The following is a 72,089-nucleotide window of genomic DNA, read 5'->3' on the forward strand; positions in this document are numbered from 1 at the left end:
CCGATTCAGGCCACAGGTGATCAGAAACGAACAATTCGACGGTTGGCAAGCGGGTTTTTCCTTAGTGGAGGAGTGTTGTACAAAAGAACTCCAGACCTTGGGTTGTTGAGATGCATTGATGCGAGACAGTCCACATCTATCATGACTGAGGTACATGCCGGAGTTTGTAGACCTCATATGAGCGGGTACATTCTAGCAAAGAAGATTTTCAGAGCAGGTTATTACTGGCTCACTATGGAGCGGGATTGCATCAGTTTTGTGCGTAAATGTCATCAGTGCCAAGTGCATGGAGATTTGATTCATTCTCCACCATCCGAATTACATACAATGTCTCTACCATGGCCCTTTGTTGCTTGGGGAATGGATGTCATTGGGCCAATTGAGCCAGCAGCATCAAACGGACATAAGTTTATTCTGGTGGCCATTGATTATTTCACCGAGTGGGTTGAAGCAAAAACTTATCCGTAACCAAGAAAGCAGTGGTTGATTTTGTGCACTCAAATATCGTCTATCGGTTTGGGATTCCGAAGGTAATCATCACGGACAATGGTGCTAATCTCAATAGTCATCTGATGAAGGAGACATGTGAGCAGTTCAAGATTACTCATCGTCATTCTACTCCATACCGCCCTAAGGTAAATGGTGCAGTTGAGGAAGCCAATAAGAATATAAAGAAAATACTCCGGAAAATGGTGGAAGGATCTAGACAGTGGCATGAAAAGCTGCCTTTCGCATTGTTGGGATATTGCACCACTGTTCGTACTTCGGTGGGGGCGACTCCTTACTCTTTGGTGTATGGTACGGATGCAGTGATACCCGCAGAAGTGGAAATCCCGTCTCTTCGAATCATTGCGGAGGCTGAGATCGATGATGATGAATGGGTGAAAAGCCGCCTTGAGCAGTTGAGTTTGATTGACGAGAAGAGATTGGCATCAGTGTGTCATGGTCAGTTATACCAGCAAAGAATGGCAAGAGCGTACAACAAGAAAGTGCGTCCGAGGAAGTTTGAAGTAGGACAGTTAGTGTTGAGGCGTATTTTGCCTCATTGGGTTGAAGCAAAGGGAAAGTTCGCCCCGAATTGGCAGGGGCCATTTGTCGTAACCAGAGTGTTGTCTAATGGTGCATTATATCTGACAGATGTGGAAGGAAAATGTGTAGAAATGGCCATCAATTCCGATGCGGTCAAGAGATACTATGTATGATTTCTTTATTTTGATTGTACTTATTTGTATTTGGCATATTTTAAAGATTGAAATGACGAAGGCATTTTGTTCTGCTATCTAAACACTTTTACCCCTTGTCATCCCCTTTGAGCCTTACTTATTTTCTTTCATATCCCTCTTTCGGAATCAATGTCACCATTAAGAAACGCGAGTGTGGAAGAAAGAAAATGAAAAGAAGAGGAAAAGAAAGAAAAGTGAAAAAAGAAGGAAGAAAAGAAGGAAAAGAAAAGAAGAGGAAAATTGAAAGTGAAAAGAAGAAAGAAAAGAAAGGGAAAAGAAAAGAGAATGAAGAAAAGAAAAGAAAAGAAGAGCGGAAAAGAAAAAAAACAACAACGTAATCTCTATGACATGAACTACGTTTGACTTGATCCCGAAAGGGTACGTAGGCAGCCTCTCTGAGGTTCAGTCATACCAAAATAAAATCCAAAGTCCCCAAGCAAGAAACTGGGGCAGAAGTCATGGTTGTTGTAAGAAATCTAATTTCGAAAGTTGTAATTTTAACCCATTTTGAAATTATTTTGAGTCTTTCATACCCTTTCTTTCTAGCCCCGTCCAAAGCCCACATTACGGTCCAAAGAAAGACCTTATGATCAGTCTCTGAGAAATGCCAAGTCAAGCTAGTAAAGGTAATTCATGTCTGGGGCAACACTCTGGTTCAATCAAGAAAAACAAAAGATAAAAATGAGAGAGTCTTATTGGTGAAAACCTGCACAGGCACCGTAAGGCGACGGGAGTTGAGAGAAAGAATAAAATGAGAGAGTCTTATTGGTGAAAACCCTCGTGGGTACCTTGAGATGAAAGTGAGTTGAGAAATGATTAATGGAGAAAGGTCTGTTGGTAGAAAATTGTTTCGAGGCACCACAGGACCAACAAGGCTAAGGTTTGGATAAAGTAATCAAGTGATGGAAATTCTGGGGCAACAAAGGGTGGCGACCAAGAGTTGGTTAGTTGGACAGATTGGGCCGATTAGTCCGAAATGCATGTCATGACGATTGGTACCGGCTATTCCGGTCAGATAAGTTTCGTTCCCCTTTTCTTTTTAGCAGTCATCCAGTTTTGGATTCTTCTTATCCTTAACTCGTAAACTCATTGCATTTCATTTTCTTGGGGGGTTTTATCTGTCTAAAATGTTTCAATGTCAGTTTTGTTCAAAGCAAGTGGAAAGGGATTTCAAAACTCACTACCAGATTCCGGAAAGTGTAAAGCGCGATGTGGTCAGCGCATGTCAAAAACAATATGATGAAAGGTGGAATACAGGGAATCACCGGAAGTGTCACCGGTGGAATGATTGGGAAATATCGTGGGAAGTGCAAAAGTTCAGAAAAAGGGTCAGAGGTGTGAAACAACAACATGGGTACAGAACACTCGGTTTGTCAGAGTCAGGGGTTTGGAAGTCAGGAAGAAAGGCAAGCGATTCAAGGCCAGTTCGGGAAGCCAATCGGAACAAAACAATGCAGCAGAAAGATCTCCAACAAGAATGCCACCAACTAACCACCATTTTTGCACTGAAAAATTTTCTTTGATTAAAACAGGGGCAGAAAAGTTCGTTTGTTTCAGAGGAACCCTCCGTGGAGAAAGGCAGTCAACAAGCAGGTTCGATTTTTGATTTTCAGGACCCTCCTGGAAAATGGGACCTAGTTTAAAGTTCAGAAATAGCATAATCTAGCATAAATGTATCCCAAAAGAATATAAGTTAGCTTAGAAGTTGGCATGTTCGAGAAAGGATTCAAGTAGGAGTTTCCGGGACCCTTCTGAATAATGGGACTTAGCTTTAAGATTTCAATTAGATAACAACATTTAGCGTAAACATTGTTGTAGGGTAGTATAATTCAGACATGAAAGTTGTCACCCTTAAGATAAAATTTGACCTTTGATTTTCAGGACCCTCCTGGATAATGGAGAGTAGTTTAAAGATCCTCTTAGATAGCAAGGTTTAGCAGAAGTCACACCGGTAGAAGATATAACTTAGATTTTAACTCGTCGTTTAGTTAAGAGTTGTTAGGACCCCCCTGAATAATGGGACCTAGCCTTCAAATCCATAGTAATACTTGGTAATATGGTTTAGTTTTACAATCACATCTGTCCCCAGCCACCAAACTGGGGCAGAAAATTTTTCTTTGTTTTGTCTATTTAAGTCAGGAGCCCGCCTGGAGAGCAGGGAATACCTTCAAGCGCAGCAGTTAGGAGCCCGCCTGGAGAACAAGGGAGTATAATTTAAATTTTAGCTTTCAAATTCTTTGTTTTGTCTATTCGAAGTCAGGAGCCCGCCTGGATAGCATGGGAACATATTTTGAGTTCGGAAGTCAGGAGCCCGCCTAGAGAGTAGGGAATACATCTCAAGTTAGAAGTCAGGAGCCCGCCTGGAGAGCAGGAAATACGTTTCAAGTCCAGCAGTCAGGAGCCCACCTGAAGAGCAGGGAATACATTTCAAGTATGAAGTCAGGAGCCCACCTGGATAACATGGGAATACATTCAAGCTTGGAAGTCAGGAGCCCGCCTGGAGAATAGGAGAATTCATTTCGAACTTTGAAGTCGGGAGCCCACCCGTACAACAAGGGAATACATTCAAGTTCAGCAATTTGAAGAAAGGAACAACACCTCAGTTTGTAGTTTGCAATGGCAACAAGGGATTTTACCAAGAAAACACAAGACAACAAAGCAACAAGGAAGTACAACAACAAGTTTGAAGAATTTAGATAGGATTTTGTAATTCATAGGTCATAGTTTAGTTTAGCTTCTTTTATTTTGACATGGTGTAATAAGGAAGGTCAGCAAGCAGTAGCAATAGCAATCACAGTGAAATCACAGCTCTTGGTGGTCCCAGCTACCGGACATTCCCGAACTACACTAACCTGATTCCTGTTTAGCCGAGGATATGTAGGCAACTTCTGAAGCAGGGTGCGGTCAGCTCTTTTTAAAAAAAATGTTTCACACGGAATATTCAAACGGGCAAAAATCGCTCATTTCCGCTTACTTATCTTTGCACGAAAACTCTTCGTGTTTCCAGGCAAAGAGGGGCAGTTGTAAGCACGTGATTTTTTCTCAAAGCAAATTTTTCCCAGAAATTCAAACAAAACAATTTCTTTATTATTTTACAATTTTTGTGAATTTTGGTGTAATTTTCTGTTAATTGTTGCATTTTATCTATGCATTTTAATTCATATGAAAAATACAAAAATATGCATTTGAATTTAGGATTTAATTTTATATTTTAGTATTAATTAGGGGTTAATTTGTTTTAGAACAAAATATGAAGAAAATAACAAAAATAGTTCACTTTTGCATTTTTAATTGTTTAATTATGAATTCGTCCCGAAATAGTTTTTAAAATAATTTTAGAAATCAATTAGTTTAATTGTAAGATATATTAGGACTTTATTTTAATTGTTGCAATTTTAGAAAATCAGAAAAATACAAAAAATATACAAGATGAAATACAAAAAAATAGATAAAAGAAACAAATGAAAAGGAAAAAAGAAAACAAAAAGAATAGAGAAAGGGCTGCCTACGATTTGGGCCATGCCTAATTGATTCACCAAAAACACAAACTTTTTTTTTCTTTCCACGACCAGCCCAATCCCCAGAACCCGGCCTGCCCCCCACCCGGTCCAAACGACCTATCTCCAGAGATGCCCAAACGACGACGTTTCACAGCAAATCAATCCCAGCCCTTCATTCTCCATAATCCAATGGTTGTGGTGCTTTCTTGTTGACTTAATAAATATGTCCGAAATATTCCCAAACCCTAAAACATAACTCACCTTCCTCGTACCCCCTGTTACCTCGCCGGAACCCCACCGCCGGCGAACACCACTTATGCCATCGACCACCAGATTAACACCACACACCCACCTTGCTCTCCTCTTCCCATTCCCATCCTTCGAATCTCACCGAAAACCTTCGAATATCTCGTGGAAGATTTTCCGGCCATGACGCCGGTTACGGCAAACGCCCCAAAATTAACACCCCAACATCCTCTCTTCCTCCTCTACCCAACCCCCATGGTCTGTTGTCTCGAATGTAGCCGGACAGGCTCGAATATTAGTTTTTATTTCTCCGGCCAAAACCCTAAAACGACCAAAGCACATGCAATTGACATCAAAGGATCCCTGGGCCTTCCTCGTGAGGATTTGAGTGTTGTTAGAGCCAAGCGTCATCAGAATTGGCTGAGGTTTGGGAAAAGTCAACTGGCCGGAGTTTTCTTTTTATCAGTTAGTGATATTTCCTTTGTTTCATTTTTCTTGTGGGAACATCTTAGTTTTACTTTGCTAGCAACATTTAGTAATATGAAAATCAATAAACTCTTTTAATTCTGTTTTCAGTCGCCCCCTATCTGCTTTTGGTTTAGCTTTAATTTGTTGATTAGTTTAAATTCGCCAATTAGTTTAGCAATTTTGTTTGAATGAAGCTAGGAACTCAGTTAGTTTAATTTTTTGTTTTGCATGCTGTTTGATTTTGTGCTTTGATAGTTTAAGTTTGTTAATCTTGATTTGGTAATTTAGTCTGGTCAGATAACCGCTTAATCATAGGGGCAATTAGGGTATTATCAGGGTAAGGCTTCTTTGGCATGTGATCTAGTATCCCCTAGAAGCTTCTAGGTTGGGGTCATAGTGGAATATCAATAAACATGTGTGTTAGCTTGCTGAGTAAGTAAAAGAACTAAGGGACTAGGGTGAAATTACATAAGGGGCTAAAAGGAAAATAAGGAGTTGTTTGTTTGCCTATAAAGAGGGTCACAATTGCCTTGTGAAAGGGGTCAGCTCTTCACCTAAAAATTCCCCCTAAAAGCCTTCTTTGCAGATCTGAGCCTATAGTTGAATTTCAAATTAGTAAAAAGTTCAAAAAACTTCCTTTTAGATCTTAGATTTCTATTGAAAATCAGAAAACAAATGTGAGTATTCCACTAGTTAATTCATTTAGGATGATAAGTAGCACGGATTTCTCAGGTTCTGTCATGTACCTGAGTGTTTAGGGCATTTGAAGGTGTTTCGAGACTATTTCGAGTGATTGCTGATTATTTCTCGATTGCTGAAGAAGTGTTGTAGTTTCTGGTCAAATTGCAATTGCATTTGGGTGTAGTAAATTATGGTTGATTGCCTGGGTGTTATTTGGTTTTCCAACTCTTCGTGGCTATTGAATTAAGTTACTGGCTGATTGATTTCTATTCGTGGTTGTTATTGCTGCTAATCATCTTCCTCTTCTTATTGTATTTCACAGCTCTAGGTACTCAACATGAAACTCGATACTATGTAGATCTCCAGCTGAAATGAAATGAAGAGGAAACATATTTTGTTGAAATTTCCGTTGGTTTCAATGCTTTCATTGTAGTTTTGTAATGATTTTGGACTGTATTGAACTGATGAACTGCTAGGATTGAGTTTTTTCATGTGAACTATTAGTTGTGTGTTTGTGCCTATTGAAATAATTTTTGGCGTTAGTTAACTCTCACAGTTTCAAAAATGGCACAAATTATAACTGATTTTGGAAATGCTATTTGGACAATCGCTATTGGTACTAATTAGAATATGCGAATTGTGTTCAGAAGAGCATGACTATTAATTGTAAGATTGTCTAGGTTCAAGTTGGAAGTGACGTTATTTAAGGAGTTAAGTCACTGATATTGTTAGATCTGTGTTGGTTTTGTATTAACTGGGCTAAATTGTTACTTCGCAGATTCACATGAGCTTATTGAGTTAAGTACTAATTGTAATTGATCTCACGTTAAGTTAATAAAATAATTCATGTTAGTTTTAGTAATTTCCTGCTAGCCTATGGTTAATTTGAAATAATGGAAGTAATGCAGCTAGTCCAGTCCATATGAAATTGAACTGTGAAAGGTCAAAACTTTGTTGCCTTGTTATTCATGAAAATTGAAATCTCATTCATTTTAAAAAGATTGGATTAATTGTAGATAGACACCATTAGGTTGAAAACCATTCTGGATTGGCTTACATCTCCCATCCCTGCTCGAATTTTTCCTTTTAAAACCAAATGTTGAGTTGCTTTTGGGCCTGTTGCGTAGCTAAAATCACTTGGCGCCTTCTGTTGAACAGGACCGTTGCCCCCAGGACCAGGCCTCATAAGCTTCACTTGCAGCCTCACGCGGAGACCATGGGGTCTCACTTTAGGCTCCTTGATTACGCTTGGGCTTGTAGAAATGCCCATTAGTGTTATAAAATTGGCCTGAATCCATTTCGCATATCTTGCTAAATAATTATGGTTTCTTCTTTATTATTAGAGACAAAGTGAATAGAAAATTGTAATTTGCTTTAGGATTGACCTTTAAATAATAAATGAGGTGAGCCCTGCCAAATAAAAAATGCATAAACTGCGGGGGCCTCTTTAAATGTCTATAATAAATTACTTAGAATTCGGGATGGGCCGTTTAGCGAATTTCACGCCCTCCAAAGATAATAACACGTTAGATTCTTTAGGCACGATTTTAATAAAATTATCGTCTTAAACTAGGGTGCGCATTGATGCGACCCAAATCCAAATCTCTACGAAGTCGAAATGTGTTAACAACCACGGGTGCATTGATTGCGACGTGGTTCGAGACGCGTTTTCACGATGTTGCAATTATTTTAAAATAATGACAAAAGTGTTTTACGAATAAAAGGCACATAAGCTAGCATGTATTAAAATCAGGTAAAATCAAATACAACAGTTAAGCGACTGTGCTAGAACCACGGAGACCGGGAATGCCTAACACCTTCTCCCGGGTTAACAGAATCCCTTATCCAAATTTCTGGTTCGCAGACTTTAATACAGAGTCATAATTTTCCTCGGTTCGGGATTCAACCAGTGACTTGGGACACCATTAATCTCCCAAGTGGCGACTCTGAATAATTAATAATTAAATCTCGTTCTGATTGTCCTTTAAGTGGAAAAACTCCTTTATGCCCTTGCGGGTGTAGCGAAAAGGAGGTGTGACAGCCACAATGATATTACAATTTCACGGGAGGTAGACAAGTGCGGGGCACAATGAGGCTATCAATTATGCACTGTGAGCAAAATAGAATGGGAATGAGTATTCCAGTTAGAAAGAAAAGATGGTACCAGCATATTGTTTGGGCTAGTGGCACTTTCTGAATTGGATATGTATGAAGGGTGTTATATGTGTTTTGGGAAGTGTTGAACAGTAAAGAGAGATCATGAGAATGTTCACAAGGGAAAGTGAAGTGGTTTCTTAAATCCTATAAGCACACAAGGAGGAAAGAGGATGACCAGGAAAGGTCTGAGCACAATGTTACACTAGATTTGATGCAATGTCGTGCATGTTGATGATATTAAGGTGTGTGCGCAGGCTAGAAGATGTTATTCCTTTGAAATATAGGGTTCTATAAGAAAACTCATTCAGTAATGTCTTTTGTTGAGAATTTGGAAGAGTTAGTTGCAAGTATTCACAGGAGATTGTAACCATATCAGGGAAATTATGGTAGAACTCGATTCGTGGGAGGTCTTATGTAAGAGAAATGTGATAAAGATATTCCACTAATGATGCAACATGTTAAGGTGACAGTTTATGCCTCTAGGCAACCCAAGAATCATGAAAAGAACTATCCAACTCATGACTTAGAGCTTGCAGCAGTGGTGTTCGCACTAAAGATTTGGCGACATTATCTATATGGGGTCCATATGGATGTATTCACAGACCACAAGAGCCTTCAATATATTTTCAAGAAGAAGGAGTTGAATCTAAGGCAACGAAGATGGATAGAATTACTCAAGGACTATAACATTGATATTCTCTATCACCCGGGGAAGGCTAATGTTGTGGCAGACGCTCTTAGTCGAAAATACATGGGAAGTTTGACTCATTTGGAGGCATATCAGAGACCGTTAGCCAGGGAGGTTCACCAATTGGCCAATTTGGGAGTTCGCCTTGCAGACTCTAATGAAGGAGGAGTAATTGTACAGAATGGGGCTGAATCATCGCTCGTGTCAGAGGTGAAAGAGAAGAAATTTAACGATCCGTTATTAGCACAACTGAAGGAGGGGATTCATAAACACAAGACCACAGCTTTTTCTGTTGGCATGAATGATGGTACCCTACAGTACCAAGATCGCCTGTGTGTTCCTGATATCGACGGTCTTCGGGAAAGGATCATGGCATAGGCTCACACTTCCAGGTATTCCGTGCACCCAGGTTCTACAAAAATGTATCATGATCTCAAGGAAATTTATTGGTGGAACAACATGAAGAGGGATGTGGCGGATTTTGTGGCGAAATGTCTGAATTGTCAACAAGTGAAGGCCAAACATCAAAGGCCCGGTGGATTGGCTCAATGCATAGAAATTCCAACGTGTAAATGGGAGATGATTAACATGGATTTTGTGGTAGGGTTGTCGTGCACTCCGCGCAAATTCGACTCAATTTGGGTGATCGTGGATCGACTCATGAAATCAGCGCATTTCTTGCCAGTTAAATCTACCGACACAGTGGAACAGTATGCTCAGTTGTATATCAAAGAAATAGTCAGATTGCATGGCACTCCAGTCTCAATCATTTCAGATCGCGGGGCTCAGTTTACAGCCCACCTTTGGAAGAAGTTTCAGCAAGGTTTGGGTACGCCGGTAAACCTTAGCACAACATTTCATCCACAAACCGATGGGCAAGCAGAGCAGACTATTCAGACTCTTAAAGACATGTTACGTGCTTGTACTATTGATTTCAAGGGTAGTTGGGATGACCATTTGCCGCTCATAGAATTTGCTTACAACAACAGCTTCCATGCTAGTATCCAAATGGCACCGTTCGAAGCATTGTATGGTAGGAGATGTAGGTCTCCCATCGGATGGTTCGAGGTTGGAGAAGCGGAATTGATAGGGCTGGACTTCGTGTATCAGGACATGGAGAAAGTCAAGCTTATTAAAGAAAGGTTGAAAACTACTCAAAGTCGCCAAAAATCCTATTTGGATGTGCGTCGCAGAGATTTGGAGTTCAAAGAAGACGATTGGGTATTCTTGAAAGTTTCCCCAATGAAGGGTATCATGCGATTTGGAAGGAAGGGAAAATTAAGTCCGAGGTATGTCGGACCATACAAAATCATTCAGAGAATTGGTCAGGTGGCATACAAACTCGAGCTGCCACCCGAGATGTCATTGGTACACCTGGTCTTTCATGTGTTTATGTTAAGGAAAGTAGTAGGGGATCTATCCACCATCGTGCCAGTCGAGACTATTGAGGTGAATGAAGAGCTATCATATGAAGAAGTCCCAGTTGCCATTCTTGATAGGCAAGTTCGAAAACTGAGAAATAAGGAAATTGCATCTGTGAAAGTATTATGGCAGAACCAGCAAGTTGAGGAAGCCACTTGGGAAGCCGAGGAAGAAATGAGAAAGAAGTACCCACATTTGTTTGAATAGTTATATAATAGCTTTCATGCATTTGGTTCCTATAAACTCTTATCTTTTGATTTGATATATGTTAAACTATTCCATTTTGATTATGTATGTTGCCTATGCGGCCATGGTTGGTGTTGAACAAGTTATGTTATGTCTATGAAACATGTATATGCTGTTAGGATATGTATTTGGGGCCCTCTCACAGGTGGATAGTCCTAGTTACAAAGGAAACTCTGGCGAAATTTTTGGAAATTTAAGGAGTTAGCCAAATTCGGGGCTGATGATATATTTCATAATGTGAAAAGCAAAAGTTACATAAGGATGACTAATGAATGAAACTTGATCCTCATTCGAGTACGAATGATCTTAAGCGAGGGAGAATGTAAAGCCCCAGAAAATTTTGCTTAGTAATTTAAGACTTCGTGGTGCCAAGGTAGGCTAAATATTTTATCTTGCATACAAATGAGGATTAAGGATATTATGGATATCAATTGGATATATTAATAAGTGTATAAGTCGTATTAGAAGTGAATTGGGGTCTAAGGAGAGGCCTAAGTCTAAGCCAAGTTATAAAATTTCATAATAGACGAAAGTTGCAAATGAGTGCGCACAAAACCTCACTTTGGATAATTATATCTCTAGTTATATAAGGATTTGTGTGATGCAAAGCCTATCAAATAAAAGGTCTTTGAGTCTAGTTTCCAACAATTCAAACCGTTCATCATTTGGACATTCCTACACAAAGTTATGACCAAATTACCAAAGCAGCGCAGAAATTTGCACTACCGCGGCGCCCCATGCAGCGCCCGGCGCACCACGCCAGTAGTAATTCCAGTATGGTCCGAAATTTCATTTTCAGACACATTTTGCACAGATGCCTCATGCCCCGCGGCGCGGCAGTACAAAAAAGGGGTTTTTAAGACCCGAACCCCATTTCATTTAACTCGATTGAGGTTTATTTTTGGGGAAATTTCTGGTATTCTAGAGAGAAGGGAGAGCGATTCTAGAGAGAGGAAAGGGAAAAACTAAAGATTTCACTAATCTTCCTTGAATCACACCTTGAAATCGCATCAAAGGGTTGCTAAGGCTTCAAAGAGGTAAGAATTTCTTTTCCCCAATTCTTCAACTTTGAAATCTAACTAGAAATGGGTAATTAGTAAGATGATTCTTGGATGTGAGAGTATTCATTATTCATGCATGTATAAATTAGGTTTGTGGGAATATTGTTGAATATAAACAAGCTAAGATTGGGTTGGGAAATGAAGGGAATCTTGTAAAAGAGATTTGAAATCAAGATGCACAACTAGTAATTGATAAAATTCTCAAATGAGCTAGAATAATGAATATCTTCCTAATTTGTGTTCAAATTTTGTTATGTCTCAAAATAGATTGAAGTTGCTAGAATTTTCGGAATATCGTAGTAATTAAAGGAAAGATGAAAGGTATTTATGGCTAACTTTGACCTTTGTAAAGTCACTTTGTTTGGTGTACGAATATTTGGTATGTAATATCTACGTGGATTATTTGTGGAATTCTTGTGATTGGTATGATTTGATTGATTGTGGTTAAGTCTCCCAATATAATGGTGTACGTAATTGGCAATAAACCAAATGTGTGATTGTGAATGTGTTATGTGGTAAGAGTTGAGAAACAAATGATGGAAGGAAATCGTAAATGATGCAGTTGGAACAACTGTGGTAAGAACATATATGGCTTGTATTGGCAATTATCGCGGTGACATAAAATGCATATGAGTTGTTGATTATGATGGAAATAGTATTGATGGCTATAGAAATTCTTTGAGAATTGTTGTTGTTGTTGTTCTTTGTGAATTGTTATTGTTGTGTTGTTTGTGAATTGTGATTGTTCGGTGGGATCGGGTTGCACGCCGCAACACGAAGTAATAAGGTGTGAGTTGTGGTGATAAGGATGGCCGAGGTAATAAGGGTGGCCGAGGTAATAAGGGTGGAAAGTGATCAAAATCACTATTGAAATGAAAATATGAGAAAGTTGTGAAATCATTGATGTGAAAATGTTGAAGGGGAAATGGAAAGATTGTAACTTGTTTGGCTTGATGGTTTTCTTTCATGTGTATTTGATTGCTGGTTCCATGACTACTTGTTACTTGTGTATGGTTTGAGTTTACTTAGGGCAAGTTTGTTCATACATACCAGTACAATTCAAATGTGTTGATGTCCCTTTTGTCGGGGGCGCTACATTCGTGTTATGATTGTAGGTGGATCCATAGTAGGTACTCCAGTCCACCGACTGTAGCTCCCTTTCACTTTCCGCCAGAAGCATTGGTGAGCCCTTTTCCTCCCGGGTCCTTGCGTGGCTCATGCCGCTTTTTATTTCGGAGTCTTGTTTGGCTTTTTAGTGTAAGGTATAGCCGGAGCCTTGTTACCGGCAAGTACTGTATCACTTTTTTGTATCCCTAGAGGCTCCGTAGACAGGAAATATGGGTTATGTACTTATGTATTTGGGCAGTATAGCTTTTAAACCACGCTAAGTAACTATGTATGCTATGTAAATCTCGTAAAAATGTGTTTAAATTTATAAATGGCTATTTCACTTAGTTAATGGGAAATGGAAAAGCGGGGTAACACGTGGAATAGGAAAGGCACCCAGCTCCGCTTGACTGGGGTTGCCCGGTCGAGTGCCGGTCGCGCCCCTCAGTTTTGGGGCGTGACACTCAGCCCCATAACGACGCATTGGTAATTTCTTTTCTTGTGAATACATTTCAAATTAAACGTGTACTTGTGGATCTAGGTAGCTTGACCAACATTATCAAGTCAAGGGTCGTAGAGCAGCTCAGACTGCTCGACCAGATCGTGCCCGCCTCTCGAGTCCTCAACGGATTCAATATGGCGAGCGAGACAACCAAAGGGGAAATCACTCTCCCGGTCAACGTGGTTGGAACAACGCAAAATGCCAAGTTTCATGTCATCAAAGGAGACATGTACAACGCCTTGCTCTGGAGGTCATAGATACACTACATGAGAGCAGTACCATCAACCCTGTATCAAATGATGAAATTTCCTACGAAAGACGGAATAAAAACCGTATTTGGGGAACAACATGTAGCCAAGGAGATGTTTGCGGTGCACAATGTGGCTCCGGCATCAACGCCTTCGACATCGAAGGAGTCAAAGGATAAGCAAATAGTAAAATAGCGCTCACAAGGCACATCCTCAGCTACACCCGAATAAAACAAACAAAGGACCATACCGCGTCCCCTAAGCGAACGTTGGGAGCATATCAAGGCTCAAAGCACCATCTCCATTAAGGTATGGCCGTTCCTTCTTTTTGTTTACATCTTACACTGACCTTCATGCAGGTGTCTGACCGCGACAGTTAAAGCGCTATCCATCTCAAAGACCTTAAGGTTCCAAAGCATACGTTGCACTCTTTTCCTTCGACCGGGTTTTTATCCCGAAAAGGATTTTACTTGTAAGGTTTTTAACGAGGCAACACCCATATGCTACCTAAAGAAGACTCAACAAGTATTCAAGGCTTCTCTTCAATCAACCTCAAATACTGGAGGGGCACCCCCACGGAAGGTCACCTCCTCGGAGAAGACAAGATGTGCTAAATAGGGTCTCGATAGGAAAACAATATACTGGGTCAAACGGTCGAATGAATCGTATCCGTATAGAATAACCGAGCCTTTGACAGCAAAAACGTGTATACTTGCACCAAGTAATCAAAGAATACTTTCCCCTCCACCAAAGCATTTCAAAGCATTACAAAAATGGCTCCAGAGCAAAAAACGTCCCGAACACTCGGGGACTGACGTCAATAACTCGAAACCGTATGACCCCCGGGTCGGAAGCTTCAAACTTGTAAGCCCTTAATGAGGCAACGACAAGTCTACAATAACGGCCCCAAGACCAACTAAACTTTCAATGTTCCGGGGACTGCCAAGGTCATAAGACCCCATATGGGCAACCTCGACCCCGTAGGACCTTTATAAGGCAACACCAAAACTGTAAGACCTCAATCAAGGCATGAACCATACTTGTACCAAGTAACCAAAATTGTAAGACCTCAAAGGCATGTAAAAATTATAAGACCTTACAAAAAAAAGCATTATCCCGACCTTATAGTTAAGGCTATATATTCGAACTTGTAAGACCTCTAAAAAGGCATACCATCGATATAGACACCAAAACTACTTCACTTGGGGATTGAAAGGCTCCGGCCAGACACAATGACTATAGTCACAAGACTGTACTAGCCAAACTAACGCAACTCAGGGACGCCCGACCGTTGCTATAAAGTCACAGGCCTTCAAATACTTCGAAAGTATTTCGAAAAGAACCGGTTAAACAGGCTACCCTCGACATAGGCAAAAGTGCTTCGACCATGTCAGCTCCAAACTATAGGCTTCGAAACATTCAGCCACCGAGCAAAACCTCTCGAGGTGCTCGTTCATCACTACATAATGAATCACAATCGAGGCTCTTATCAAGCCGTCGAAGAGTCGGGCGAACACAAAAATTTCAAAATCTTTGACAAGGGAAAACAAAGCCTAAAGAGGTCATACCGACCCTACGCGTAAGAGCCACTGTCGCCAGCCCATGTTAAGAGGTCATACCGACCCTATGCATAAGAGCCTAAGAGCCAGCTTTAAAACTTGAGGGACAATGAGCACGAGTCGAAACCTGACCTGGAGACTAAGCCCAAAACAGTTAACTAAACACGCTTGAAGGCAAATGCGTAAAAGCCTGCGAGCCAGCCTAACAAGCCTCAGGGCCGAACAATAAACCTAAAGGTTTTTCTCAAAGGCCAATTCGCCTGGCTAATCATTGACAAAATGTCAAAACTCAAAAACAAAGAAGGACATACACAAGCAAATAGAAATCCATGGAAGGAGAAAACCGAAAGGTTTCTTTATATACGCACGCATGAAACTATGCGAAGGTTATATTTGCAAAATGTTCTCCAAGAACACAATACAAAGAATCAAGAAAAAAAGGTCTAAACTACGTCCCTCTCGGGGACTGTGGCCTGTCGGTCTTTTCCTCATTATCCTCGACATCAAACAAAAGAAACTTGGTGCCGTATTCATCTGCCTAGCCCGCGTTATCTCCTCCGAGAGATCGAAGCCCCTAGCATGAATCTCTTTGAGGGTTTCCCTCCGAGATTTACACCGGGCATACTCATTGCTTCTGCTCTCCCAATCGGAAGCACCACTCAATTTAGCTCAAGCATCAACAACGTCTTTTAAATAGACAGGCACTTTCTTGTCGGACTTAGCCCAAATCTCTTCAACTTTAGCCCGGGCATCCACGACCTCTACCTTCATCTTTAAAAGATCAGACTCGAGACTTACAATCTTGCTTGTCTGAACCGATCTGTTTTCACAGGCATTCCGAAGTTGTATCTCGAGGGCAGAAACCTTAGCCAAAGCATTCTTCTTGGCCGCGATGTGGGCATCTATCTGAGCCTCTACCTCGTCGCACTCACGCTTGGCTTGATCGATTTTACCCCAAAGGCATTCCAGGTCCTCCGTCTTTTTCTGCAACTGAAGTAAACGAAACATTAGCCTCAAAAGATAAAAGAAGAAGCACGTACCCCCTTGGAACAAAAATTACCTGCTCCTCGAGGTAGATTTCATAGTTTAGACTTCGACTCACCTCATACCGCAAGTGTGCCCCCTCATCTTCCTTTTTGTCGCAAAGAAGCCTGAGGGATTTCTCCCCATCCACGGCTTTTCGCAGCATGGGCTCACGGTGAAGCAGCTCAGACTTGAGTTGTTAAAAGCCCATGGAAGAAAAACTCGATAAGGGAGTGAAAATTGCAAAAACTATAAAACCAATACGATCGGCTAAAACTCACCACAAAGTAGAGCCGCTGAGCTTCCTCAAAAATCGAGCGCACATCCACTAGCCCGGCTCTATCAACCCCAGAGGAACCACTCCCGATTGATATACGGTCACCCGATATATGCGGCCCCTTGCTTTGGACATCCCTCGAAGTGCCTTCGATGGGAGAAGAAGTCAGCGGCAGAGAACCTTCGCTCCTCGAGGTACCTTCGACGAGAAAAGATGATGGCAGTGGAGGAGAGACCATTTTTCTAAGTCCAGAGATCTTGGGCGCTACAGGCCCGACTGATACATCCTCTCTGAGCCCCCATCCTGGACTTGTCTTGCTACAAGCATCGTCGCCCCGCGAAGGCCCCTTTTGCTTGATATTGTCATTCTTCAGTCCCGAAGCTGACGATCCTTCTCCGACAGGGCATGATCTCGCCTCGAAAAACTTAATGTTGCCTACGATAACGGGGTCAATACGCATAAAATGAAAGTGCCTTTCAAAAGGGGAGAAAATCACATAGCACATACCGTGGTGTTTTTCCTCCCACCCTTAGATAAGTCTCGCCACCTACGCCAATCATAGATCGAGTGGGCCGCTAACTTACAAGCCCAATCCGTCAGGTCGGGGACCTCGTATGGCATCCATGGAATTGCTGTAGAAAGGGAAAGAAAGGCATATTTATGGAGCCTGCCTCCGTTATAAACAAAACAACAAAGGCAAAAGTGTACCACTTACATGTAAAATTCCATTCCTCGGGAAAAGGCAGAAACTCTGCGGGGATAATGTCAACAGTCTGTACTCGGACGAATCGTCTCATCCATCCCCGATCCCATCTTTTTCATCGTCGATAGCGAATGGCCTGGTGGATCGGCATCGTAGGGTTAGCAGGCCTCGGTGGTAAAAAGGTCGGTACAACCTGATAAGATGGCTAAGGGTGAACTTGAGCCCTGCTTCCTCCGTAAAGAATCACATCATCAATATTATCCTCCAAAATGAAGGATGAACCTACGCCAAGGTAGCCCGATACTTTTGACAGAAGTCGAACACAACTCAATCAAGGGGACCCAGAGTAAAAGAGTACGTGTATACATTCAAAAACCCCTCGGCGTGATCCGTAATGCTCTCCTCCAGGGAAGGTACCTACATAACTACCTTTTCCCCCCAGCCACAATCTTTCCTCACTGACTCAGGGTGCCCCTTTCCTATTAAAGAAATAAACTTCAGGCATACTCCCAATGACCCTGAATGTTGGGGGGTTGTCCTGACGAAAAATCCCCTCTTGAAACAAAATGTCCCGAGGTTGGCTCGCCCTGACACCAGCGGCAAACTATCAACCAGGAGGGAACCAGAGGCGGAACTTCCTCCTCCATGCTGAGAGAATCCCGGCATAGCATCCATAACTATGGTAAAATCAGAGAATTTGAGCGAGGGCTTCAAAGTCAAAGTGGTGAAAGTCCTAACACAGGAAAGAAGAATTCTATGGAGGGGGGTAGCTATTCAGGATAGCGGAATCCTCAAAGGAAGGAAGACAAACCTATATAGAAAGCGGTAAATGTCCGCCTGCCTCAAAGGCCAATTAAAAATACTGACTAAGCCTTTATTGATTTGGGAAGAAATACCAGCGGGATCGCCTCGGTTGTTTCATAACCATGTCATACAATTGATGCTGTCATACGACGTTTTGGGATCAAAGACCCCCACATCGACCTAGCCTCGAGATGGTACCCGATCTCGAGGACCTCTGTCAAAAAAGAAGAAAGGCTCTAAAGAGCCATTAATACCATTACAAGCCTCGAGATGGTACCCGATCTCGAGGACCTCCGCCAAAAAAGAAGAAAGGCTCTAAAGAGCCATTAATACCATTACAAGCCTCGAGATTGTACCCGATATCAAGAACCTCCGCCAAAAAAGAAGAAAGGCTCTAAAGAGCCAATAATACCATTACAAGCCTCGAGATGGTACCCGATCTCGAGGACATCCGCCAAAAAAGAAGAAAGGTTCTAAGGAGCCATCAATATCATTACAAAGCCTCGAGATGGTACCCGATCTCGAGGACCCCCGTCAAAAAGAAGATATGCTCTAAGAAGCCATTAATATCACTATGAGTCTCGAGATGGTGTCCGATCTCGAGGACCCCTGTCAAAACGGAAGATAAGCTCTAAAAGAGCTACTCATATATAAGCCCAGCCTCGAGGTAGTATCCTGCCTTGAGGATTTCTGCTATTGTGAATGCGGGTCATTCACTCAATTCCTTGGTCCTCGAGATACTTGAGCTCGAGCCAGTTCACACTCAAGAATTACTGATGAAGCCTTAGGGCTACCTCCACTCTAAGTTCAAATTAAGTTTTTTAGGCCACTGAACTTAGGCTAAATCTCACTCAGTATTGTTTGTGAAAGTCCTGGGGCTATCTTTATTCTCAAGCGTTTGAGCAAATTCTCCCTCGAAGACTACCAACGGGATCTAAATGGAGTTAAGTTTGTTCAAAAAATCGAGGCCCCATTCTCACTGGATTCAAAGTCGTCAGTTTTGGCAGTCTAAGTCTGTAACGGGTAAACCCGGACTTGGTCTGAGAGACGGCAAAGGGTTTCAAGGAAAATCATATTGACCGATCAAGAATCGAGGGAATACCTATGCCCGGGTCCGGTATTCGGGCCAATCGGTAGAGTCACATGCTCAAATTCTTCACAAATGCAAATAAAAGGTAATCCAGCATAAATCAGAGACAAATCAAAGAAACATCTTTATATTAATAAACCATGATTACAAAACCCCACGAGGGGTCCTTTCACATGATTACAAAAGCCTACGAAGGGTCTTTACACAAAAACAAAGAAGAAAAAATAATAATAATAATAACTAAGAGTCTAATCTATTCTCGGGGGTGCATCCTCGGCGGCAGTATCTTCGAGAACTATCTCCTCGAGGGCCTCATCTCGATCTTCCAAACGGCATCTTCAAGGATGAAGATGAAGTAGAAAACGATAAAGAAGAAGCAGAAAAATATGAAGAAGAAGTAGAAAAAGATAAGGAAGAAGCAGAAAAAGATGAAGAAACGGAGAGGGATGAAGAAGTGGCTGGGTGAAAAATCTGACGAGTATGGATCTCGCCAGCACTACTATTGTGAAGCCATTTCTTGAGACGTTGCACCGGTGCGGGATGCAACAATTAGTAGATGGTACCACCTCACTCCACGGAAAGCAAAAGGAGCGAGGCGCCGCACCGAGTAGTTAAGAGAGATGAGTAGAAGTCCATAGTCCACATATCCTTTAACACGAAAATAATTTCAGATTTCTCTTTCATTATCTTGGTCCAACAACAACAACAACAATAAAAAATCAGTACAATCCCGCTCAATAGAGGAAAGCTCTGGGAAAGGGCCATGGCGTAACTGATGAGGACACTGCCACGTGACCTTAAGGCCACAGGCTTCAAACATGAGAAACAGCATTGGATGAGGACGAAGAGGAGAAGAGAGTAAAAAAGGCTGTTGGAGAACGATTGAATGAAGCTTTGGTTCCAGAAAGGTTTCCATTTATAGAAAAGGTGGCAGCGCAACCGACGACGCAATCAATGCCTTTGGGAAATGTATTGACAAGCGCAATTAATGCATGTTGGGAGACGGATCGGCGGTGATATTATCGCCTTGAGAAAGTAAACCAACACTACAATAAATGTTCCAAGAAAAGACGTGTCGACGTGATGTCTCAGTTATTGCAAAAGCTGATGTCATAAGCATGACATCATCATAAAAGGCTCGAGGAGTTCAGTGTCACAATCGTTTCTTATCATTTTAATCTAAGAAATGCGGGGACTATCTGTATATAGTAAAATCGGAGGGCTCGATTTTATGATCGATAGGGCATCTCGTAGAGACCACCCCCGGAAGGCTCGAAGTTTAGCTCGGAGTTTTCCCTCGAGGGTTCTCAATGGTTGACCTCGAGGCAGTACAAAGCAAAGGCTATGATGGACAGATGGGAAGTTCCCAAAGCACGTGATTAAAGCTGATCTAGGTCTATTAGGCTAGCATGAGCCCGTACCGTGGCATTAAATGGTTGTACCAGCCATATATCTTTGTAATAAATGTATTTGTACTATGTTGGAATTCCCCCCACATATATAAAGGAGATCCTTGTCATTTTGTAGACACATCTAATACTCAATACAACATTCAATACAAGAACATTTTCTACTCTCTAACACATTCTCTCTTGATTCTATTATTTACAATTATTGCTTATATTCATTGTGTTTCATTAATTGTTTTTCATTTATTGCTCGTTATTGATCATAAAGAGCTCAGATCAAAGCACTTAGAATTGTTAGCCTTCATCGGCCGGTCATAGCCTAACGTTTCGCTCGACCTCGAGGCCCGTATCACCTGGCTCGAGGTCCCGATTCTCAGCCTCTCGGTTTGCTTAAACACACTACATTCTAGCTCTTATCTTATTTTCTAGTCTCACACTTAACATCTATTGCCTAACAACTAGCATAAAAATAAATCACGTATTTTTAGAACCACAAAATTAAATCTAATTGTTATTATCATTTTCACGGTAAACACCTTTACAATTTTAAATTTAAGAAAATGACTTTTTTAGATCTCTTATGTGTAAAAAATAGATCTCTTATGTGTAAAAATAAATCTCTCATCTATATAAAAAAAAAAAGATAGGGTCATAAAAGTAAAAACTAGTAGTTTGTAAAAAGTCAAAAAAACCAATTGAGTTTAGCCCGTGTGTCATTATCCTTTTACTTTTTTCATTTTATTTTTTAGTATAACGTTCATATTTTTAACTTCTTTATTTTAAAATCTAAAATTTCTAACAGTAACGTTCGCGATTCACCTCCATCTACGGTGGCTGAAATTCCGCGGCGTCGGACAACTCTGCGGTGGCGCGAGCTTTCTTCCTTAGGTCATTATTTTTCTCTCTTTTTAATTTATTTTCTGTATGTGTTGATTGAATTTCCGAATTTTTAGTCCGACATTTTGATGTTTTATGTGTATTAGATAATGCATCTATTTAGTGAAATTTTCAGAAATATTTCGTTGGTTTTTCAGTCAAATGACGTCTGATGTAACTCTCTTCATGACGACTATCACAGCATAAGGATTATAAGTCTCAATTTGAAATCTGAATTGATAATGTGTGATCGTTTCAGTTTGTTGCTTTCTCATTTATTTACGTGATAATGGCCTACCTAATGAAAATTATACTCTAATAAATTATTGGTACTATGGATCTTCTCTCCTGATAATTATTTTCCATAATTTGTCGGTATTGTGGTATAGCTTATCATATAATAAAACGAGGAATTATTAGATGACCCAAAAAAATTAAAAAAAAAATGGCAGATATAAAATAGGTGGTTCTGGTCAGGAACGGACCTATAGCTTTAGGAACGGGTTCAATTGAACCTGCTATATAAAATTTAATTTCATTTAATGACGGTGGTGTTCGGGACAACTTGGTAGCTCAGGTACCAGTTAGCTCTGTCCACCAAGACTTAGGTTGATGGGAAGAAATCACCAAGTGTTTCTTGCCTCATGGAGTTGAGTACTTTGAAAGTTTGAATCCATTAAGTTCAAATCCTGGATTCGCCCGGTACTTGTGGAAGTTTAGAAAGGATATGTTCTTGGAGTATTCAAGTTGTACTCACTATGACCAACTTATGAAACGAATAATATCTGTGTTTATAGAATCCTAGGAAAAATCAACAAAAGTGAACAATAAAAAAGAATCTGGATGGAATTGCTAAGGTTATGATTTGCTTGCCTATATGAGAAAGCTTTGACTGGATTAAAAGCTTCCAGTAATGTGCGTGAAATGTCGGCTTCACTAGGTGTTTTTGTTGTCTCATTATGTGTTTAAACGTAGGATATATGTTGTTTTTTGGTGCACATGCCATGTAATGATTGTTCGATAGAATACTATTATAGTTCTATCATTCTCCATTTTGTATTAAATTCAAATATCATGTACCATTGTGATGGCTTGTATATAAATTTTTTGAAGATGTGGTCCTGCTTTTGGGTGGGGAGGGGGGGATTGACTTCTGTCTTTAGGTTGATTGAAAATATACTTCCGTACGAGCTGCAGGCTAGACTTAAGCAGGAAGGAATGTGTAATAGAAGAGAATGCTACTCCCAAAATATTTTGTTTTTTCTTGAACTGGTGTTTTGGATGTAAACTAAAAGGATCTTACTGTTGAAGTATTTGAACTCTGTGGTCCTGCCTCCTTGGACATTGCTGGGATTGTTAATCTGTAAGACTTTTGTGGGATGGTGTATATCTTGAAAATGATGTTTCTGCTGTTGGAGTTGAGAAAATCATCTGGTGATCTTGAACAATCACCAAAATCAAGATTCATTATTTATGGGAGGGAACCTAATTTTTAACTGCAGAATTGAAAGACGATAAGACATTTATAAGTAGAGACAACAAGGGAGGATAACCTGGTGGAAAAAGGCCCTCCACCTCCAACCATGAGCTCGGGTCTTTGAGTCATTAAGGAAGCAAAGTGGCAATAGCCACCTTTTGACGGGTTTACAATATTTAAAAAAAAAAGTATTCTAGAGCAAGTGCATATCAATCACTTGCAATTTTTAACTTAGTGCAGATAAAACTGTAGTTCTTCAGCTGATCTTTTTTTAAAAGCTTATTTGAGAATTAATCTCTGCAATGATTCCAAATGTTGTTTCTCTTGATTGTTCAGATTACTTCAAGAGTAGAACTAGCACCGGTGGTCCTGTATTTGTATTAGGCATTTTCCAATCAATATGACTTGTTTACTCAACTACAGCCCAGATAACTCACTTATCTTGTCATGTTGCCTCCAGCAGATTTGTTTCAGGAGAAGCCAATGGCATGAGACATCACTGATGCTGAAATGCTAGTTTAACGTATCGTTTGGGATGTACTAAATAAATAGCATATATAAAAGAGGTGGTCCTGATATTTGGGGAAGCTTAGAGAGGTATGTTCTTGGACTGATACAAGTTTTACCCACCATGACCAACATCCGCACGGAATAATATCCATTTTTATAGAATCCCAGGGCAAAATCAACATAAATAAACATTATAAAGATTTTATGGATAGATGTGCAAAGGTATTGACTTGCTGACCAATACGAGAATGGATAAAAAACTTCCAGTAATGAGTGTGAAAGATTGGCTTCTCTGTTTTGTATTTGTTTTTATGCATTTGAATGTGGGGTATTGCTGTTTTTATGTGGTGCATATTACATGTGACGAATTGTCTGATTGAATTGTATTGATTGTGTGATAAGATTTTATTACAGGTCCTTTCATTTTGTATTTCATAAAATTCAAAGGCCATCTGTTATTATGATGGCTTTATATAAATACTTTCTAAGATGTGGTCCTGCTGTGGGGGTCAAGATTATTTTCCGCTTTGAGGTTGACTCAAAATATGTTTCCGTACAAACTGCAGGCTACACTTGAGGGGGAATCGTTATGTAATAGAAGAATATTACTCCTAGAATAATTTGTTTTTTCTGAACTGGTTTTTTGGGTGTAAACTAAAAGAATCTTACGGTTGAACTGAAATTTTTCGGATGCAGTGGTCCTGCCTCCTTGAACAAGTTGCGATGTTCATATTTCAGGCTATTCTGGGTTAAGGTTGTTGCCATGTGACCAGGAGGTCACGGGTTCGAGCCATGGAAACAGCCTCCTGCAAAAATGCAGGGTAAGGTTGCGTACAATAGACCCTTATGGTCCGTCCCTTCCCCGAACCCCGCGCATAGCGGGAGCTTAGTGTTTCGGGTTGCCCTTTAATATGTGTGCTGATAGAGTTAATGTGAACATCTATCGTGGTTGAAGAATCAGAAAAATGTAGCTTCATTTTTATGTGGTGTTTTTATGTGGTGCATATTACATGTGACGAATTATCTGATTGAATTGTATTGATTGTGTGATAAGATTTTATTACAGGTCCTTTCATTTTGTATTTCATAAAATTCAAAGGCCATCTGTTATTATGATGGCTTTATATAAATACTTTCTAAGATGTGGTCCTGCTGTGGGGGTCAAGATTATTTTCCGCTTTGAGGTTGACTCAAAATATGTTTCCGTACAAACTGCAGGCTACACTTGAGGGGGAATCGTTATGTAATAGAAGAATATTACTCCTAGAATAATTTGTTTTTTCTGAACTGGTTTTTTGGGTGTAAACTAAAAGAATCTTACGGTTGAACTGAAATTTTTCGGATGCAGTGGTCCTGCCTCCTTGAACAAGTTGCGATGTTCATATTTCAGGCTATTCTGGGTTAAGGTTGTTGCCATGTGACCAGGAGGTCACGGGTTCGAGCCATGGAAACAGCCTCCTGCAAAAATGCAGGGTAAGGTTGCGTACAATAGACCCTTATGGTCCGTCCCTTCCCCGGACCCCGCGCATAGCGGGAGCTTAGTGTTTCGGGTTGCCCTTTAATATGTGTGCTGATAGAGTTAATGTGAACATCTATCGTGGTTGAAGAATCAGAAAAATGTAGCTTCATTGTCTATGGGAAGCCACTGTAATTCTTAACCACATTGAGACATTGAGACATCGCGACATATTTTGTAGAGCCAAGTGCATATGAATCACTTGCAAGATTTCAGTTAGTGCAGATAAAATGCAGTGCGCTAGCTCATATTTTCTTCATTTACTAAGTTGAGCATTAACCTTTGCAACATCAACAAATTTTGCTTCTTGATTGTCAAATTACTCCAAGAGTACTATTCTGTGGTCATTTATTTGGTTGAGACCTTGCCCTAGATATGGATTAGGTACTGCACAACAACTGAAGCAATTCACTTATCATTGCTTGTCACGCCAACTTCCTATACTTTTGATAAATTTTGGTAAAGCCCACTTGAAGAGTGTTTACACCCTAAAATTAGGTGCAGAATAGGCCGGGCATTTCACCTTGCTTAGGCAGCGCATTTGTGCAGGGCATTTACATGGACTCAAGTGCTTCTATTTGATGCAGGTGTGGACCTAACCATACTATTTCAGTTTTAATCGATGCACTCTAGGTTAATTGACCAAATCTAGTGTGTAGCCGCACCAGCGCTGAATTCGTTAATATAGGTGCAGCATGAGATTTTGGAGGACGCGCTAGTCAAAGGAACTCATGGGAGTGGTTGCCATCCGTGTTACATTAGCAGGAACTAAGGCATGCTCTTCAATGCCAAGGGGCTTTGGTTTAAAGAGGATAGAACTAAACAATAAATATAGTTGGCAAAACGATGTGTCAATGTTAAGAAAGCGTTATTGATGAATTTGTTAGTCAATAGTATCAGTAGGTTAGAAATTTAGTATAATTAAATTGGTCAACTTAATTAGAAACTTAAAACTCCATAGTTTTCTTTTAGTTTTTCGATGTTTATTATTTACTCTTTTTGCTCCTTCTTTATTTTTACATGGTGTGGTAAACCACCAGTGTGTTTTTGTTATTATATGTGGATATAGTTTCTCTAGAAATGGCATTTCTAGTAGCATATCTTTCGTAGTGAATTCAAAGTTATATATTTCTTCTATAACCTGTAGACATTCTGGTTATGCTGTTAGTAGTTTCACAAAAATTGTGACATGCATTTGAGATTCCTTCTTGTGCCCAGTAGTACAAACAGAAGGCATAACAAACTTGTTGGACATAACCTGGTGAGAATCAACTAAATCAAGATGAGTAACAAGAGATATCTTGTATTAATTAGTGCAAACACTTAATATCTTTACAGTAAACTAATTTGTTATCTGGTTTACTAACAGGGATTTCCCCCTTTTCCTTCTCCATTAATGTTGTTTTACGTGAAATAACTGTAAGCTTGGGAAGAAATTTCACAGGGACGTAGTAATTAACCAATGTAAAGCATCTAATTTAGAAGACATCATATCGAAAAGCTGAGATCATTCACCGGAGAAAGAGAACCTTTGAAAATAAAGGAAGTACAACAACAACAAAAAACCCAGTATATTCCCATAAGTGGGGTCTCGGGAGGGTAGTGCGTTCGCAGAGCTTACCCCTACCTAGGGAAGGTAGAGAAGCTGTTTCCAAAAGGAAGTATTTGACTGAAAATTATAATGAGTCAAGGATGTTAATCTATGATGTGAAGTCAAGTATCATACAAAAAACAGTTAGGAGGTGTTAAATAACTTTTCTTACTTGGCATTTACTCCCTTGCCAAAAGAGTTTGCAGATGTGAATTCATTCTCCCTTATCTTTCTGCAGTTATAACCTAAGATATAGCTGTCTCTACAAACAAAATAAAATGTAACGGAGTCTAAGGGTTAAAATAAAAGATTTTGAGTGTTGGGAATATTCTTAGAGTCCATTCATGGTTCAGCTATTCAAGATCTTTTTACTTGCTACTAGTGTTTGGAATTTACATTAGTTTCCTATATAATCTTAACTGCATTAGAATTGCATTTTTAAGAAGGAGCAACATATGTGACTAGTTCTCTTTTATTAGAAAATTTAGCTATGTAAAGATCTAATTGTTTGCGTTCCTGCAATGAAGCTATAAAGAGCAAGCTTCGAGCGTTCCTGCAGTGAAGCTATAAAGAGCCAGCTTCCAACATTGTCATATATTAGGTATGTGTAATGATATTTCCTAAGCTTTATGCTCAATTTTTTATGCTTGAGGATAAATACTTCACTAAGTTAATGATTATCTGACTGGAAACAAATTTGTAAAAAAAAGTGATCCTAGGCTTTTCTCCCTTCTATGTTATTCTTCTCTTCTCACTGTAATGGAACAGGACTCATAATTATATGTGTTTCATTGGTGACCTTGAGAGAGTTCCCTTATGCTTTGCAGCTTTCTTGCGGCGTTCTAGGATTTCTTTCTGTGCACTACTGCTGCTGCTGCTGCTTCTGAATTCTCATCCCCTGCGGACAGCCTTTTTCATGGAGCAAAGTACTTTGTCATTGTAAAATTAACGTGGAGCTTGAAGATTTCCTTGTGGAAAAATGAAGGTGTCTATGTTTAAACAATGTGATAGAAGCACAGATTATACCAAAGAACGGCAAATTTACATGAAAGCTATATTCACATACGTAAATAGACAGTGAGAGGAGAAATGCTGGAAAATCCAAAATAAAGGATGAAATATTAACACTAGCTATAACAAGGAAGACATGGCATGAATTGAAGACCCCATGACGAAGATGATATGATCAAAGAATTTCCTCTCAGGAGCTAAAGCACCTAGCCGGCGGATATACAAAGTTTTCCTTCAAAGAGGATGGAATATTGTGAAATAGGGTCAGCGGGAGCACTGAATCTGTGCTATTAAAACTGCCATATGGTAAAATGTTGGAATGCTTCGTTTATTCCATACAATGTATACATTTGCTAAACTATATTAATCAAAACAAGAACTGAAATGAATAAACAAATAAAAGAAAGAAAATGATTAGTGGCTAAACTTCTTTTGGAATGTCCTGCAGAAGATGGGATTTCAAGACTTGTGGTCAAAGTGGATAACATTTAGCATCTCCGACGTGGGCTATTCAATTCTGGTGAATGGTGCACTTGTGGGATTTTTTCTCAGAAGAGAGATCTAAGCCAAGGAAACCCAGTGTCTCCATTCTTGTTCATCATAGCAATGGTAGGGCTATGGAAACTTCTCAAGAAGGCACTGCAAAGAGACAGTGGGTAAGAGGGCAGTATGCGCAAGGGAAAGGGAGGCGACCAGACATGAATCTCCTCAAATTTTGTAGGCCTATAAAAATGACCTAATAAACAATAATCATCGATTCGCCATTACCGTTCGTTTTATGCCATCAAATAGGAATTTAGGATGATTCCTAGATTTTCATGAGCTATAGTCCATACCATCCGCATGAATTCGGGCAATCGACCCCGAATCTTTTAAAAATTTGCTAGCCTATTAAAAACGATCTAATAAACAATAGTCATCGTTTTGCTAAGATCGTTCCTCGTTTTTGGCCAAGATCTTGAATAGTTGAACCATAAAACAGAAATTCAGGACGATTACCATATTTTCGTGTGTTATAGTCCACGACCATCTTTATGAATTCGGGCGACCAGCCCTCAATCTCTTAAAATTGTGCGGGCCCATAGAAAATGGCATCAGGAACAATAGTCACTACTTCGTCATCACCATTCCTCATTTTTTAATGCATTAGGACCATGAAATAGGAATTCAAGATGATTCCCAGATTTTCGTGTGCTATAGTTCACATCATCTGCAAGAATTCAGGCGACCGACTCCGAATTTACTAAATTTTGCGGGTCCATTAAAAATGACCTAATGAATAATAGTCATAGCTCGCCAATATTGTTCCTCATTTTTTGGCGCTTTAGGGTTATAAAATAGAAATTCAGGACGATTCACATATTTTCGTGTGCTATAATTCACGCCATCTGCATGAATTCAGGCGATCGACCCTGAATCTTCTAAATTTTGCGGCCCCATAATGAACAATAGTCATTGCTTCACCATGATCGTTCCTCAATTTTTGGTGTTTTAAGGCCATAAAATAAGAATTCAGGACGATTCCCAAATTTTCGTGTGCTATAGTCCAAGCCATCTGCATGAATTCGGGCGAGCGGCCCTGAATCTCCTAAAATTTTGCGGGCCCATAAAAATGACCTAATGAACAATATTCATTGCTTTGCCAATGACCGTTCCTCGTGTTTGGCGTTTTAGGGCCATAAAAGAGGAATTCAGAACGATTCCCAGATTTCTGTATGCTAAAGACCATGTAATCTACATGAATTCGGGCGAGCGGCCCTGAATCTTCTAAAAACTTGTAGGCCCGTAGAAAATGACCTAGTTTATCGTTTTATTATGACTGTTCCTCGTTTTTTGGCATTTTAGAGCAAAACAGGAAGTCAAGACAATTTCTAGATATCTGTGTGATATAGTCCATGTCATCTAACGAATTCGGGCGATCGAACCCAAATCTCCTAAAATTTTGCGGTCCATAAAATATGACATAATGAACAATAATCATCGCTTCTTCATGTTTGTTCCTTTTTTTTTGCGTTTTAGGGCCATAAAATAGGAATTCAGGATGATTCCCAGATTTTCGTATGTTATAGTCTACGCCATCTACATTAATTCGGGCGACCGATCTCGAATATCCTAAAATTTTGTGGGGCCATCAAACGAGCTAATGAACAATAATTATTGCTTCTCTATGACCGTTCCTCGATTTTTTATATTTGAGGGCCATAAAATAGGAATTCAGGACGATTACTAGATTTTCGTGTGCTATATCCGCGCCATTTGTATAAATTCAGAAATCGGTCCCGAATCTCCTAAAATTTTGCATTCCCATTAAAAACGGCCTAATGAAAAGTAGTCACCGCTTCTCCATGTGTTACTCTTTTTTGGCGTTTTAGGTTTATAAAACATGTATTTAGGATGATTCCTAAATTTTCATGTGCTTTGCATGAATTTGGACGACCGACTCTGATTCTCCTGAAATTTTGCGGGCCCAACCTAATGAACAATAGTCATCACTTCTCTATGACCATTCCTAATTTTTGGCGTTTTAGGGTTACATAACAGGAATTCAGGACGATTGCTAGAATTTTTGTGTACTATTGTCCACGCCATTTGCATGTATTTGGGCGACCGGTCTCAAATTTTCTAAAATTTTGCAATCCCATAAAAAATGACCTAATGAACAATAGTCATAATTTCTCTGTGACCATTCCTCATTTTTTGGCATTTTAGGGTAATAAAATAGGAATTCAAGATGATTCCCAAATTTTCGTGTGCTATAGTCCATGTCATCTGCATGAATTCGGGTGATCGGCCCCGAATCCCCATAAAATTTTGTGGGCCCATTAAAAATGACCTAACGAGCAATAGTCATTGTTTCGCCATAATCGTTCCTCATTTTTTGAAATTTTAGGACCATAAAAAAACCCAGGACGATTCTCAGATTTTCGGTGTGCTCCGCCATCTGTATGAATTCGAGCTACCGACCTCGAATCTCCTAAAATTTGGTGAAACCATAAAAAATAACCTAATTAAAATTGTCATAGCTTCACCATAACAATTCCTCATTTTTGGTGTTTTTGAGCCATATAACAAGAATTCAAGACGATTCCCAAATTTTCTTATGTTATAATCCACACCATCTGCATAAATTCGAATGATCGGTACCGAATCTCCTAAAATTTTGCGGGCCCATAAAAATGATCTAATAAAAAATAGGCATCACTTCGCCATGACCGTTTCTTATTTTTGGGTATTTTTGGGCCATAAAACAGGAATCCAGGACGATTCCTAGATTTTCATGTGCTATAGCGCACGCCATTTCCATGAATTTTGGGGACTGGCCCCGAATCTCCTAAAGTTTTGCAGGCACATTAAAACGACCTAATTAACAATAGTCATTGACTCACCATGACTCTTCCTTGATTTTTGGCGCTTTAGGGCAATAAAACAGAAATTCAAGATGATTCTCAGATTTTTATGTGCTCTGTATGAATTCGGACGACCGACCCTGATTCTGCTAAAATTTTGTGGGCCCCTCAAAACAACCTAATAAACAATAGTCATCACTTCTCCATTACCGTTCCTAATTTTCTGGTGTTTTAGGGCTACAAAACAAGAATTCAGAACGATTCCCGGATTTTGTGCGCTATTGTCCACGTCATTTGCATGAATTCTTGGGACCGGCCTCGAATCTCCTAAAATTTTGCTGGCCCATCAAAAATGACCTAATGAACAATAGTCATTGCTTTGCCATGTCCGTTCCTCGTTTTTCGGCATTTTAGGGCCACGAAACTGAAATTCATTACGATTCATAGATTTTCGTTTGCAATATTCCACGCCCACTACATGAATTCGGACGACCGATCTCGAATCCCCAAAAATTTTGCGGGCCCATTAAAAATAACCTAATGAACAATACTCATCCTCTATAATCATTCCTCCTTTTTTGGCTATGAATTCGAGATCATTCCCAGATTTTCGTCTACTAGTCCACGCCATCTACATGAATTCGGACGATCGGCCCCGAATCTCCTAAAATTTTGTGGGCCTATAAAAATGACCTAATGGACAATAGTCATTGCTTTTCCATGACTGTTCCTCGTTTATTGGCGTTTTTTTTTTATCCAAAAACAAGAATTCAAGACGATTCTAACATTTTCAAGTGCTATAGTCCACGCCGTCTGGATGATTCGGGTGACCGATCCCGAATCTCTTAAAATTCTGTGGGCCCATAAAAATGACCTAATGAATCATAGTCACTGTTACTCTTTATTGGCATTTTAGGACCAAAAAATAGGAATTCAGGACGATTACCAGATTTTCGTATGCTATAGTCTACGCCATCTGCATGAATTCGGGCGTCCGAACTTGAATTTTCTAAAATGTTATGGGTTCATCAAAGATGACCTAATGAAGAATAGTCATCACTTCACCTTGATCGTTCGTCTTTTTTTTTTAGAGCCATAAAAAAGGAATTCTAGATGATTCCCTTTTCATATGCGATAGCCCACACCAACTACAAGAATTCTAGCGACCGACCCTAAATCTCCTAAAATTTTATGGGCCCATTAAAAAAATAAATGAACAATATTCATCGCTTCTTCATGATCATTCCTCATTTTTTGACATTTTAGGGACATAAAATAGGAATTAAGGATGATTTCCATATTTTCATGTGCTATCGTCCAAGCCATCTTCATGAATTCGGGCGACCATCCCCAAATCTCCTAAAATTTTGTGGGCCCATAAAAAATGACCTAATCAACAATAGTCATCGTTTTTCCATGACCGTTCCTTATTTTTGGCGTTTTAGGGCCATAAAACAAGAATTCAAGACGATTCCTACATTATCATGTGCTATAGTGCACGACATCTGCATGAATTCGGGCAACCGTCCCCGACTCTCCTAAAATTTTACAAGCCCATAAGAAGTGAGGTAATGAACAATAGTCATCGCTTCTCCATGACCGTTTCTCGTTTTTTGACAATTTATGGACATAAAAACGGAATTCATGACGATTCCCAGATGTCGTGTACTATGGTCTACGAGATATGCATGAATTCAGGTGACTGACTGTCACGACCCAAACTGAAGGTCCATGACTAGCACCCGACCACACTTGCCGAGCACCAACGTACATTTCATATAACCTTCATTATTATCTTTTAAGGCTGACGAGATCAATATAAATGGTAGACCTAGATCATGGACAACCAGCAATAAAATATGACGGCATGAACATACATAGCAGGGGATGACCAGACAATCAAGAAACTACATATAAGGTATGAGCTACCTCGCTACTATGAAAGACTATACAACAAAAACTAGCCGACAAGGCATACCAAACTATACATGAGACGACACCTGTCTATGAGCCTCTAACAGAACATAAGTGTTGCAACATAGCCGGAACAGGGCCCCGACATACCCATAATGTCTATAACAAAAATTGCATACCAAGACCAAGGCAAGTCCGGAGAAGGGATCTCGCCAATCACCGCTGAACTGGACAGTCTACTGTGGTGGGGAGCTGCACCTGCCTGTCTATCAGGACCTGCAGCACGACATGCAGCGTCCACAAATAAAAGGACGTCAGTACGAATAAAGTACTGAGTATGTAAGGCAAGGAACCATAAATACGATCAGTAATGTAAGCAAGGATAGAGAATATACAACCTGTAACATCTTAGTACCTCTGAGGGCTACTTACATGAAATGCATGATACATATGTATAAATACATAAACCTTTAAAGCATTCGCCTCTGTGGGCATCATCATCATCATATCGTACCCGGCCATAATAGGCTCGGTAGAATCGTACCCGTCCACGTGGAGCTCGGTAAAACCCAACTGATCAGTGGTTGCACAATAGGTGTCGTACCCGGCCAACTATAGCGTGGCTCGGTAGAGTAAAATAGATACATATATATAATGCATGCTCGACTCATGGAATCACATTCTAAACCTTTCGGAGTGACGTAAGGTCGGTATCCTCTGTACACGTTATTAGGACTAACTCTTCACTATGAACCTTATAAGAATCAGGAAGTACCAACAACATTGATAACATAAGAATAAGAGAAGCAACATTAACATCAATCGTTCCATAAGAGGGAAAACAATGTAAGTACTGCTAGCTTCTAAGAGTAGAGTATCTTTGGAAGCTCGTTCATTACATTATGTACAATCGGAGTCGTGCAAAGAAGGAAAGGGATAGCCTCACATACCTTGTATATACTGCCCCAATCTCAAGCTATGCAATTGTCAAAACTCCTTAGTCTACAATAAGAGAAACGATACTATCGTTATCATTTAAGCGTCATAACTATTATGTATCGACCACAACCTATTTTACGATGAAACGGACAGCACCTCCCCTATATATATGACCTCACACCATTCAAAACAGTCACCAAACAGCCCAAACAACATCAATAATAAACATATTGAGCCTCCCAAAATAGTCCACACATAGCCTAATCACTCCATACATACGACGACCACCGTAGTCGTGTCAAACAACCTGGAAATGTTACGAATAACTATCAGCCCATAACCATACATATATATGGTGTTTCTCCACACCCTTACTCCTCCAAAACTCCACAAGATAGTAGTAAAATATGCAGCCCAACAACAACGCAAAACAGTCCACAAAACAATAACATTACTACCAAGCCTTTCGATATATATCTCACATGTTCTAGCTTCAATGGCTTAGCCGCAACTTGGATAATCTTAAATACATATAGATTAAGAGGTTCCTTACCTTTATACAGAAAGAACAACTCCAATTTGACCTTAAATTTCCATGAAATATCCCTCAAATGCTGCCACAACAACAAAAAAGCGAAACTAGCGATCAATTAGTGTTTTTCGGCACTAGAATCACTTTAGAAGGCTTGAAATCACCTAGGATTGATATTAAGAACATTAGGGAGTATTTACATAACATAAACCCTTTAAAAAAACCTCCCACACGAGCTGGAACGACACAAAAATGAGCAACAACAAGAAGAACAAGAGACTTACTAGCGCCACGGGATTCCCGACACTTGATTTGTGTTGTTTGCCCTTTTTTGGGTCTTGAATCTTGAGAGAACCTTGAGAGGATGTTCCTAGGGTTCTAATGTCTGAAAATAGTGAAAGGAAATGACTTAAAACGGGTTGGAGTCATCCTATATAGGTCCAAATATCTTAAACCGACTTAGTGGGCCCCATAGAGAGGTGCTTGGCGCAGCCTCGCGAAAACGTGAATATCTCTCTACTACGAGATCGTATCGATGAACGGTTTAATGAGTTGGAAACTAGACTCATAGATCTTTAATTTTGTTGGTAGATAACCACATAATTCCTTGTAAATTATGAGAAAAGATTAGAAACATTTGACCTAATGTTTAAGTAAAATTATGAACCTAAGTTGCGACAACTTTTGTCGACTTTTGTTTCATAACTCGTTTGACTTCAAGACTTATGATACGGATATTATATGATTAAAATACCTTCATAAATGACCTCTTGAGTGTATTAAGCACCGCTAGATTACCTGAAAATTCGAGTTACAACATCTTTGATTCGTTTAACTTCTAATACTGGTTAATCACCCTTATACACTCTTGTATCACTTAAGACCAATAGGATTGACTTCTTATCATCTCAAAGATAATTCCTTCTTGGATTTATGTTAACTAATATATGGCATGAACTAACACATGTGGATATGGGTTGTAACACCCTCCCCCCCCTAGGAACATTCGTCCTCGAATGTAAGGGTTTATGGGGAGTTTAAATCATCGTGGATTCCAATGGAAATTTCCGATCAATTTTCCCCTATAAAATGGTCACTAGCAAAACTTGCAAGTAATTAAGCCCAACATATGGCTTCACAAGGCTACACAAAGCATTATGCGTATTTACATTATCTACATATCACCATTTTGTATTAAGGAGGAGTATTCTCAAATTATTGCTTACCTCATAGAGCCGTTTCTTCTTCCAATGTATCCTGTCTTCCACCAGCATCCTTGTTATCTTCATTCTGGAATAAGTAAGGGTATTTAGACTTTATCTCCTCTTCTGCTTCCCATGTCATTTCTTCCATATTTTTGTTCCTCCATAATACTTTGACGGAAGCTACATCTTTTGTTCTCAGCTTGCGGACTTGCCGATCTAATATCGCCACTGGCACTTCTTCATATGATAGGTCCTCTGTAACTTGTACGTCTTTGATAGGGATGACTCGAGAAGGGTCTCCAATACATTTTCTCAACATAGATACATGGAATACCGGGTGGACAAATTCCAATTCGGATGGCAATTCTAACTCATAAGCAACCTGTCCAATCCGTCAAAGAATTTTATACGGCCCGATATACCTTGGACTCAGCTTACCTTTTTTCCCAAAATGCATAATACCCTTCATTGGTGAGATCCTCAGGAAAACCCAATCACCAACCTCAAACTCTAGATCACGACGTCGGACATCAGAATAAGATTGTTGCCTGCTTTGTGCCGTCCTCAATCGCTCCTGTATCACTTTCACCTTCTCAATAGCTTGGTGAATCAAATCTGGCCCATATAATTCTGTTTCACCGACTTCGAACCATCCAACTGGTGATCTACATCTCCTCCCGTATAGTGCCTCATATGGGGCCATTTTAATACTGGAATGGTAGCTATTGTTATAGGCGAATTCTATGAGTGGAAGATGATCATCCCAATTCCCCTTAAAATCTAAAACACATGCTCGTAGCATATCTTCCAGTGTCTGAATGGTACGTTCAGCCTGTCCGTCAGTCTGTGGATGAAATGCAGTGCTGAGATTTACCTGTGTGCCTAAACCCTTCTGGAAAGACCTCCAAAAGTTAGTCGTAAATTGAGCTCCTCGGTCTGATATAATAGATATGGGCACACCATGAAGCCTAACAATCTCCTTGATATACAACTTTGCATAATCTTCAGCCGTGTAAGTTGTCTTCACTGGCAGAAAATGGGCACATTTTGTAAGTCGATCAATTATCACCCAGATGGAGTCAAACTTATGATAAGAGCGAGGTAATCCAATAATGAAGTCCATATTAATCACCTCCCACTTCCAGGTCGGAATCTCTATATTTTGAAGCAATCCACTGGGTTTCTGATGTTCTATCTTTACTTGTTGACAATTGGGACACTGGGCTACAAATTCTGCAATAGACTTCTTCATATTATCCCACCAATATTGCTCCTTGACATCATGATACATCTTTGTCGAGCCGGGATGGATGAAATATCGGGATTGATGAATCTCATTCATAATCTTCTCTCGCAACCCTGCCACATTAGGCACACACAATCGGCTCTGGTATCTTAGTGCCCCATCTTTTTCGATCCCAAAAGCCATACTTTTACACTGTTGAATGCTTTCTCTTAATTGTACTAAGATAGGATCTTCATATTGTCGTGCTTTTACCTCGGCTACCAAAGATGATTCTGATGTATTCTGTACAGTAACACCTCCGTCATCAGAGTCTAACAATCTGATTCTCATATTGGCTAGCTGATGAATCTCTTTAATCAACCCCCATCTACCTGCCTCAATATGTACTAAGCTTCCCATTGATTTACGGCTGAGAGCGTCTGCCACAACATTGGCTTTACCGGGATGATACAATATCTCGACGTCGTAGTCTTTCAATAATTCAAGCCACCTACGCTGCCTCAAATTCAACTCTTTTTGCTTGAAGATGTATTGTAAACTCTTGTGATCTATGTTGATGTCAACATGGACGCCGTATAAGTAGTACCGCCATATCTTCAAAGCATATATTACTGCAGCCAATTCCAAATCATGGGTTGGATAATTCTTTTCATGCTTCTTCAATTGTCTTGATGCATAAGCAATCACATTCCCACGCTGCATCAATACGCACCCCAAACCTATACCTGAGGCATCACAATATACCACATAATCTTCTGTTCCTTCAGGAAGAGTGAGCACTGGTGCAGATGTCAATCGATTCTTCAGCTCCTGAAAACTACGTTCACAAGTGTCAGACCACTGGAATTTGGTAGCTTTTTGTGTTAACTTAGTCAATGGTGATGATATAGAGGAAAATCCTTCTACAAACCGCCTATAATATCCTGCTAGTCCTAGGAAGCTGCGGACTTCTGATGGTGTTGTAGGTCTCGGCCAATTCTTTACTGCATCGATCTTCTGAGTGTCGACACTAATACCCTCATCAGATATCACATGGCCAAGGAATGCTACTGAGTTCAGCCAGAATTCACATTTGGAGAGCTTAGCATATAACTTACGATCCTGAAGCGTCTGTAATACTATCCGCAAGTGGCCCGCATGTTCCGCCTCCGAACGAGAATATACTAGAATGTCATCAATGAATACAATCACGAACACATCAAGATAGGGCCTGAATATAGTATTCATGAGATCCATAAAAGCTGCTGGGGTATTTGTTAGCCCGAACGACATCACCAAGAACTCAAAGTGCCCATATCTTGTCCGGAAGGCCGTCTTTGGAATATCCTTCTCCCTAACCCTCACCTGATGATACCCTGAACGTAAATCAATCTTAGAGAAATACTTGGCACCCTGGAGTTGGTCAAACAGGTCATCAATTCTTGGAAGTGGATACTTGTTCTTTATAGTAGACTTATTCAACTGTCGATAGTCGATACACATCCGTAACGACCCGTCTTTCTTCCGCACGAATAGGACTGGTGCACCCCAAGGTGAAGTGCTAGGCCTAATAAAGCCCTTATCCAGCAAGTCCTTCAACTGCACCTTCAACTCTCGCAACTCTGCCGGGGCCATTCTGTATGGAGGAATAGAGATCGGTTGAGTGTCAGGCAACACATCAATGCTAAACTCAATCTCCCTTTCAGGAGGAAGGCCTGGGAGTTCATCTGGGAAAACATCTGGGAATTCGTTGACCACAGGGATTGATTGTAAAGTAGGCGGTTTCGCCTCCGCATCCCTAACGCGAACGAGATGATAAATGTAACCTTTTGAGATCATTTTCCTTGCCTTAAGATAGGAAATAAACCTACCTTTCGATGTAGCAATGTTCCCTTTCCATTCAATGACGTGTTCACCCGGAAATTGGAACCTAACCATCTTCGTACGACAGTCAACATTTGCATAGCATGAGGCCAACCAGTCCATTCCCATTATCACATCAAAATCAACCATTTCTAACTCAAATAAATTTGCCGAGGTTTGACGACTACAAATCATCACAGTGCAACCTCTATATACCCTTCTAGCAATCACAGAATCTCCTATCGGAGTAGATACCGCGAGGGGTTTACTTATCAATTCAGGTTCAATGCCAAACTTATTAGCCACAAAGGGTGTAACATAGGATAATGTAGATCCCGGATCAATCAACGCATATACATCATAAGAAAACACAGATATAATACATGTAACAACATCTGGAGACGACTCGAGATCCTGTCGACCTACTAGAGCATAGGTTCGATTTTGAGCACCACTCGAACTCGGCACTGCACCTCTACCCCTACCACGACCTGTCGACTGCTGAAAACCCCGTGCTGGAGGTCGAACTGATGAGGAAGAACCAGACACAGATCCAGTCGGCTGAGCCATACCATCACCTCCTCTATTAGGACAATCCCGCATCATATGGCCAGGTTGCCCGCACGAATAGCATGAATCAGAACCTCGACGACACAGTCCAAAGTGGGCCTTGCCGCACTGATCACAATGTGGTGTTGGGGGTCTCATCTGACTAGTATCCCTGTGATGTTGCGAGCCAGATGCCCACGAACTCTGACCTGGACCAGAATAGGATCGATCATATCGAGGCCTCTAAAACTGTGGAGGAGCACTAGCTACAGGTGGCGCCGAACTCCTCGAAAACTGTGGCCTGATGCGGCCTCTGAAGTCATCAGAATACACTGCAAATCTCGCCCTCTTATGCTGGCCCCTATCCTGCTCCCTAACTGCCCTCTGTTGGCGCTTACGATCCTCTAGGGTCTAGGCATAAGCTTGAATACGGGAAATATCCATGCCCTCCACCAAGGAGGCTGTCGTACACTCATTTATTAGATGTGGTCCCAACCCATTCACGAACATATGCACCCTATCACTCATCTCGGCCACCATATGGGGAGCATACCTTGCCAAAGAATCAAACTGCATACTGTACTCTCGCACACTCATATTACCTTGTCTAAGGTTCAAGAACTTATCAGCTCTAGCTCGTCGTATCTCAACTGGCAAGTAGTGACGAAGAAAGGCCTCAGAAAATTCCTTCCACACAGCTGGAGGAGGGTTCGGACCCCTGGATCTCTCCCAACTATCATACCAGAGAACCGCTAAATTCCGTAACCGATAAGAAGCCAACTCTACTGCCTCTATATCACTAACATGCATAACCCGAAGTGTACGATGAACCTGGTCAATAAAAGTCTGTGGGTCCTCCTTCGGGTCTGATCCGGTAAACACTGGAGGGTCTAAATTAATAAAATCACAAACTCTTGTACTAACTGGTTTCTCAGCAGCACCTGTATTCTGCCTCTGATCCTGAGCAGCTACCAAGCTAGTCAATAACTGCAAAGCACTCCGCATATCCTGGTCTGGAGTGCCAGACGGAGGAACTGGAGGCGCTGGGTGCCTTCTAATATCCTCTGGAGGAGATGGAGTAGATGAGGTATGAGAGGGCATCTCACATTAAGCCTCACTTTGTCCTGCTCTGACTTGGGGCACCTGACTGGTACCCTCTCTTGCTGATGTATCAAGCCGTCTACTAATCGTTTGCTTCCTAGTCGAAGGCATCACTGAAAAAAACAAGGTGAATATTAGAGACGAACACTTACGACTCAACTCTACGCACGATCTAGATTCAGGAAGAAGGTAACAACCCTAGATGTCATGTAGCCTCCTGATTATAAATGTGGCGCGCTACACATCCATAATCAAGACTCTACTAGACACGGCTCATAGACAACCCCTAGGACAGACTTGCTCTGATACCAAGTTTGTCACGACCCAAACTGAAGGGCCATGACTAGCACCCGACCACACTTGCCGAGCACCAACGTACATTTCATCTAACCTTCATTATTATCTTTTAAGGCTGACGAGATCAATATAAATGGTAGACCTAGATCATGGACAACCAACAATAAAATATGACGGCATGAACATACATAGCAGGGGATGACCAGACAATCAAGAAACTACGTATAAGGTATGAGCTACCTCGCTACTATGAAAGACTATACAACAAAAACTAGCCGACAAGGCATACCAAACTATACATGAGACGACACATGTCTATGAGCCTCTAACAGAACATAAGTGTTGCAACATAGCCGGAACAGGGCCCCGACATACCCATAATGTCTATAACAAAAATTGCATACCAAGACCAAGGCAAGTCCGGAGAAGGGATCTCGCCAATCACCGCTGAACTGGACAGTCTACTGTGGTGGGGGCACTGCACCTGCCTGTTTATCAGGACCTGCAGCACGACATGCAGCGTCCACAAATAAAAGGACGTCAGTACGAATAAAGTACTGAGTATGTAAGGCAAGGAACCATAAATACGATCAGTAATGTAAGCAAGGATAGAGAATATACAACCTGTAACATCTTAGTACCTCTGAGGGCTACTTACATGAAATGCATGATACATATGTATAAATACATAAACCTTTAAAGCATTCGCCTCTGTGGGCATCATCATCATCATATCGTACCCGGCCATAATAGGCTCGGTAGAATCGTACCCGGCCACGTGGAGCTCGGTAAAACCCAACTGATCAGTGGTTGCACAATAGGTGCCGTACCCGGCCAACTATAGCGTGGCTCGGTAGAGTAAAATAGATACATATATATAATGCATGCTCGACTCATGGAATCACATTCTAAACCTTTCGGAGTGACGTAAGGTCGGTATCCTCTGTACACGTTATTAGGACTAACTCTTCACTATGAACTTTATAAGAATCAGGAAGTACCAACAACATTGATAACATAAGAATAAGAGAAGCAACATTAACATCAATCGTTCCATAAGAGGGAAAACAATGTAAGTACTGCTAGCTTCTAAGAGTAGAGTATCTTTGGAAGCTCGTTCATTACATTATGTACAATCGGAGTCGTGCAAAAGAAGGAAAGGGATAGCCTCACATACCTTGTATATACTGCCCCAATCTCAAGCTATGCAATTGTCAAAACTCCTTAGTCTACAATAAGATAAACGATACTATCGTTATCATTTAAGCGTCATAACTATTATGTATCGACCACAACCTATTTTACGATGAAACAGACAGAACCTCCCCTATATATATGACCTCACACCATTCAAAACAGTCACCAAACAGCCCAAACAACATCAATAATAAACATATTGAGCCTCCCAAAATAGTCCACACATAGCCTAATCACTCCATACATACAACGACCACCGTAGTCGTGTCAAACAACCTGGAAATGTTACGAATAACTATCAGCCCATAACCCTACATATATATGGTGTTTCTCCACACCCTTCCTTCTTCAAAACTCCACAAGATAGTAGTAAAATATGCAGCCCAACAACAACGCAAAACAATCCACAAAACAATAACATTACTACCAAGCCTTTCGATATATATCTCACAAGTTCTAGCTTCAATGGCTTAGCCGCAACTTGGATAATCTTAAATACATATAGAGTAAGAGGTTCCTTACCTTTATACAGAAAGAACAACTCCAATTTGACCTTAAATTTCCATGAAATATCCCTCCAATGCTGCCAGAACAACAATAAAGCGAAACTAGCGATCAATTAGTGTTTTTCGGCACTAGAATCACTTTAGAAGGCTTGAAATCACCTAGGATTGATATTAAGAATATTAGGGAGTATTTACAGAACATAAACCCTTTAAAAAAACCTCCCACACGAGCTGGAACGACACAAAAATGAGCAACAACAAGAAGAACAAGAGACTTACTAGCGCCACGGGATTCCCGACACTTGATTTGTGTTGTTTGCCTTTTTTTGGGTCTTGAATCTTGAGAGAACCTTGAGAGGATGTTCCTAGGGTTCTAAGGTCTGAAAATAGTGAAAAGAAATGACTTAAAACGGGTTGGAGTCATCCTATATAGGTCCAAATATCTTAAACCGACTTAGTGGGCCCCATAGAGAGGTGCTTGGCGCAGTCTCACGAAAACGCGAATATCTCTCTACTACGAGATCGTATCGATGAACGGTTTAATGAGTTGGAAACTAGACTCATAGATACTTAATTTGGTTGGTAGATAACCCCATAATTCCTTGTAAATTATGAGAAAAGATTAGAAACATTTGACCTAATGTTTAAGTAAAATTATGAACCTAAGTTGCGACAACTTTTGCCGACTTTTGTTTCATAACTCGTTTGACTTCAAGACTTATGATACGGATATTATATGATTAAAATACCTTCATAAATGACCTCTTGAGTGTATTAAGCACCGCTAGATTACCTGAAAATTCGAGTTACAACATCCTTGATTCGTTTAACTTCTAATACTGGTTAATCACCCTTATACACTCTTGTATCACTTAAGACCAATAGGATTGACTTCTTATCTTCTCAAAGATAATTCCTTCTTGGATTTATGTTAACTAATATATGGCATGAACTAACACATGTGGATATGGGTTGTAACACTGACCCTGAATCTCCTAAAATTTTGTGGGCCCATAAAAAATGACCTAATGAACAATAGTTATCGATTCGCCATGACCGTTCCTCGATTTTTGGCGATTTATGGCCATAAAACATGAATTTAGGACAATTTCCAAATTTTCGTCTGCTATCGCCATCTGCATCAATTCAAGTAACATGTCTCCGAATCTCCTAAAATTTTGCGGGCCAATCAAAAATGACCTAATAAAATATAATCATGGCTTCGCCATGAGCGTTTATCATTTTGGGCGTGTTTGGGAAATAAAACAGGAATTCAAAACGATTCCCAGATTTTCGTGTGCTATATATCATTTGAATGAATTCAGGCGACCGATCGCGAATCTCACAAACTTTTGCATGCCCATCAAAAAATGGCCCAATAAACAATAGTCATTGCTCTGCCATGAACATTCCTAATTTTTTTTCGTTTTAGGACCATAAAACAGGAATTCTAGACGATTCCCAAATTATTGTGTGCCACAGTCCACGCCATTTGCATGAATTCGGGCGACTGGCCTCGAATCTCCTAAAATTTTACGAGCCCATAAAAATCTACCTAATTTACATTAGTCATCGCTTCTCCATGATCGTTCCTCATTTTATGGCATTTTAGGGACATAAAACAGGAATTCAGGACAATTCCCAGATTTTTGTGTGCTATAGGTCATGCCATCTACATGAATTCGGGCGACTGGACCTGAATCTCCTAATATTTTGTGGGCCCATCAAATATAGCCTAATGAAAAATAGTCATCGCTTTTTCACGACCGTTTATCGTTTTGGGTATTTTTGGGCCATAAAATAGTAATTTTGGACGATTCCTTCATTTTTGTGTGATATAGTCCACGCCATCTATATGAATTCTGATGAACGGCCTCAAATCTCCTAAAATTTTGCTAGCCCATCAAAAATGACCTAATTAACACTAGTCATTGCTTCTCCATGACTTTTCTTCGATTTTTGGCATTTTAGGGTCATGAAACTGGAATTTCGGACGATTCTCAAATTTTCGTGTGCTATAATCCACGCTAACTGCGTGAATTTGGGCACCCGGTCTCGAATCTCCTAAAACTTTACGGGCCCATGAAAAACGACCTAATGAACAATATTTGTCGCTTCTCCATAACCGTTCCTCATTTTTTGGCTAGGAATTCAGGATGATTCCTAGATTTTCGTCTACTATAGTCCATGCTATCTACATGAATTCGGGTGAACGGTCCCGAATCTCCTAAAATTTTGCGGTCCCATAAAAAATGACCTAATGAACAATAGTCATCATTCATCAAAACTGTTTCTCTTTTATTAGCATTTTGAGACAAAACAGGAATTCAAGACGATTCCCAAAATTTAGTATAATATAGGGCACGCCATCTGCATGAATTCAGGCGACTGGTCCTGAATCTCCTAAAATTTTGCCGGCACATAAAAAATGACCAAATGAATAATAGTCGTTTCTTCACCATGGACTTTCCTCTTTATTGGCATTTTAGAGCCATAAAAAAGAAATTCAGGACGATTACCAGATTTTCACGTGTCATAGTCTACACCATCTGCATGAAGTCGGGTAACCGGCCCCAAATCTACTAAAATTTTACGGGCCTATCAAAAATTTGCCGTGCGACTCGGAGGACATAAGACTTCTTGGTCAAGCGACCTAATGAATAATAGTCATTGCTTTGTCCTGATTGTTCCTCATTCTTTGGAATTTTAGGGCCATAAAATAGAAATTCAAGACGATTCCTAGATTTTCATGTGTTATGTAGTCTACACCATCTGCATGAATTCGGGAGAACGGCCTCGAATCTCCTAAAATTTTTCAGATCTATCAAAAATAACCTAATGAACAATTTTCAGTACTTCGCCATGACTATTCTTCGTTTTTCGGCATTTTAGTATCATAAAATAGGAATTCAACATGATCCCCACATTTTCGTGTGCCCATCTACAAGAATTCGAGCTACCAACTCCGAATCTCCTAAAATTTATGCGAGCCCATAAAAAACAACCTAATGAATAATAGTCACCACTTCACCAAGAACGTTCCTCATTATTCAATATTTTACGGCCATAAAACAAAAATTCAAGACGATTTCCTAAGTTTCGTGCGCTATAATCCATGCCATCTGCATAAATTTGTGCGGGCGAATTCCAATCTTCAAAAATTTTGCGGATCCATAAAAAATGACCTAATGAACAACATTCATAGTTTATCCATGACCGTTCCTTGTTTTTCTGCATTTTAAGGCCATAAAAAAGGAATTCTACACGATCTCAGATTTTCGTATGTTATAGTCTACGTCATCTGCATGAATTCTGACAACTAGCCCGAATCTTCTAAAATTTTGCCGGCCAATAGAAAAAGACTTAATGAACAATAATCATTGCTTCTCCATAACCGTTCCTCATTTTTTATATTTTAGGGACATAAAACTGGAATTCATGACGATTCCCAATTTTTGTGTGCTATAGTTCACGCCACCTACCTGAATTCGGGTAACCGGACTCGAATCTCCTAAAATTTTGTGGACCCATCAAAAATATCCTAATCAACAATTGTTATCATTTTTAGTATTTTAGGGCTATAAAATAGGAAATCGGGACGATTTCCACATTATCGTGTGCATAGTCCAAGCCATTTGCATGAATTCAGGCGACCGGCCCCGAATCTCCTAAATATTTGCGGGCGCATATAAAATGATCTAATGAACAATTATCATCGCTTTTCCATTTTTTAGTATTTTAGGGTTATAAAACAGGAAATCGGGACGTTTTCCACAATATCGTGTGCATAGTCCAAGCCATTTGCATGAATTCAGGCGACCAGCCCCGAATCTCCTAAAAATTTGCATGCACATATAAAATGACCTAATGAACAATTATCATCGCTTTTCCATGACTGTTCCTCATTTTTTGACATTTTTAAAACAGAAAACAAGAATTCAGGACGATTCCCAGATTTCGTGAGCTATCCATGCCATCTATATGAATTCGGACGGCTGGGCACGAATCTTCTAAAATTTTGTTGGCCACTCAAAAATGACTTAATGATCAATAATCATATATTCTCCATGACCGTTCATCGATTTTTGGCGAGTTAGGGCCAACCGCATTAATTTGGACGACTGACCCTGAATCTCCTATAATTTTGCGTGCCTATAAAAAACGACCTAATGAATAATAGTCATCGCTTCTCCATGACCGTTTCTCATTTTTGGCTAGGAATTCAGGACGGTTCCCAGATATTCATCTGTTATATAGTCCATACCATCTGCATGAATTCGGGTGATAGGCCCCGAATCTCCTAAAATTTTGCGGGATTTTCTTCATTTTTCATCATCTTCATATTAGAGCTCGGCCTAGAGGTGATTTTGAAGAAGAATTTCATCCCCATTTCGTAGGTTAGTATATTTTAACTCGTTTTCTTCCATTTCCATCAACACCCATTGAATTCTAACCTTAATCTATGCTCTTTCATGGTTGAAAAATAGGGATTTGGGTAGAATTAGAGATTTTTGTAAAATTGAGATTTAGATCTCACTTTGAAGTGGGATTTCGAAACTAATCATATAATTGGCTGGGGGTTGAATGGGTAATTGGGTTTTGGTCCGAATCTCGAATTTTGACTAAGCGCGCTTGGGGTTGACTTTTGTTGACTTTTTGGAAAAGTGTAAAGATCTTTACTTTATCTATTGTTGATTTTTCTAGCATTGTTTGATGATATTAAGTTGCTTTTGGTTAGATTTGAATGGTTTGTGAGGTGGATTTTAGAGGAAAGGCCCCTGTTGAGCTTTGAGTTGATTGCGGAGCGAGGTAAGTGTTGGGTCTAACCTTGATTTGAGGAAATTAGGAACCCTTGAACTATATGTTATATGAACTACATATGTAATGTCGTATATGCGAGGTGACGAGAGTATATACCCCATCAAAATAACTATTTCTATACTTTCTTGTATTTCATGAATTATCTTATTACATGTCTTAATTGTTACATGCTTTAATTGCTTTCTATGCGGTAATTGTTACTTGTCATTAATTATTGTTATATTGAAATGTTCGTCCTTTCTATTGACTCTGTGATTAATTGCTACCTGATTGAATTGTTTTACATGTACTCCTTAATTGCTACGTACTTGACTTCTCTTGTTGCTCTTGTATTATTTGTAGCATTCCCTTGATTTGTACATGGTTCCTTTATTATTTTGCTTTCATATTCTTTGATCGTAGAGATTCTTGTGAATTGAGCTGTCGGATTGATTACATTTATTGAATTTATTTATGGATAGGATTGCACGTTGCAACGGTTGTGATATGGTGGAATAAGGGAGGATTTTGATATTGATATGGTGGGATCGGATTGCACGTGGCAACGGTTGTGTACGTAATACTTGAAATTGATAAATTATGACATGGTAAAATAAGGAAGGATTATGATATTGATTCTGATTATATGGTGGGATCGGGTTGCACGCGCAACGGATTTATATGTTATTCTTGATATTGATATGGTGAAATAAGGGAGGGTTGTGTGTATGGTGGGATCGTGCTGCACGCGCAACGGATTATGTGTGTTGTTTTCATTATTTTTATTGTGTTGATTTCTATTGTTGGTATATGAAATTATGAGATCGGTTATTCTGTGTTCTCTAAATTGAGTTCTTTTTCATAAGTCAACTGCCTTACTTTTCCCTCTTTTTCTTTTATATTATTATTATTATTAGTATTAGTATTAGTATTAGTATTAGTATTAGTATTAGTATTAGTATTAGTATTATTATACTGCGTACATGTTATTGTACGTGGCCCGCCTTAGCCACGTTACTACTTCGTCGAGGTTAGGCTCAACACTTATAGAGTACATGGGTCAGTTGTACTCATACTACACTCTGTACTTCTTGTGCATATTTTGGAGTTGGTCCTAGAGGCGGTGAGTAGATTGCTCAGATCTAGTGCTTGACGGAGACTTGAGGTACAATTGCACAGTGTTCGCAAACCTGAAGTCCCCTTCCACATTACCTTAGCTATTTATTTCGATTCAAACAGTTATGCTTTCATTCAGACTATTATTTGCAGTACTCTAGTCACTCGTGTATTAGTGACACCGGTTCTGGAATTTGTATTTGGATATCGCGGTTTATCATATTTATCTACCTTAATTCGGTTTATTTAGATTATCGGTTTTGATTTGATTTGAATTATTAAAAGTGGTTAATCTAACGTTGGGTTACTTATCAAGTGAAATATTAGGCACCATCATGGTCCCGATGTGGGAATTCTGGGTCGTGACAGATTGGAATCAGAGCACTAGGTTGCCTACGTCTCACGAGTCATGAGCAAGCTTAGTAGAGTCTGGAGGATCGGTATGGACGTTTGTACTTATCTTCTAGAGACTATGGAGTTTAGGAAAAAATTCACTCCTTACATTCTGATCGTGCGATTTCATTCTATCATTGATGAACCATTATATTCTTGTTCTCTCGCAGATGGCGAGAACACGCACGACATCTACAGCCGGGCAAGAGCCAAAGCCCCGTGTGGCAGCTACCACCAGGGGCAGAGGCTGAGGCTGAGGCAAAGGCAGAGCTCAGCATAGAGCTCAGGCAGTGGCACCCGCAGTGGAGCCTCAGATGGATCATGAGGAGGAGGTCTTAGCTCAGACCTTACCCGTCGGACCAACTCAAGTCACGGAGGGGTTCACAATCACTCTAGTACTTCAGCATGCTCCAATCCGCTTGGTGGGCCTTATGGAGAGTGTGGCCCAGACCGTTGCATTTTCGGTGGCACTAGCCGTCCCTCGGGATGGGGGGAGCATAGACTCCCGCTATATTAGACCTCAGAGCAGGTGGTTCCCCTATATCAGACTCCAACAGCCCAACCAGTTGGGGTGGTTCAGCCTGTTGTTGCGGCACAGGCTGGTGATAGGCCCGCTATGTCTTTTGAGGCCTTGTTGAGGTTGGATAAGTTTACCAAGCTCTTTCTTGTTCATTTCAGCGGTTCATCTTCTGAGGACCCACAGGATTACCTGGACCGTTGCCACGAGGTGTTGTATAACATGGGTATTGTTGAGACCAATGGGGTTGACTTTGCAGTATTTCAGATGACTGGTTCTGCCAAGTGATGTCAGAGAGATTATATGTTGACTAGACTGCCATGATCGTTCCTCGTTTATTGGCATTTTTAGCCATAAAACAGGAATTCAGGATGATTCCAAGATTTTCGTGCGCTATAGTCCACGCCATCTGCATGAATTCGGGCGACCGACACCGAATCTGCTAAATTTCTGCGGCCCCATAAAAATGACCTATTCAACAATAATCATCGCTTTGCCATGATTGTTCCTTATTTTTGGCATTTTAGGGCAATAAAACAGGAATTCATGACGATTCCCACATTATCATGTGTTGTAGTCCATGTCATCTGCATGAATTCGGGCGATCGGCCTTGCATCTTCTAAAATTTTGCGGGCCCATAAGAAAGACCTAATGAGCAATAGTCATTGCTTCTCCATGACGGTTTCTCACTTTTTGACATTTTAAAGACATAAAATAGGAATTCAGGATGATTAGCAGACTTTCGTGTGTTATAGTCCACGCCATCTGTATAAAGTGGCGCCACCGGCCCCAAATCTCCTAAAATTTTGTGGCTCATCAAAAATGACCTAATGAACAATAGTCATCGCTTTGCCATGAAATTTCCTCGATTTTTGGCATTTTAGGGCCATAAAATAGGAACTCATGACGATTCCCAGATTTTCGTATGCTATAGTACTCGCTAACTACATGAACTAGGGCGACCAGCCCCGAATCTCCTAAAATTTTATGAGCCCAGAAAAGCGACCTATTGAACAATACTCATCGCTTCACCGGACCATTCCTTTTTTTTGTTATTTTAGGGCCACAAAATAGGAATTCAGGACAATTCCCAGATTATCATGTGCTATAGTCGACGCCATCTACATGAATTCAGGCGACCAATCCTGAATCTCCTAAATTTTGTGGTCCATCAAAAATGACTTAATGAACAATACTAATTGTTTCCCCATGACCGTTTCTCATTTTTTGGCATTTTTGTGCCATAAAACAGGAATTTAGAATGATTTCTAAATTTTTGTATGATATAATTACGTAATATTCATGAATTCGGACGACCGGCCCGGAATCTCCTAAAGTTTTATAGGCCCATAAAAACTGACCTAACCAATAATAGTCATCGCTTCACCATGACCATCACTCATTTTTTATGTTTTATGGCCATCAAATAGGAATTCAGAACGATTCCCAGATTTCTATCTGCTACAAAGTCCATGCTTTCTGTATGAATTCGGGCGACCGGACCCAAGTCTCCTAAAATTTTATGGGCCCACAAAAAATTGCCTAATAAATAATAGTCATCACTTCGCCATGACTATTTCTCGTTTTTCGATATTTTAGTGCCATAAGACCGAAATTCAGGATAATTTCTAGATTTTCGTATGCTATAGTCCGAGTCATCTACATGAATTCGGGCGACCAGCCTCGAATCCCTTAAATTTTTGTTGGCCCATAAAAATAAGCTAATGCAGAATAGTCATCGTTTTGCCATGATTGTTCCTTATTTTTTGGTGTTTTAAGGCCATAAAATTGGAATTCAGGACGTTTTCGAGATTTTCGTTTACTATAATCCACGATATTTGCATGAATTCGTATGGCCAACCCCAAATTTCCTATAATTTTACGGATCCATAAAAGACGACCTAATAAATAATGTCATCGTTTCGTCATGATCGTTCCTTATTTTTGGCGATTTAGGGTCATAAAAAGGAATTCTGGAGGATTTCCTGATTTTCGTGTGCTATAGTCCACGCCATCTGCATGAATTCTGGCGACCAGCCTCGAATCTCCTAAAATTTTGCGGGCCCATAAAAATGATCTAATGAACAATAATGATCGCTTTGTCATGACCATTCCTCATTTTTTGGTGCATTAGGGCCATGAAACAGGAATTTAGTACGATTCATAAATTTTCATGTGATATAGTCCACACCATCTATAGGAATTCGGGTGACCGGCCCCGAAGCTCCAAAAAATTTGTGAACCCATCAAAACCTAATGAACAATAGGCATCGCTTCGCCATGATCGTTACTCACTTTTTGGTGTCTTAGAGCAATAAAATAGGAACTCAACACGATTCTCAGATTTTTGTGTGCTATAGTCCATGCCATCTACATTATTTCGGACGACCAACCCCCAATCTCCTAAAATATTACGAACGCATAAAAAATAACCTAATGAACAATAATCATCGCTTATCCATGACTGTTCCTTATGTTTTGGCATTTTAGCGCCATAAAACAGGAATTCAGAATGATTCCCAGATTTTCGTGTGCTATAGTCCATGACATATGCGTGAATTCGGGCGATCGGCCCTGCGTCTCCTAAAGTTTTGCAGGCTTATCAAAAATGACCTAATGAATAATAGTCATCACTTCGCCATGAGTGTTCCTCATTTTTTGGCATTTTAAGGCCACATCACTGGAATTCAAAACGATTCCCAGAATTTCGTATGCTACAGTCCATATCATCTGCATGAATTCGAGGATTAGGCCCGAATCTAAAATTTTGTAGGCCTATAAAAAATGACCTAATGAACAAAAGTCATTGTTTCGCCATGACCGTTCCTCATTTTTGGTGTTTAAGGGTCATAAAATAAGAATTCAGAACTATTCCCAGATTTTCATATGCTATAGTCCACGCCATCTTTATGAATTCAGGCAACCGGCCCCGAACCTCCTATAATTTTGCATGCCCATTAGTAATGACCTAATGCGCAACAGTTATCGCTTCTCCATGATCGTTCCTTGTTTTTTGGCGTTTTAGGGACGTAAAAAGGAGTTTAGGACTATTCTCAAATTTTCATGTGCTATGGTCCACACCATCAACATGAATTGGGTGACCATCGCCGAATCTCTTAAAATTTTGCGAGCGCATAAAATTGACCTAATGAACATAGTCATTGCTTCCCCATGATTGTTCCTCTCTTTTTGGTGTTTTAGAGCCGTAAAATAGGAATTCAAAATGATTCTAAAATTTTCTGTGTTATAGTCCACGTTATCTACATGAATTCGGGTGACCAACCTCCAATCTCCTAACATTTTGTGGGTGCATAAAATGTGACCTAATGAACAATAGTCATCGATTCACCATGATCGCTCCTTATTTTTTGGTATTTTAGAGCCATGAAATAGGAATTCAGGACAATTTGCATATCTTCCGTGTTATAGTCCACTCCATCTTGCATGAATTTAGACAAATGGACCTGAATCTCCTAAAATTTTGCATGCCTATCAAAAATGATATAATGAGCAATAATCATCAATTCTCCATGATCGTTCCTCATTTTTTGGCGTTTTAGGGCTACAAAATAAGAACTCAAGACGATTCTCTGATTTTCGTGTGCTACCGTCCAAATCATCTGCATGAATTTGGGGATAGGGCCTGTTTTGCCATGATTGATCCTCGTTTTTAGTGTAAGGGCCAAAAAATTAGAATTCAAGACCATTCCTAGATTTTCATGTGCTATAGTCCACGCCATCTGCATGAATTCAGGCGACTGACCCTGAATCTCCTATAATTTTGCATGCTCATTAGTAAAGACCTAATGAGAAATAGTTATCGTTTCGCCCTCACCGTTCCTCGTTTATAGCTTTTTAGGGACAGAAAAAGGAATTCAGGACGATTCTTAAATTTTCGTGTACTATGGTCCACGCCATCAGCATAAATTGGGTGACCGATCCCGAAATTCCTAAAATTAAAGGGCTCATAAAAAATAACCAAATGAACAATAGGGATTGCTTCACCATGACCGTTACTCATTATTTGGCTATTTAGGGCTATAAAGTATGAATTTAGGATGATTCCCAAATTTTTGTGTGCTAGTCCACGCCATCTGCATGAATTCGAGCAATCGGCCCCGACTTATACAGTGAGTAGATGTGAGATTTGGACCTTATAGGAAATTCTGGATGTTGGAAATTGGATTCTAAGGTTTATGGACTAAGGTTGAATTAAGGATCTTTAGTTAGGTTGTGTCTTCGGGCTTATATGGATTAGGGTGACGTGGGATCACCCTCGAGTATGTGCATGGTAAGGTTACACAACAGTTTCATGGCTTTGGAATGACTCTGGGTGACCGATCTCGAATCTCCTAAAATTTGTGGGCCCATCAAATACAATCTAATGAACAGTACATCGCTTCACTATGACTATTTCTCGTTTTTTGGCTTTTTAGGGCAAAAAATAAGAATTCAGGACGATTCCCTGATTTTTATGTGCTATAGTCTACGCCATCCATATGAACTCGGGCAATCGGCCCTGACTTATACAGTTTTTAGATGTGAGATTTGGGTCTTATAGGAAATTCTAGATGTTGGAAATTGGATTCTAAGATTTATGGGCTAAGGTTGAATTAAGGATCTTCAGTTAGGTTGTGTCATGGTCTTATATGGATTAGTGGGACGTGGGATCAACCCCAGGTATATGCATGATAAGGTTACACGGCAGTTTCATGGCTTTGGAATGACTCTGGGCACGTTCGAGGACGAACGTATGTTTAAGTGGGGGGAGAAAGTAATGACCCAATCGGTCGTTTTAAGCGTTTGCATTCCTTTCAGTTATTTGAAGTCTATAGTAGATTCGTATGATGTATTATGACTTGTGTAAATCATTGCTCTAGGTTTTTCAAGTGATCTGGTAGAATGAATTTCATGTTTGAAGCTTTAAGTTGGAAGAATTGACCAAGTTTGACTTTTTAGTATTTGACCTCGGACTGGAGTTTTGATGGTTTCGTCAAGTCCAGATGGTGATTTTGGACTCGGGCGTATGCTCGGATTTACACTTGGATATTTCTAGAAGATTTCGTCACTAATTAACGAAAGTTAGACATTTGAAGGTTAAAAAAGTTCATAAGTTTGACCGAGAGTTGACTTTGATGATATTGGGTTCGGATTGTGGTTTTAAGAATTTGAATAGCTTCGTTATGTCATTTGGGATTTGTGTGCAAAATTTGAGCTCATTTTGGTTTGATTTAATATGTTTCAGCACGAGTTTTGAAAGTTAAAAGATTCAAAGTAATTATATTTGATTTGAGGTGTGATTCGTCGTTTCGATGTTGTTATGCATAATTTAAGGCCTCGAGTAAGTTCATATTATGTTATGGGACTTGTTGGTATAATTGGATGGGGTCCCGAGGAGCTCGGGTGAGTTGCAGACGTGGTTTCAGATTATTTTGGGCTTTGTGGCATTGGCTGAGGCTGTTGGTTCTGGTGTCGCGCACCTGTGATTGGTTTTTGCACAGGTGCGGTGGTTATAGAAGCGGTATGTGGTCGCACCTGCAAAAAGAGTGCTAGTTTGGTCTTCGCAGATACAGGAGTTGGGCGCATCTGCGACTTCGCAGAAGCGATAATCATGGGCGTCGAAGCGAGGTCTTGCGCAGGAGCTGTGGAAGGCTCGCTCCTGCGATGTCGCAAAAGAGGATATTCAGTCCGCAAGTGCGAGGGTTGATTTTTGTTGCTTTTTCCTTAGAAGCGGAGCTTGTGTCGCAGATGCGACGATGCCTGGGCAGAAGCTATATATCGAGGACTTGGCTATTTTATTCACATTTTGAGTTAGGGAGCTTTGATTTGAGCGATTTTAGAGGCAAAACTCATCACAAGGATTGGAGTAAGTGTTCTATACTCGGTTTTGGTTATATTCCATGAATCTATCTTCGTTTTTGGTAATTAGATTGTGAATTTTAAAGAGAAAATTAGGGGGCTTTGTGCAAAGCTTCATAGAGTGAATTTTTGAGTTTTGAACATCGAGTCAGAGTCAAATTTGAGTGAAACTAGTATGGTTGGACTCATAATAGAATGAGTTATTAAATTTTATGAGTTTTGTCGGATTCCAAGGTGCGGGCCCAGGTTTTACTTTTGGTTGACTTTGGACTTTTGCTTAAAGATTTGACCTTTGTCGATTAGGCTTGTTTCCTTTGGCATTATTTGATGTTCTTGAGTTGCTTTTGGCTAGTTGTGAGCCGTTCAAAAGTCGGTACGCGCGGGATGGCATTTTTGGAGCATCGTTTGGCTTGATCGGTATTAGATTTGTCTTGTTCGAGGTAAGTAACACTTCTAAACTTGGTGCTGAGGGTATGAACCCTTGAATATACGTGATATGTATTTGGTGTTGAGGGGACGCACATGCTAGGTACGGGCATGTAGGCATGCACCGTGTGAATTATGACTTTGTTATTTCTGTGGTACTGTGTAGTTACCTAATCTTATTTTCATCCATGAGATTTCTATGTGTTAGAGTAATTGAGTTGTGATCCGTGTTAGAAATCTTATTTAGGCTATATACTTATTTTGTTGGGACCCACTGAGGTCATATCTGCAGTTGAGTTATTTGTTTAAATTGCAGTTACATACTCGGTCATACTCATTCATTTACATATCATATCTCAGTCTCTGTTGCTATTTATGGATACATTATATCATCATTTTGGGTGGATATTCATGGCATTGTGAGCCCGATAGACTAAAGAGATTGATGACTGAGTTGGGACCTAAGGTTCAGATTGTGAGTGATATTGAAGGGATCGGGCTGCACGCCATAGCAGGTATTAATGATTCATCATGATATCGAGTTGCACGCCGCAGCAGGCTTTATTGATTCTTGCCATGATTGGCTTATTATAGCGCTTGGGCTGGATCTGCTCTGCACACCCACAGTGAGTGCAATTGCTATTGATTCACAATAGGATCGGGCTGCACGCTGCATCAGGATTTATTAGCGTTTGGGCTAGATCTGCCTTGTACAATGCTAGGTGACTGAGTATGTTGAGTTATTGAGCGTGATGAGTGGGAGTGTGAGATAGTGAGATTGAGTACTCTGAGAGTGTGAGTATAAGAGTTCATCACTGTGACGCATTGCATCTGACATGCATACTTGGCATACAGGCATAGAGATGCATTTTCTCATGTTATACGGTTTTGTAACATTTATGACTTCATATGATTCTCATGCTACCTAATGATGAAACATCTTGTTTATTGTTGTAAGGTTTTGGAAAAAATCATTCTGACTTATTCATAGTTTAATGAATTCGGTGAAAGATTTGGATTTTACTATTTTACTTTAAAGCATGCTTTTTTCCCGTAACTGTGAACGAGCTGAAAATCATATCTTTGAGCTGCTTTTTGTACTATTTTTATTATATCGTTATGAGTTAATGTTGGTTATTGGTATTGGACTCTGACCATTGTCCAAGTTCATCACTGCTTTCAACCTAAGGTTAGATTTGCTACTTATCGAGTACATGGGGTCGGTTGTACCCATACTACACTTCTGCACCTTGCGTGCAGATTTTGGATGTTGATTTTGCTGTGTATGGAGGTTGAGGATGTACCTGTGTTCTTGTCATTGCTGCCTATTGTTCTTGGTAGCTTTTGAATTAATCTGTTCATGTATATTTCAGACAAATGATGTATTTATTTTATACCAGCTTTGTAAACTCTAAATCTTAGAAGCTCGTGATTTGTACTACCAGTCCTTGGGATTTTGTGTAAGAGCTTAGTTATTTCATCATTTATTTTCTCATTAAATCTCATTGAATTCGATTGTTATTAATTGGCTTACCTAGCAGGTTTGGTTAGGTGTCATCGCGACTAGTTGAATTTTGGGCCATTTTTTAGTCTTGTTGCCTAAATTCATGAAGATGACATGGATATTATGTAACGACCTGACCGGTCGTTTTGAGCTTTTGCCCTATTATCGCCAGTTCTCGGGCATGACTTGCCCTGTGTGATGTAATATGACTTATGTTAATCTTTGGTTTTGTTTTTTAGGGTAATCGAAATGAATTTGGAAGAACAGTTCCCAATTTAAAGCTTAAATTTGAAAGGTTTGACCAAGATTTGACTTGTTTGTATATGATCTCGGATCGGACTTTTATGATTTGTTTAGCTCCGTTAGGTGATTTGGGACTTAGGAGCGTGATCGGAATGCATTTTGGAAGTCCGTGGAAGGTTTAGGCTTGAATTGGTGAAATTGAGATTTCGGCGTTTTCTGGTTGATAGGTGAGATTTTGATATAGAGGTCGGAATGAAATTTCAGAAGTTGCAGTAGTTCCGTTCTGTCATTTGGGATGTGTGTGCAAAATTTCAAGTCATTCGGACGTGGTTTGGTTGGTTTTTGATCAAAGCGTAATTCGGAAGATTTTAGAAAGTTTGGCTTGAATCCGATGTAATTTGGCAGATTTGATGTCGTTTGAGGTGTTTTGATGGTTGGAACAAGTTTAAATAAGGTATGTGACTTGTTTGTATTTTTGGTTGAGTTCCCGGGGGCCTCGAAATGATCTCAGATAGTTTTCGGGAAGGTTGAGCTTAAGAAAATGCAGCTGATATTGTTGCTTCTGTCATATCCGCACCTGCGGATTGGGGACCGCAGGTGCGAGCTCCGAAGGAGCGGAAGAAAGGCGCAGGTGCGAGGAGGACCGCAGGTGCGGCTTGGTAACTGCATCTGCGATATCGCAGGAGCGGTGAGGCAACCGCAAATGCGAGAGCTGGTGACTTAAGTTAAAAGTTAAAATCGCAGGTGCGGTCAGTTTGGCGCAGATGCGGCCTCGTAGATGCGCAATGGGGTCCACAGAGGAGGAAGTGCTGGGCAGAATATATATAAAGGCTCCTTCGCGATTTTCAGTCATTTGTTCATCATTTTTGTGCAATTTTGGAGCTCCAAGCTGCGATTTCAAGAGGGATTCAAGGGGGAACGATTGGAGGTAAGAATTTCGGACTAAAAACTCGATTATATTGTGAATTCCACCTAGAAAATCATCAAAACTAAGCCTAAAATTGAAGAATTAAGGCTTGAGAAATTGGACTTTTGATTTGGGATTTGAAGGACCATTTGGGGCGGATTTGAGAACTTTTGATATGTATGAACTCGTGCGGAGATAAGGAATCTATTGATGTGAAAATTTTTGAGTTTCGAGAAGTGGGCCCGGGGCTCGGGTTTTGGTAATTTCGGGATTTGTGCCCATTATTGATTGTTTCCGCTTGGGCTTTGTTCCCTTAGCATATTTTGATATTCTCGTTCTGATTTTGGATAGATTCGACGCGCGTGGAGGCTGATTCGAGGGGCAAAGGCGTCGCGAGCTAGAGATTTAGCCGGTTCGAGGTAAGTAATGATTATAAATACTGTCCTGAGGGTTTGAAACTCTGTATTACACATCGTGGTGTTACTTTGAGGTGACGCACATGTTAGATGACAAGCATGGAGTTGTGCACCATTGGGGATTGTGACTTGGTCCGTCCCGTATGACTGTTAAGTCGCGTATTTGATTCGAAATCTTATGATATTCCATATTTCAGAGATTGATATTATATTTTTGGTTGTATGCCATTCTTGGGGCCTTGTGCCGACCTGTTGAGACCCTTAGGGGCTTTTTTTACTATTTTTCCTCACTTTATGTGTTTGATAGCATATCCTCAATCATGTTTTACCTGTTTATTGTTTAAAATCTGGTTTTATCACTATATTTCTTAAAAATGTGAAAATTGTTTGGGCTGAGTTCCTTGTTTTACTGATGGTCCAAGTGATCGTGAGTTGATGACTGAGAAAGACCGAGGGCTTGATTGTGAGGTTGATGACTGAGATAGACCGAGGGTCTGATTGTGACGTTAATGAACGAGAGAGGCCGAGGGCCTAGTTGTGAGGATTATATATCTATGGATCGGGCTGCACGCCGCAGCAATATATATATATATATATATATATATATATATATATATATATATATATGGATCGGGATGCATGCCGCAGCAATACTTATATGGGTCGGGCTGCAAGCCGCAGCGATATGTTGGGTCGGGCTGCACGCTGCAGCGATATAGCGCTTGGGCTGTAGGAACCCCTCCGGAGTCTGCACACCCCTAGTGAGCACCGTCGACGAGATTTATGGATCGGGCTGCACGCCGCATCGATATATGGATCGGGTTGCACGCCGCAACAGTTACTATATGGTACCTATGGAGCGTGAGTGCTGATTGGTAAGAGTTGAGTCACGAGTGACTGAGAGACTAGCCCGAGGGGCGATATATATATATATATAGATCAGGATGCATGCCGCAGCAATACTTATATGGGTCGGGCTGCAAGCCGCAGCGATATGTTGGGTCGGGCTGCACGCTGCAGCAATATAGCGCTTGGGCTGTAGGAACCCCTCCGGAGTCTACACACCCCTAGTAAGCGCAGTAGACAAGATATATGGATCGGGATGCACGCCGCAACGATATATGGATCGGGCTGCACGCTGCAGCGGTTACTATATGGTACCTATGGAGCGTGAGTGCTGATTGGTAAGAGTTGAGTCACGAGTAACTGAGAGGCTTGCCCGATGGGCGATATATATATATATATATATATATATATATATATATATATATATATATATATATATATATATACATGAGTGATGCTTTGCTTGAGGGGCCTGTTTATGAACTTATTGATTTTTACTCCTCTTTAAGTGAGTTTCTATCGAATATGTCGATTTATTGACTTCTTTCACTCATCTTTATACTTAGCCTCTGTTGGAAATGTTGAATAAACGTTTTAAAGAACTTTTATTTAAGCTGAGGTTCATGAGATGTTTAGAACTAAATCGTTGATTTGACTTTTGTTACTTCCACTGAAATTTTCTTGTTACGAGTTGTTTGCGAACTATGTTTTGCTCGAGGGGCTGGTTATGGTTTTCACCTCCTTATTTAAAATAGTATTGAACCCCTACTGAAACCGTTGGAAGGTATTTTAAATGACTTTTTACCAAAAGTTGGATTTTAAACGAGACGACTGACTCGTACTCTGATTTGAAAGCCTGTTGTACTTATTGCGTTTAACATAAATGTGGATTCATTGTTTCCTATTGGTCAGTCTTTATTTACTCTTATTACTTATTGGGTTGGAGTACTTACATTACTCCCTGCACCTTGTGTGCAGATTCAGGTATTTCAGAACCGGGTAGCGGTTGTTGGTTGCTCAGACGCGGAGTCATCAGGGTTAGCAAGGTAGTTGTACGACGTTCGCAGCACTGCTCCCTTCCTCCATTTCATTTTTTTACTTGGTACATTTTGACTGTTTTTATAGTATTTAGACCTTAGATGCTCATGGCTAGTGACATCCCATGTCGGGCTCGTATGTTATTCAACACTGTTTGTTTAGACTTATGTTATGAAATATTGTTTAATTAAAGGCTTAAAAAATGACTCTAGATGATTAAAGGGTTATATGAGTGTTGTGTCGGCTGGCCTTGTCTTCACGAGAGGCGCCATCATGACCGGGTCGGTTTGGGGTCGTGACATATTAGTAGAAAAAATTTTGAAAATCATCTTGAATTCTCTTTCTATGACCCTAAATGTCAAAAAATGAGGAATGGTCATGGCGAAAAAATGGTTATTGTTCAATGGATCGTTTCTGATAGGCCCATAAAATTTTAGGCAATTTGGAACCTGTCACCCGAATTCATAAAGATAGCATGAACAACACACGAAAAATCAAAAAACGCCCTCAATTTTTGTTTTTGTGGCCCTATAACTGCAAAAAGTGAGGGATATCATGGAAAAATAATGAGTATTTTTCATTAGATACTTTCTGATAGGCCCGCAAAATTTTAGGCGATTCGGAGCCCGCCACCCGAATTCATGAAAATGGCGTGTACATTAGCATATGAAAAATTAAAAAGTCCTAACTTCCTATTTATACCCCTAAAAAGTCCTAACTTCCTATATATATATATATATATATAAACGGTTATAGCAAATCTATGACTATTTTCATTCGGTCATTTCTACTGGGCCCACAATATTTTTAGGTGATTCGGAGTCCGTCGCCCTAATTCATAAATATTGCACGAACATTGGCCCACGAAAAATTTGAAATCATTCTAAATTCTGTTTTATGGCCCTAAAATGCAAAAAATATTATGAACAATCATGAAAAAACAGTGACTATTATTGATTAGGACATTTTGATAGGCCCAAAATATTTTAGGCAATTCGCAACTCGTCTCCCGAATTCGTAAAGATGGTGTAGACATTAGCATAAGAAAAATAAAAAATCATTATAAATTCCTATTTTATGACCTTAAAACGCCAAAAACAAGGAACAATCAATGGAAAAATAATGATTATTATTCATTACGTCATTTCTACTGTGCCCACAAAACTTTTAGGCAGTTCATAGCTCATCGCCCACATTCATGAAGGTGGTACTGACATTGGCACACGAAAAATTGGAAATCGGTCTTAATTTTGTGACCCTAAAATACCAAAAATGAGGAAAGGTCATGGAAAAGCAATGACTATTATTCATTAGATCTATCACGACCCGAATTTCCCACCATCGGGAGTCGTGATGGCGCCTACTAATGAGAGCTAGGCAAGCCAATCTTTAACTACTTACTTCATTATCAAATTTACGTCTTTTTAACAAATATAAAGCGATAACATGAAAATATGCGGAACCTTAAATAATTAAGCGGAAGATAAAAATTAAATATCTGGCATCTGCGTCTATTACAATTACTTAAGTCTCAACCACCCAAAAGCTGGTATCACAGACGGTCTAAGATTTACTACATACAAAGTCTAAAGAAATAATAATACATTGTTTCTGAATGTAAGGAAAATGAAACAGGAAAGTAGGGATAAAGGGAGACGCCAGGGCCTACGGACGCCTGCAGGTCTACCATGGATCTCCGCGTGGACTGAAGTTGACCTCCACACTACGGTCCAAAAGTTGATCCGAGATCTGCACATTATCAGCACAACCAACCTCATGTGCTGGTAAGTACCTAGCCTAACCTCGGCGAAGTAGTGACGAGGCTAGGACCAGACTATCAAATAAACTTGTGCAGTTCAAATATATATACAACGGAAAAGAAATACAAAGCTACCCAGTCAATATGGGAGGGGATCATACTGTGGGGAAGATAATAATTTCAAATAGAAAGACATCAAGTAACGAAGGAAACAACATAACTCGAATATCAATAAAGAATCAGTAATCAATAAATGCACGACATCACCCTTCGTGCTTTTACTCTCGTCCTCACCAAGGCAATTATATAACAAAAATGTGCACGACATCACCATTCGTGCTTTTACTCTCTTTCCTCACCATATAATCAATAATATCGGCACAGAATGGTACATCATGCGGCGCGACATCACCCTTCGTGCTTTACACTCTTTCCTCACAAATAAACAATACACGGCATCACCCTTCGTACTTTACACTTTTTCCTCACCAAAACAAGCAATAGACGACATCACCCTTCGTGCTTTAACACTCTTAATCACCCAAAAGCACAAACACAAACAATGGGGCAAGGGAATAAACAAGATTATAATAGGAATTCCGGCAAGGTAACAATAATTCAACAATTAAGTCCTGGCAAGGGAGCAACATCAATAATACCAATGTCCCGGCAAGGGAGATAACCAATAAAGCAATAATATTCCAGCAAGGGAACAATTTAATGACTTCTTTCTCGTATTCACTTTTACTTCACAACTCACTTTACCACTTGAGCCAATGCTCCAAAGGGGTTCAATCAACTCATATGCTTTCACAATTCGTAATATAACTTGAGCCAATGCTCCTCGATGTTCAAGGTCACAATTCCTTCCACAAACTTTTCACAACAAATAGAAATCACCTCTAAGCACGGATAATACAACGAAGTCATGAAAATCACAATACAAGACTCAAGGGACTGCTTGACACCAACGTATAGAGACTCGTCACCATGCCTATACGTCGTACTCAACAAGAAGCAAATAGCAAATAGGACACAACTCCTAATCCCTCAAGCTAAGGTTAGACCAAACACTTACCTCGATGCCACGAACATAATTCACGATTCAATTATAACTTTTTCCCTTGATTCCACCAGCAATTCGCTCATATCTAGTCACAAGTTACTTAATTACATCAATAAACGCTAAATGAATCAACCCCAATGCATGAAAATGAGTTTTTCTAATGTTTTGTCCAAAAAGTCAAAAATCGCCCCCGGGCCCACTTGGTCAAAACTCGAGGTTCGAACCAAAACCCGATTACCCATTCCCCCACAAACCCAAGTATATAATTTGTTTTGAAATCGGACCTCAAATCGAGGTCCAAATTCTCAATTTTTGAAAAACCTAAGTTCTACCCAAAACACCCAATTTCCCCATGAAAAAACATTGATTTTAAGTTGAAATTATGTTAAAAGATGTTAATGATTGAAGGAAATGAGTTAAAATTAACTTACAATTGATTTGGAAGAAGAGTTGTTCTTGGAAAATCGCCTAAAGGTGTTTGTGTTTTGAAAAGATATGAAAAATGGGTTTAAAATCGTCTAAGTGTAAAGTTGCAGGTCACAGGTATGGGAAATGCGAACAGGGGTTCTGCTGGCTTAGGAATTACGAAGGTAAGCTCGCATTTGCGAACCCTTAGGAAATCTGGGCTTTTCGCATTGCGAACAATAAGTCGCATTTGCGACTTCAAGCCTTCCTAGCATACGTCACATTTGCGAAGGGGATCCTCGCATTTGCGAAACATAGCTCGCATTTGCGAGATAAGGCAGGCTTGGGCTGGATTGCATTTACGACCAAGCCCTCGCATTTGCGAGCCAGGCTTCGCAAATGCGAAGCCTGCAGGCCTGATCATACCAGCAAAATTTCTGCAATTCTTCTAAGTTCAAAATGCACCCCGTGGCCTATCCAAAACTCACCGAGCCCTCGGGGCTCCAAACCAAATATACACACAACTTCAAAAATATCCCACAGACTTATCCATACAATAAAATTGCCAAAATAACCTCAATAACAACGAATTAAACCTCAAAATCAAAGAATTTTCTCAAACTTCTTAATACTTTAATTTTAGCAATTTAGATCCGAATCACGTCAAATGACATCCGTTTCTCACCAAATTTCACAGAAACATCATAAATCATATATAAGACCTTTATCGGTCACTGGAACCAAAATACTGGCCCGATACCATCATGTTCTAATCAAATTTCATTTCAAATTCCTTTAAACAATTTCAGAAAATAATTTTCTTTAAAAATTTATTTTTCGGGCTTAGGACCTCGGAATTCGATTCCGGGCATACGCCCAAGTCCCATATTTTCCTGCGGACCCTCCGGGACCGTCAAATTACGGGTCTGGGTCCATTTACCTAAAACGTTGACCAAAGTCAAATTAATTCATTTTATAGTCAAAATTTATCATTTTTCACAGATTTTCACATTTAGGCTTTCCGGCTACGCGCCCGGACTATGCACGTAAATTAAGGTGATGCTAAATGAGGTTTTAAGGCCTCAGAATGTAGAATTTTATTTTAAAACAAGTGATGACCTTTTGGGTCATCACATTCTCCACCTCTAAAACAACCGTTAGTCCTCGAACGGACAGAAGAAGGAATTACCTGAGTCGGGGAAACGATGGGGATAATGGCTCCACATATTGGACTCGGACTCCCAAGTTGATGCCTCAGCAGGCTGACCTCTCCACTAAACACGAACAGAAGGAAAACACTTCGATCTGAACTGACGAACCTACCGGTCTAGAATAGCCACCGGCTCCTCCTCAAAAGACAAGTCCTTGTCCAACTGGACAGTGCTGAAATCTAACACGTGGGATGGATTACCGTGATATTTCCTAAGCTCGGACACATGAAACACTGGATGTACGGCTGATAAGCTCAGTGGCAAAGCAAGTATATAAGCCACATCTCCCACTCGATCAAGAATCTCAAATGGGCCAATGAACCTAGGGCTAAGCTTTCCCTTCTTCCCAAATCTCATCACGCCCTTCATAGGCGACACTCGAAGCAATACCCGCTCACCGACCATGAAAGCCAACTCTCAAACCTTGCGGTCTGCATAACTCTTTTGCCTGGACTGAGCTTTACGAGGCCTATCCTGAATGATCTTGACCTTGTCCAAGGCATCCTGAACCAGATCTGTACCAAACAACCGAGCCTCTCCCAGCATAAACCATCCAACCGGAGACCGACACCGCCTACCATATAAAGCCTCTTAAGGAGCCATTTGAATACTCGGCTGGTAGCTGTTGTTGTAGGCAAAATCTGCTAAAGGCAAAAACTGATCCCATGAGCCTCCAAAGTCAATAACACAAGCTCGGAGCATATCCTCAAGAATCTGAATAGTCTGCTCGGACAGCCCGTCCGTCTAAGGATGAAATGTTGTACTCAACTCAACCTGTGTGCCCAACTCTCGCTGAACGGCTCTCTAGAAATGTGAGGTAAACTGCGTACCTCGGTCCGAAATGATAGACACGGGCACACCATGAAGGCCATAATCTCCCGGATATAGATCTCAACCAACCTCTCGGATGAATAGGAGACTACCACAAGAATGAAATGTGCTGACTTGGCCAGCCTATCAACAATGACCCATACTGCATCGAACTTCCTCCGAGTCTGCGGGAGTCCAACAACGAAATCTATAGTGATCCGCTCCCACTTCCACTCGGCAAGCTCAATCCTCTGAAATAAACCACTAGGTCTCTGATGCTCGTACTTAACCTGCTGACAATTCAAACACCGAGCCACATATGCAACGATATCCTTCTTCATTCTCCGCCACCAATAATGCTGCCGCAAATCCTGATACATCTTCGCGGCGCCCGGATGAATAGAGTACCGGGAGCTATGGGCCTCCTCTAAAATCAACTCTCGGAGTCCATCCACATTAGGCACACAAACTTGACCCTGCAATCTCAAAACTCCATCATCACCCAAGGTAACCTGCTTGGCACCTCCGTGCTGCACCGTGTCTCTGAGGACACACAAATGGGGATCATCATACTGCCGATCTCGGATATGCTCCAATAATGAAGAATGAGTGACTGTGCAAGCTAACACACGGTTGGGCTCAGAAATATCCAACCTCACGAATTGATTGGCCAAAGCCTGAATATCCAAAGCAAGCGGTCTCTCACTGACCGGAATATAAGCAAGACTGCCCATACTGGCTGACTTCCTACTCAAAGCATTGGTCACCACATTGGCCTTTCCCGGATGATATAAGATGGTGATATCATAGTCTTTAAACAACTCCAACCACCTTATCTGCCTCAAATTCAACTCCTTTTGCTTGAACAAATACTGAAGACTCTTGTGATCCGTGAACACCTCACATGCCACACCATACAGATAATGCCTCCAAATCTTCAATGCGTGAACAATGGTTTCCAACTCTAAATCATGAACCGGATAGTTATTCTCATGAATCCTTAACTGCCGCGAAGCATAGGCAATGACCTTGCCATCCTGCATCAACACTGCACCAAGTCTAATACGAGATGCATCATAATAGACTGTATAAGGCTCTAGACCTGTGGGCAAAACCAACATCGTTGCCGTAGTCAGAGCTGTCTTGAGCTTCTGAAAGCTCGCCTCACACTCATCCGACCATCTGAACTGGGCACCCTTTTTGGTCAACCTAGTCATCAGGGCTGCGATAGATGAACCACGAACCGACGGTATTAGCCTGCCAATCCCAAGAAACTTCGAATCTCTGTAGTTGATGCTGGTCTAGGCCAGTTCTTAACTGCCTCAATCTTCTTCGGATCCACCTGAATACCCTCTTCTAATACAACATGACCCAGGAATGAAACTGAACTCAACCAGAACTCACACTTCGAGAACTTAGCATATAACTGACTATCCCTCAAGGTCTAAAGAACCACTCTAAGATACTGCTTGTGGTCCTCCCGGCTGCGGGAGTATATCAAAATATCATCAATGAAGACTATCACGAATGAGTCCAAATAAGGCCTGAACACTCGGTTCATCAAATCCATAAAAGCTGTTGGGGCATTTGTCAACCCGAATGACATCACCAAAAACTCATAATGCCTGTACCGAGTGCGAAAAGTTGTCTTAGGGACGTCAGATGCCCTAATCCTTAACTGATGGTAGCCAGATCTTAAGTCAATCTTCGAAAATACCTTGGCACCCTGAAGCTGATCAAATAAATCATAAATCCTTGGCAATGGATACTTATTCTTGACTGTAACCTTGTTCAACTGCCGGTAATCAATACACATTCTCATCGATCCGTCCTTCTTCTTAACAAACAACACCGGCGCACCCCAAGGTGAAACACTAGGTCTAATGAAACCCTTCTCAAGCAAGTCTTGCAACTGCTCCTTCAACTCTTTCAACTCAAGCGGGGCCATACGATACGGCGGGATAGAAATGGGCTGAGTGCCCGGGGCCAAATCAATGCAAAAGTCAATATCCTTGTCGTGTGGCATACCCGGCAGGTCTGAAGGAAATACCTCAGGGAACTCACGAACAACAGGCACAGAATCAATAGAAGGAACCTCAGCACTAGAATCACAAACATATGCCAAATAGGCCAAACACCCTTTCTCGACCATACGCCTAGCCTTCACATAAGAGATAACACTACGGGTAGAATGACTAGGAGTCCTTCTCCACTCTAAACGAGGCAAACCCGGTAAGTCTAAGGTCACAGTCTTGGCATGACAGTCCAAGATAGCATGGTAAGGTGATAACCAGTCCATCCCCAATATGACATCGAAATCATCCATGTCCAGAAGAAGCAAATCTACACGAGTCTCAAGACCCCCAATCACCACTATACATAAACAATGGACACGATCCACCATAATAGAATCACCCATCGGTGTAGACACATAAATAGGGGCACTCAAAGAATCATTAGGCATGACCAAATACGGTGCAAAATAAAACCGAAGTTTCTCTACTACAAACCAGAACAGTACCTGCACCTCAACCTCTAATACCTCTACCTCCACCTCTAGCATCTCTACCTCCACCTCTAATACCTCTACCTCCACTCTAGCTAACTGAGCGGGCTGGACGTGTCCCTCAATGAACCTCCTCACTCTCTCTCTCGGTGGGAAGTATGATTAGAGTATGACGAGCCAAGTCGATGAATCTGGTCTTATACTGGGTAACAGTCATGGAACCCTGCTGGAGACGCTTAAACTGCCTCCGATAGGCCTCTCTCTGAGTGATGGGGAGAAACTTCTCCAGAAATAGCTGAGTAAACTGCTCCCAAGTCAAAGCTGGCGATCTGGCTGGTCTAGCCAAATAGTAATCCCTCCACCAAGTCTTGGCGGATCCAGACGAGCGAAAAGTAGCAAAATCGACCCCATTGGTCTCCATGAACCCCATGTTCCTGAGAACCTCGTGACATCTATCTAGATGATCTTGGGGATCCTCAGAAGATACACCGCTGAAAGTAGTAGTGAAGAGATTGGTGAAACCTATCCAACCTCCACAAAGCCTCCGAAGACGTAGCTGATCCATCATTAGTCTGTGCTGCTGTTCGGCTGTAGAAGCGGTACCTGACCTCGCCATTCACGAAAGGACAAGAGTAGGGGTTTCAATTTAGCACTGAGAGAAAAAAATCACACGACAGGAAAGGATGAATGTGAAGTTCTTTTCCCTAACTCTATAGCCTCTGGGGATAAATACAGACGTCTCCATACCGATCCCTCAAACTCTACTAAGCTTGTTTGTGAACTGTGAGACCCATGTAACCTAGAGCTCTAATACCAACTTATCACGACCCGGATTTTCCACCCTCGGGAGTCGTGATAGCACCTACTAATGAGAGCTAGGCAAGTCAATCCTTAACTACTTACTTCATTATCAAATTACGTCTTTTTAACAAATATAAGGCGATAACATGAAAAACTGCGAAACCTTAAATAATTAAACGGAAGATAACAATTAAACATCTGACATTTGCGTCTAATACAATTACTTAATTCTCAACCACCCAAAACCTGGTGTCACAGTGTCACAGACGGTCTAAGATTTACTACATACAAAGTCTGAAGAAATAATAATACACTATTTCTGAATGTAAGGAAAATGAAACAGGAAAGTAGGGATAAAGGGAGACGCCAGGGCCTACGGACGCCTGCAGGTCTACCTTGGATCTCCGCGTGGACGAAGGTGACCTCCACACTACGGTCCAAAAGCTGCTCTAGGATCTGCACATAGTGCAGAGTGTAGTATCAGCACAACCGACCCCATGTGATGGTAAATGCCTAGCCTAACCTCGGCGAAGTAGTGACGAGGCTAGGACCAGACTACCAAATAAACATGTGCAGTTCAAATATATATACAGCGGAAAAGAAATACAGAGCTAACCAGTCAATATGGGAGGGGGAGCATGCTATGGGGAAGATAACAATTTCAAATAGAAAGACATCAAGTAACGAATATCAATAAAGAATCAGTAATCAATAAATGCACGGCATCACCCTTCGTGCTTTTACTCTCGTCCTCACTAAGGCAATTATATAACAAAAATGTACACGGCATCACCCTTTGTGCTTTTACTCTCTTTCCTCACCATATAATCAATAATATCGACACGGAATGGTACATCGTGCGGCACGGCATCACCCTTCGTGCTTTACACTCTTTCCTTACCAAGACAAGCAATACACGACATCACCCTTCTTGCTTTAACACTCTTCCTCACCCAAAAATCAAACACAAACAATGGGGCAAGGGAATAAACAAGATTATAATAGGAATTCTGGCAAAGGAAAAACAATTCAACAATTAAGTCCCGGCAAGGGAGCAACATCAATAATATCAACGTCCCGGCAAGGGAGATAACCAATAAAGCAACAATATCCCGGCAAGGGAACAATTTAATGACTTCTTTCTCTTATTCACGTTTACTTCATAACTACTTTACCACTTGAGCCAATGCTCCAAAGGGGTTCAATCAACTCATATGCTTTCACAATTCGTAATATAACTTGAGCCAATGCTCCTCGATGTTCAAGGTCACAATTCATTCCACAAACTTTTTACAACAAATAGAAATCACCTCTAAGCATAGATAATACAACGAAGTCATCAAAATCACAATACAAGACTCACGGGCATGCTTGACACCAACGTAAAGAGACTCGTCACCATGCCTATATGTCGTACTCAATAAGAAGCAAATAGCAAGTAGGACACAACTCCTAATCCCTCAAGCTAAGGTTAGACCAAATACTTACCTCGATGCCACGAACACAATTCACGATTCAATTATAGCTTTTCCCCTTGATTCCACCACCAATTCGCTCGTATCTAGTCACAAGTTACTTAATTACATCAATAAACGCTAAATGAATTAACCCCAATGCATGAAAATGAGTTTTTCTAAAGTTTTGTCCAAAAAGTCAAAAATTGCCCCAGGGCCCACATGGTCAAAACCCAAGGTTCGAACCAAAACGCGATTACCCATTCCCCCACTAACCCAAATATATAATTTGTTTTAAAATCGGACCTCAAATCGAGGTCCGAATCCCCAATTTTTGAAAAACCTAGGTTCTACCCAAAACACCCAATTTCCCCCATGAAAACCATTGATTTTAAGTTGAAATCATGTTAAAAGATGTTAATGATTGAAGGAAATGAGTTAAAATTAACTTATAATCGATTTGAAAGAAGAGTTGTTCTTGGAAAATCGCCTAAAGGAGTTTGTGTTTTGAAAAAATGTGAAAAATGGGTTTAAAATCGTCTAAGTGTAAAGTTGCAGGTCGCGGGTATGGGAAATACGAACAGGGGTTCGCAAATTGCGAACCCCAACCTCTGCTGGCTTGGAAATTGCGAAGGGAAGCTCGCATTTGTGAACCCTTAGGAAATCTAGGCTTTTCGCATTTGCGAACAATAAGTCGCAATTGTGACTTCAAGCCTTCCCAGCATACGTCGCATTTGCGAAGGAGATCCTCGCATTTGCGAGGTTGCATTTGCGAAACATAGCTCGCATTTGTGAGATAAGGCAGGCCTGGGCTAGTTCGCATTTGCGACCAAAGCCTGCAGGCCTGATCATACCAGCAAAATTTCTGCAATTCTTCTAAGTTCAAAATGCACCCCGTGGCCTATCCAAAACTCACCGAGCCCTCGGGGCTCCAAACAAAATATACACACAACTTCAAAAATATTCCACGGACTTATCCATGCGATCAAATCGCCAAAATAACCTCAATAACAACGAATTAAACCTCAAAATCAAAGAATATTCTCAAACTTCTTAATACTTTAATTTTAGCAATTTAGGTCCGAATCACGTCAAATGACATCCGTTTCTCACCAAATTTCACAGAAACATCTTAAATCATATATAAGACCTTTATTGATCGCCGGAACCAAAATACGGGCCCGATACCATCATGTTCTAATCAAATTTCATTTCAAATTCCTTTAAACAATTTCAGAAAATAATTTTCTTTAAAAATTCATTTCTCGGGCTTGGGACCTCGGAATTCGATTCCGGGCATACGCCCAAGTCCCATATTTTCCTGCGGACCCTCCGGGACCGTCAAATTACGGGTCCGGGTCCATTTACCCAAAACGTTGACCAAAGTCAAATTAATTCATTTTATAGTCAAAATTTATCATTTTTCATAGATTTTCACATTTAGGCTTTCCGGCTACACGCCTGGACTACGCACGTAAATTGAGGTGATGCTAAATAAGGTTTTAAGGCCTCGAAATGTAGAATTTTATTTTAAAACAAGTGATGACCTTTTGATGACAAGATCATTTTTGATAGACCCAAAAAATTTTAGGCAATTCGGAGTGGTTGCCCGAATTCATGAAGATGGCGCAGACATTAATACACCAAAATCGAAAATCGTCTTGAATACATATTGTATGGCCCTAAAACGCCAAAAAACGAAGAACGTTCATGGTGAAGAAATGACTATTGTTCATTAGTTCTTTTCTGATGGACCCAAAAACGTTTAGGTGATTCGAAGCCTGTCGGCCTAATTCAAGAAGATACCTGAGTTCATACATATGGTGTGGATATTAGTACACGAAAAAATTGAAATCATCCTGAAGTCCTATTTTATTGCACTAAAACGCCAAAAAATAAGGAACGGTCATGGTAAAGGTATGACTGTTGTTCATTGGTCAC

At 40.4% G+C, this 72,089-nt stretch overlaps 1 long non-coding RNA gene across 1 annotated transcript; it reads left to right on the forward strand.

Annotated features, from left to right (window-relative positions):
* The first annotated feature begins 21,164 nt into the window (after positions 1-21,164).
* On the forward strand, positions 21,165-28,307 carry LOC107816077 (uncharacterized). The gene is made up of 5 exons (XR_001654854.2): positions 21,165-21,302; positions 23,231-23,364; positions 26,912-26,985; positions 27,212-27,701; positions 27,844-28,307. It is a non-coding gene; the product is annotated as an uncharacterized LOC107816077 (long non-coding RNA).
* The last annotated feature ends 43,782 nt before the right edge of the window (positions 28,308-72,089 follow it).

The sequence above is a fragment of the Nicotiana tabacum genome, chromosome 10, assembly GCF_000715075.1.
Source record: "Nicotiana tabacum cultivar K326 chromosome 10, ASM71507v2, whole genome shotgun sequence".
In the NCBI taxonomy this organism is placed as follows: domain Eukaryota; kingdom Viridiplantae; phylum Streptophyta; class Magnoliopsida; order Solanales; family Solanaceae; genus Nicotiana; species Nicotiana tabacum.